The sequence below is a fragment of the Zeus faber genome (genome assembly GCF_960531495.2).
Source record: "Zeus faber genome assembly, chromosome: 6".
Lineage (NCBI taxonomy): Eukaryota > Metazoa > Chordata > Actinopteri > Zeiformes > Zeidae > Zeus > Zeus faber.
Window position 1 is genome coordinate 5,044,765 of NC_137201.1, and position 72,089 is coordinate 5,116,853.

General features: G+C 44.2%; 3 protein-coding genes across 4 annotated transcripts in view; all 3 read right to left on the bottom strand.

The window, feature by feature from the left end:
• vps4a (vacuolar protein sorting 4 homolog A) overlaps positions 1-1,588 on the bottom strand; it is an 11,925-nt gene extending 10,337 nt beyond the window's left edge. The window contains exons 1-3 of the mRNA XM_080002475.1: positions 1,498-1,588; positions 562-673; positions 153-306 (exon numbers count right to left, since the gene is read on the bottom strand). Coding sequence (XP_079858601.1) covers positions 153-306; positions 562-673; positions 1,498-1,518 — 287 coding nt within the window. The 5' untranslated portion in view covers positions 1,519-1,588. The remainder of the gene's footprint in view (positions 1-152; positions 307-561; positions 674-1,497) is intronic.
• A 6,539-nt stretch (positions 1,589-8,127) lies between these two features.
• Positions 8,128-39,560, bottom strand: sntb2 (syntrophin, beta 2). Of its 2 annotated transcripts, XM_080001883.1 has the most exons (7): positions 38,773-39,560; positions 22,787-23,006; positions 20,963-21,176; positions 19,295-19,437; positions 17,049-17,248; positions 10,997-11,190; positions 8,128-9,949 (listed from the first exon to the last, which is right to left on the bottom strand). In XM_080001883.1, exons 1-7 carry the CDS (start codon positions 39,467-39,469, stop codon positions 9,857-9,859), a joined length of 1,761 nt encoding a protein of 586 aa, XP_079858009.1. In that variant the 5' UTR covers positions 39,470-39,560; the 3' UTR covers positions 8,128-9,856. The 2 variants fall into 2 exon arrangements, with proteins under 2 accessions (XP_079858009.1, XP_079858008.1); XM_080001882.1 differs by lacking the exon at positions 8,128-9,949 and having other exon boundaries at positions 10,648-11,190.
• Positions 39,561-41,627: 2,067 nt separating this feature from the next.
• Positions 41,628-71,976, bottom strand: spire2 (spire-type actin nucleation factor 2; the record flags this gene model as incomplete). Its single annotated transcript, XM_080002353.1, has 15 exons — positions 41,628-41,889; positions 43,413-43,510; positions 44,296-44,323; positions 44,467-44,534; positions 45,744-45,881; positions 46,180-46,262; positions 54,083-54,335; positions 58,447-58,646; positions 60,697-60,814; positions 62,271-62,357; positions 63,538-63,702; positions 63,982-64,062; positions 64,852-65,232; positions 67,206-67,246; positions 71,676-71,976. 15 exons carry the CDS (start codon positions 71,974-71,976, stop codon positions 41,628-41,630), a joined length of 2,304 nt encoding a protein of 767 aa, XP_079858479.1.
• Positions 71,977-72,089: the final 113 nt, after the last annotated feature.

Here is a 72,089-nt window from a genome sequence, read left to right on the forward strand (position 1 = left end):
GCTACATGAGGGGATAATCGGGATAAAGTCTTTCAGTTTGTGTGATGATTTTTTTTTAGTTCAGCCCTCACAGTTATAAATCAATCAGCTTTTGGTGCATCGGACGTCTTGATCGCCGACATACCCTCACCTCACTCAGCTAGAGAGTCCACACTACGTACTTGTCATTGTTCTGGGCCTCCTTGACGGGCTTCTTGCCCTGCTTGTCTTTGTTCTTCAAGTAGTCCTTAAGCTTCTCGGCTCGGTCCAGGTACTGCATGCACTTGGCTCTTATGCTCTCCTTCGCCTTGTCGCTGTGGGCCTCATCTGAAAACAAACCAAAAAAAAGGGCGGGAGAAACACATACTGGCTTTTTAGTCTATTAGGGAGATGGAGCGCAATAGCATGGATAAATAGATTGAACAGCGTCATCTAACCTTAATCACCCTTACTGTGTGCTCTTAATCGTAAGTAAAGCTTGAATTGAAATGACTCAATGAGGAGATTGAGTAAAATAACTGCATTATTATGGGGGGTGGCAGTAATATAACTCAGCAATAGTAATCCTTTGGTGGTACTCACATTTGATAGCATGCAGGAAGTACTCCACCGCATGCTGGTACAGGCGCAGAGCCTCTTCATAATTTTTTGCCTTGTCTTCTTCTGTCGCTTTAGTAACCAGATCAATAGCTTTCTGCAAGGACACGGACACACAGAGGAAGACCAGTCAACAACATTCCCACTACGTTATTATTCAGTACTTAATTGTTCTCATCTTGTCATTGGCGGGTCCTCATCCAAGATCATAAAAGTGAAAAGTGAAAGCCCCAAAAATTCACCAAAGCTCTTGTACGCCCATCACCACTATGATTTAGTTGAGTTTAGGCCAAACTTCCATAGCTGCCTATAATATAGTTAGGGAGATAACAGTTAACCTATGCTCAAAACAGCCATACAGGTGTACACTCTCTACTGGTGCCAGTGCCTTGTGAATGGAATAATGAGGAAGTTTTTCTATTTATCATTCGGCTGAGGACCTCCCTGGGACCTCTCTGGGTCACCAGACCACACGTTGATAACCACTGATAATTTAAGTATCCTCTAGGTGGGTCTAAATTTTCAACTTAAACCAACCTTGATATATTTAGATGTAATTTCGGACGAAAAAAATATTTATTTCAACGAATGTACGTTTGTTTTAAATGTATTGAAATGATGTTCCTTCAGTGAAAACATCAATTGCACAGTCAGAGGTGGAAATGTCAACAGCATCAACAGCAGTCCAACATTATTCATTCGTAAATTGCTCTCAACTCCTTATTGTTAGGACCTGATCCCAGCTCTTAAAAGCACATCAATGCGGAAAAACAAACGTTTTGTTGCAGAAATAATCACGGGCCTCTAACTTGGCACTGTTGACGATGAAATGGAAGACGTCAGCCCAAATACAAAAGGGGGCGCAGCCCGGCTGGCTAACAGCTGGCTAGCACGCTAGCAAGCGCTAGCTAGCTAACCTACCTGTAATGTTGACGTTGTCATTTCATCTCAGTGTTCTCCGAGCCACCCAGACCTTCTAAGTGTTTGACTCCGCCCGAAAAAAACCGCTGCAAAGTCTGTTAACGGGTGCGGGTTGTTCGTGACATGACTCATCGAGCTAAAGCCCAGCAGCGGCAACAACAACACGGCGCCTGTCTGCTGGCAGAGTGGAGGCGGCGGCGGCGGTGCTGCCACCTAGAGGCCGCGCGGTGTCACCGCAGCGCAGATAACGCGTCGGAAGTGGCGCGTTAACACGTCAAAAAACGGGTTTTCGCGCGGGGCGTCATCGATGACGTTGACACGTTTCGAGGAAGACGACACGTTAACGAGTTAAACGCCGACGTCACAGCCGGGTTGTTCCATTCTTGTCCGACAGATTAGAAAGGAAGTCTGAGGAACAGTGGTTATTTCCTCCATCCCGTTCTTCCTGCCAATTGTTTTTCATTTCTGTTTATTGGGATTTTCCTTTCAACCTCAGCCTTGCTCTATTTTACTACATTATTTATTTCTGTTCCTTAATTTGGAATCATGTTTGGACTAAGATGTCTCGTCTCATACCTGACTGTATGTATTTCATACTTGTCAGTGCAACTGGTTTATCTTCCTCTATCCAGCTTAGAACTGGTAGAAGAGCTCGTTGGCTGTTGCTGTTCCCGGCCACTGTATCCATGAGCCAAAATAGGAAGTTACGGTTCACGTGACGTGCTTTTAGTTGAACTTTGTCATGATGATGCCGTTCATCCCGTTCAATATCAAAAACAATCATTTCCAAATCTGCGTCCGCTTGTCATGTTACCAGCAGTACGTTGCACATTCACATGGATCTTCCACGGACTGATGATCCTGTCACGTGTCGTTAGAACGGGGATACATATGCATTATAATATTTCTTCAGAGGAAAGGGAAAATGTGATTTATTTTTTTTTAAATAGATGATATTGTTCCCTATTTCCTGGGACTCATTGAGTTGTTACAGATGAAGCTCTACTCAACAATGTTGTGGAGAGATTTTGTCTGAAATACCCTCAGCTCAATGTAAACAAAACAAATGCGTCAGGAGGAGGCGATGGACATGATCCTGAATCCTGAGAAGTGGACATGGAGGTCATGGAGGTCATGGAGGTCATGGAGGTCATGGGGGTCATGGAGGTCATGGGGGTGATAGAGGTGATGGGGGTGATGGAGGTTATGGGGGTGATGGAGGTGACCTCCTTCACTCACTTTCTCAGGGATACGCACAAGCTTCAGTCCAGCGACTGATATGAAGGTGATATTTGTCAGTGGCTAGTAGAGGGGAGGCTCATGTATTGAAACATTTATGGTCCATTGCTATATGTGGAAGGAGGAGGGCACACAGATGGATCAGATTAGATTAGATTAGATTAGATTAGATTAGATTAGATTAGATTAGATTAGATTTGATTTGATTTGATTTGAGTGGATTGGATTGGATTGGATTCGATTCGATTAGATTAGATTAGATTAGATTAGATTAGATTGGATTGGATTGGATTGGATTAGATTAGATTAAATTAGATTCAACTAATTGTCATTGCACAGAGTACAAGTACTGAGGCAACGAAATGCATTTCTCTGCATTTTCCCCATCCTAGTAACTGACGTATCTAGGAGCAGTGGGCTGCCATATAGCGGCGCCCAGATACTAAAACTAAACCCATTTTTGGAAAGGTCTCATCTCGTAGGTTTGCATACGTAAGTTTGAGAGATTTCAGTGGATCCAAAACTGAGATATTGGCCTTTCAACCCTGACCAAAGGTCACCTTTGAAGCCCTGTCTCAGAAATTAAAAGAGCTAAGGTCAGCTGTTTTGGACAGCTCTGGACATGCTCTTTAGAGGGGTGGTAGTGTCAATAGGGGGCCACCACTTAAAAAATGGCCAAACATATAATTCAGGGCTTTGCAAATGACATATGTAAATTCTGACAACGCAGGTATATTCCCCAACCAAATTTACCCCTAGTAACACATGCATGTCACTTTTTACCCATAAATTTATTTCATTATTAGTTTTATAATAATAGGACTACTTTACTCATGATTCCATTGCATCAAGATGCATTACAAAATGGTGCAGAATTACAGTCTTCGTAGTTGGCTAGGGTTAGGGTTAGAAATGTTTATAATAATTGTGCTTTGCTGATTACATATGTAAATGTACACATGTAAATATAACGCTATGTATATTAAAAAAAATTCTCCCATAGAAGCCAAAAATCTGTACGATATCAACCTTGTTTTAAGAAAAACTTGTTTTATTAATATTAAATATTATTATTATTTATGAATATTATTTAAAATGTCATGGGGACTTCATTGACCATAATCCTAAGTGTAACAGCAACTTTTCTGATTGGTGGAGCTTCTTGTCACCATGGAAATGTTTAGGGCTGATGGGTACACAGCTATTTACATCCAGTTACATTTTTAGGAATGAGATTCATAAGGAGGGTATAGCCCTTTCTCCCTATTCTCACCCAACCGTAATTTAATAGACCATTCAAAGAAAAAAGGCAAACCAGTATCCCACTTTAATTTCGTTATAGTCAGAAATCTTCACCAAAGAATACATATAGTGATATTCCCTATGATAGATAAAGTAATATTTGGTTAGATGTGTAATAGTTGAGTCCTGAATGAGATTAAATTAATTAGGTTAGGGTCTGGATAAAGTCTTACAATGTGTTAATGTGTTCAGATGGAACTGCATTAAAAGAACAAAAAACCCTGTTCCCTGCGTAATGGAGCATAGTGTATATAACTTATATTTATTTGGAATGTGTAGAAATTACATTTCTGTTATCAAATGGCACACCTGTCTTTCAAAAAGGATCTCCTATTATTATTTTAGGACTGAAGAACTGAAGAAAACAGTTCACATTAGTGATAATTAATCTATACGTGAATCTATGTTAAAATAAACTATAGAAAGGTTCACTATGTTCCAGTATGATGAGGTTCAATGCACTCCGAAACCAATATCATTTGCAATTTATTTTGAAAAGACTCAAAGCGTATGATTTGAATGTTTTTTTAATCAATGTCAAGTTTATTTATATAGCCCTTAATCACAATACAGTCTCAAAGGGCTTCACAAACCCACAATTTACATGGAAATCAACGGCCCGCTCCAGTCTGAACCCCCGCAAGGAAAAACTCCCAGGAAACCCTTTTGGGGGGTAAGGGCCCTTGAGAAGGGGCCACACAAGGAGGAATCGCCCTTCCAGGATGACCAGGCTGCAGTGGATGCAGAGTGGGCAACATTGATAAAATAATATGTATTACTAAAAAAGCATTGTATTTCTCTATGCAATGTTAACGCGAGACGGTATCAGAGTGTAATTTCTGGGGCCGAGCGCCGCAGGTCCACGCCCCCAGGGAAGCGGTCCACATCAGGCCGGATACAGGTTGGTCATAACAGTATCCTCCACATCCGGAAAGGATCACGACCGGTCTCCCCCCGGCTGGAGAGATAAGCTCAATACAGTGGGTTAATATCAATGACGCAATAAATCCCTGGATGATTAGTCATTCACAAAACGTAGCTGTCAGGTCATGGAAACTTACTGGAAATGCTGTCCATGTCCTGCTCCATCCATACAGCCAAAATGATTTGAGCAGGTTGGTGAATCAAATTGTCATCGTCTGGGGTGCCATTCTTCAAGATATGACCAAAATAGAGATTAAAAATACTGTTTTTGTTTAATGCATCAATCAAACAATTAAATTCTACTCAGTTTCAGAGAGGTTTCTTCTACAAGGACACCAGATATTGATTTTTAACCCTCTCCGGTCAATAGTCCTGCATTAAGAGAGTCCTCCATTAAGAGAGACACAATGTCGGAATTGATTGATATTAACATACAGAAGACCACCTACCCAAAACAAACGTAGATAAATATAAAATGATCACATACATTTTTTGGGGTTATTTTGTCATCATAGGCATGCTCGCTACCTGGCCTTCAGATGTTTTAACTGGTTTTAACTGGTTCTGGGGACACCAGGGAAAGCACAACGGGTTGTTATGCCTTCTTGTACTGTGCTCCGTCATCATCAGGAGTGCCCTGATGGAGACGGCGAGTAAACAGGCTTTACATAACGTAAAAAAATTTCAATAAAAACAAAAGATTTATAATGTAATGTTATAGACATTTGTTATGGACACAATTATACCTTCATTCAATACAGTTCTACGAAATCTTATAGAAGTCTTTGACAGCTGTCAATCTTTTTTGTTTTTAGTAATGACATGGCTCTAGTGCAGGGATGGGCTGAGGCAGGCAGACATGATGAAGGAAGACACAAACAACTGCATGTGGAGAAAACACTAGTGTCAAATGGGGACCTTGGAAAAAGATACTAAGACAGGAACAAGGAATAGAAAGATTAAGCTGTCGTCAGGACCACCGTTGCACGCCTCCAGACATTTTTTCTCAACAGAAGTTGATGCATCTGTGTGGTGTTCGTTTTTGTGACAATCAACTGCACGGCTCACTTTATGAAATACACAAGGGAACAGCATTGGAGTTATGCATATTATTACAAAAATAACAACATTTTGAGTAAGAACCGAAATAGTACGGTGGAGATGGTGACTTACATATTGGCAGAAAGCTGCTGATAAGGAAAGGGATTGTGGCGTGAGACGGGGCAAATGTGGTTGGAATCATGCATACTGTATATCAGTACAGAGATGAAAACTTGCATCAGACAACTGAGAATGAACTAACCAGCAGCATATTTGGCCTTCACCAACATGTCCCCCTCTCTTGGCTTTTTGAAACTTTTTTTGGAAAAGCAGTTCTCCTGCTGCAGTCCTCGCATGGGCATGCACAGAATTTTTATTTGAAATGCAATGTGGCCGGGCAAAGCCTGAAATGGGAGGGATTGGCATGGGATTCCTTTTTTTTTTTCTTTAAATATTTTGCACGTAAATGTAAATCGTAAAATAAAAATCTATATATAAAAGGTATAAATCCAGAGTGGGTGTTTACAAGGTGTATGTAGAGTCAGTCATTACATGCTTACGGATTAGTGCCTTCATACTGTTTGCTTCAATCAAAATAGACAATTGGACAAACCATTTATATAAGCATATCGACATATTATAAAATATGCGTTAATTGAAGACTGTTTTTTGTGCACAAATTTGTGCACTCCAGGTGAGGTGGCTGGGTTACTGTAACCCCTGCAGAGTGGACCACCAGGTGTCGCTGTGTTCTCCCTTTTCAATGCCCACGAAAGAGAAAATGTTTGATGACCTCATGATGCCTTGTAATTTTGCTGAAATCCCTTGATGCATTTGTGCATTAAAAAATAAAAAATAAAATAAAAAAGTATGTATATATATATTTATAAAATATGTATAAGTATTTATAAGTATATAAGTATTTGGATTTTTCTATGGCCTATTTTCAGCCTATGTTCTGAGATGGAAAAAAAAGGCAAAAGAACAACGATGGCCATGTTGGTTTTGTAACAGTTTTATTAGTAGATATTTACATTTGAGAGTGTTACTGCTATCATACATTGAATACTGGTCCTTGGAGGGATAAGGTATCAAATGCTTTGCATTAGAGGGGGTTTGCAGCAGCACTTATGCCTCTTGTGACCTTTTCCACTAGATGATTGTGTTGGAACGCAAGCTGCCACAAATGTTTACTTTGGTTTAAAACACCATTATGTGAAGCGCTGCTTTGCACAAACCGGACGGCTGCCGTGTAAAACGTAGGGAAAAAAAGGGGAAAGAGATTGAGAAACAGCAGTATTTTTCTGAACAGTTTTGTCGGACAGTCTGAATTATTAGATATATACATTCACAGGTTTCAAGGGATATGATGACGTCACGTCAGATAAACAAACAAGAAAACCTTTAGCCCAGAGGTTTTACCCACTTTGTACGGTTTGAGTTAGTCAAAACAGTGTTTTGGAACAGTTTACAAAACACGTGTAAATGCATAGGTTGTAATGGATGGATAATATTGACGGCTGGGGAAGGCGGCGTAATATGCAAGTCATAGTCGGTGGAACGAAAATGCAAATTCAAAGCCCAAACTCCTGGAGGGGTCAACGGAAGGCCGTGATTAGACTCAGGAATACACCCGAAACTTAGCTTATCTATTCTTGTAATGTATTGAGTAAAGGTCTCCCCTACCCACAACCCACAACTAAAACTGGGTAATTAAGTTCAATACCACTAAAAAGGCACTACGATGAGTTTTCCACTTGTCACCTGGAGGTATTCATGATTTGTCGACACATCCGGCGATAAGATTGTCAATTTCCAAAACAATGATTCCAAATGGCCTAAAAGATTCCACCAGGCATAGATTGTATATATATATATATATATATATATATGCACACACACACACACACACACACACACACACACACACACGTATATATACACACACACACACATATATATATATATACACACACACATATATATATATATACACACACACATATATATATATATATATATATATATATATATATATATATATATATATATATATATATATATATATATATATATATATATATATATATATATATATATATATATATACACACACACACACACACATATATATATATATATATATAATTTTACCTCATGGGTGTACGTCTTACATAGGTGTACATAAAAAAAAAGGGGTAATGGAGCTTAAAATGCTCCGCTAATGTCACCGAAACTCAAAAACTACTCGTAGTGCCTTAATATATATATATATATATATTTATATATATAGGGAGGGGGGGAGGGTGTTATGCCTCAAGCTTGCCATTGGCTTTGTGGAATGATTTTAGCTCATATTAACTACATTTGATCATACAATTTTGCTGATTACAGGATTACGATGCACAGTAAAAAATATAAAATAAAAAGGGAAAAGGCCATAATAAGCATCAACTACAACCGCCTCAACTAGGACTTATAAAAAATGACCTCCGTTGATGTCCTAAGCAGCCTCGCCCCTTGGAATGTCATTGATTCAAATAGAAAAATGTGATAGAAAAAAAAAACACAACCGCTCTTGAGAAGCTAAACCTGAAGAGAAGGAGAGGAAAGAAAGTCAGCCATTTTGAAAGCAAAGGGAGGATCTTTGAAGTAAAATCTCGGGGAAGTCATGCTTGCACGTGGCCTATGCTTATAAAAAAAGAAAAAGTTACACAGCTACATGTTTATTTACACTAAGGAGAGTAATACTATTGCTGTGCAGGTTGAAAGCTTACATGGTGTAGTACAACAAGAAAAAGGGACATTTACAAAACAAAAGAGCGTCTTTGACTACATGTAAAAAGGCACTTTTGGCAAATCCTGATTACGACAGTAGTTTGGGATAATGTGCTAACGCGGCGAGTCTTCTGACTAGATAGGCACACTTTCGCGAGCCAAACGCATTTGAACATTAAAAAAGCCAGAGTGCATGGAACAATAAATTGGAAATAAACATAAAACGCAAAGCTCTTTTTTCGCCGAACGGACATGCGCAGATAATTGCAAGGTCAGAAAAAAGTGAGAAGTCCTGCCATGGTTTTGCTCCAGCCCCGCGCCGATCCAGCTGGTTTCACTCCTCCGGGAACTAGTTGGTCGCCACCCAGGCCGATCCACACGCTTGACTCCAAATCTCGGAGTGGGATTTGACATTCTGGAGCAGGATTTTCCACCGGACTCCTTTTCAATGAGATGCTAAAACGCGAAAATAAAAAGAAACACACAGACGTGGCCTTGCGCTTGTATTGTAGGGACTCGGAAGGCTGCACTGGAATGAGAGGCATAGAAGGAATGTTAGACACAACTGTCCTCCAGTGTCTAGAATTCATCCACAAAAGTGTCCGTGGTTTCCTTTCCCCCTTTCCAGCCAGCGTCACATAGCGTATGGTTGTCTCGCCCTATGTTAAACTGTGATGACTCTCTTGGGGAACTGCAAAATGAACCCCAGAGGAATCTCCGTCCAATTACGACGGCTAACTGATTTTTCTACTGTGTTTGTAATACCTAAAGCTGCAACTCCGGAAATTGCCGGCTGAAGTCTCTCAGGGGGCTGAAGTCGGAAGAAAAGGCACGATTTGTTTTCGTGTGTGTAGAAAATCAACTGACATTGACGTCTGGAGGGTCAAATTCAACCCTGTTTCTTTTTTTTTTTTTTTTTTTTGGTCAGCGCTTCCTTAAGCTCAGCCCTCACTTCCCCCCCGCTGCCTCTCCTGATTCCCCACGGTCCAGGATGTGCAGCCATTTTTGCATTAAATTCCTTATTGGGATCGGGCGGGGTGGGACGGATGGACGACCTCCCACTGCGCCCGCCAGCTCACGTCTGCAGGCCCATGCGCGTCAGCTTGGCCGACAGGAAGGAGTGGAGGACGAAAACCACCGGCTTCGGCCCCGAGTGGAGGTCAAACACCTGGGGTGGGAGGGTGGAGGGGTGGCCGGAGGGGCGGGAGATTGAGACAGAGAGAGAAGGAGGGAAAGAAGGCAGGAGATTCATTCATTAGAAAACATTATAACGATCAAATCGCATTTAGCATATTCTGTATATTCTTATATATCTGACTATTTTTTTTTGTATTTGGATATATTTTACTATTTAAACTTTTTATTATTATAATTAATATCTTAGTTGTTGTTTTTTCATTTCTAATTATGTTATTTTTACTTCACTTTTTATCATTATTATTATTATTCTCCATTTTTTAATACTAATGTTCTGCCGTGAAACGCACCAAACCTCATTCTGACAAATTCCTCGTATATGTAAATCCACCTGGTGGAATATTCTAATTCTGATTCTGAAACAAATGTTATCCATTAACTTTCTAATGCACAATTCTGTCCTATTACAAAAATCACATTTTGGCAGCTCCCACATCTTTGGATGCTACAGGACAACTTACATCACACTACATTACATTTAGTAATGTGTACATTTTGTTGGTAGTATCAAACCACTGTATATCACCGTCCCGGAGTTAGTTGGGGTTAGAATGCTTAACTTTTCATTTGTTTAATTTTTCAATAAGAGTTAAATAAATTCAGAAATAATGTAGGAAGCACCTCTCTTACTTTCTTGCCAGTTCACAGCCATGCTTATTCCATTAGCTATTGTATATGACCATTTTTTCCCACTTGTGTTTTTGGGTCATATTATTTTTTATTAGATTTCTTTTTATTGTTTTTCTGTCATATATTTTTTGTTTATCATTAGGTTTAGGGTATATTGCTGCTTTCTTTTTTGTGTTATTAAATTAACTGTCGAGTTTTTTTGTATTTTTTATTTTCACATTTTTCCATTGATTCCGATTTTCTTTGTTATATTTTTTATTCTGTTGCTTTATTATTATTGCCCATGTGATGTGAGCTGCTCTGACGGTGTAAATTCTCTTCGGGGTTGAATAAAGTATCTATCTATCTGATTACATTCACAAAATGGCGGCCGATATGGTTCACCCACCATCTCTCCCTCGGGACCCCCGAAGTCGAGGTACAGGTTGCGGATCCCATCATCGGCGGACATCTTGAGCTTCTCGAAGGGGTACCGGTACAGCACGGCACCGCCACTGCCGGGCTCGGCTGGCTCCCGCGTCACAGTGAAGCCCTTCTCGTAGTGCAGCGTTAGACGCACGTCCTGTCGGTTCAGCGTGCACCCTGGCAAAGGGGGGGGGGGGGGGGGGTTAGGCTTTTAAGAGTTTTTAGGCTGTTGTGAGTCTACCTATGTGTCAAAATCAGGATTAGAATCAGTTTATTCATTTTGGTAAGTTTTAATATTTCCTAGATATTTGTCATTTGAGAATCAGTGCTTGGCTGTACAGACAATCCCAACTGTAACGCATTTCCCCTGGTCCGCCCGCTATTAAACCGTGAACAAACACTTGACTTTGGTTCCGACTGTATATAACTCTTGTTCCCAAAATTGAGGAAAAATTTATTGTTGCTGCGGTAGCCGATTTCCCCATACTTTCCACCTATTCATTTACAGAGACATAATTTAAAAATGATGTGTGGATGTAGATTTGGGAGGTAGTTGAGATCCCTGGTGAGGTTTATTACATGATGATGCACTGAAGTAAATATGTGAAAGTCCAAGTTCAGAATCAGAAGCAGTTTATTCCGCCAGGTATATTAACATATAGCTACTCGGAATGTGTTCGATCTCTGTTGAAGTTAAGTTCACGTGGCGTCAGTATTACCTGGTGTCATACAGCACAAATCACATGGTCTTAACACATGTGAATATTTTTTGAGAAGTTTATCTGCCAAGTATAAAGAAAACCTTATATAATTTAGACTGTACTGTAATAATTATATAAGAAAACAACATCTAAATAAATTAATAGAGCAATGTGCACATTCACCTGATTACACTGCTATGGAAACTACTTAGACATGAGTTGAATAGGACGCTGTCGCCCACAAGCTACAGCGATGGAGATGGAGAGGAAAGGCAGCGACAGCTCTGTGGTGATAGAGTGACACGTCGTATCACTCTATCACCGTAGACAAGTAATAAAACGTAGACAAGTCATAAAATCTCTTCTGGTGTGATTGTACGTAACCCTAACCCTTGCAACAAAGCTTAATAGTCAAAACGATAGCCAAATACATGAAAACAAAAAGTGCGATTCGATGCACAATATAAATTATAGGTGTATAAAGATTAGTATGTTTTATAACTGTTATTATGAAGTTATTACTGCATCTACAGTGTTATTACAATATTTTGCATGTCATTCCACTGGTTTGTCTGTGTGTGTGTGTGTGTGTGTGTGTGTGTGTGTGTGTGTGTGTGTGTGTGTGTGTGTGTGTGTGTGTAAATGTATGTGTGTGTATGTTAGTGCATCTGCAGGTGCCCCTGATGGTCTTGTAAAAAAAAAAAAAGGCAGTGCATTAAAATCAAATTAAATTCCCTGCCAGGAGAACAAAAAGCCCCTTCTGTGCACGTTCCTGTAACTTGAACCGCACATGCACAGAACAGCGTGGTTGAGGAAGTGATACGAAAAAAGAATCTCGGAAACCCTTGACTTTTTCAGCAACCGCAGCCAACGATTGTTCTCGTCTGAGTGGAAACATTTCCCTCTGCTGGCCTCGGAATTTATTTAATATTTCAACGTTGCATTTTTTCACGGCCTGTCGGGGACTTTTCCTGTCTTTGAAATAGTGCCACTAGTGAGATTACTTGGAGTTAATAAGTAAGGAGGCCCAATAGGGACATAATTAGTGTGAAATAAAAAAATGCATTCTGTGGCTCATATATTGTTAAATGACTTAAATGATATTCAATTACATAATACAGAGAACGTAAACGTAGACTATACTTATCTAAGCTAAGTGTACGTAAGCTAGAAACACTTAACAGCTAGGTTGAGGTGTCGATTTAACCGCTATACAACAAGGATCTTATGGTTTAAATTTAATCCAAACGGTCCACATACGGAGCAGATATTATTGAAAAAAACGAACAAATTTGACCCGAATTATTCAGTTGTTCTGGTAAACATGTGTTGTTCGAAATTGAACCAGATCAGATTTCCAGAAAGACACTTTATTACGTAATCATATTATTTACTATATATGTACAGATTCCGATTGAGAATGTCCAGTTGGACCGTGTCCATAGGGCAGCGTGGAATGGGTCTTTAGAAATAACCAAACCATTGATTTACGTGTGTATTTATATAGCTTCTTTCCTGGTAGATGTTGGTAGATCTGTTAGATCGAATATTTTAAATCCGTGGTCCATTAATGAAAGAAATGAATAGAAAGTAATATGAGTGGTGCTTTGTTATTGGACTTCTGTGCTAGTCATGGATTGGCCATAACGAACACCATGTTCGAGCATAGGGTGGCTCATAAGTGAACGTGGTACCAGACCACCTTAGGTCAAAGGTCGATGATCGACTTTGTGGTTTTGTCATCAGATCTGCGGATTTATGTCTTGGACACTCGGGTGAAGAGGAGCAGAGCTGTCAACTGATCACCACCTGGTGGTGAGTTGGATCAGATGGCGAGGGAGGCTGCCAGACAGACCTGGTGAATCCAAACGTGAGGGTGAACTGGGAAATCCTGGTGGATGCCCCTGTGCGCAAGGTCTTCAACTCCCATCTCCGGAATAATTTTTTGAGCATCCCGGGGGAGGTTGGGGACATGGAATCCGAGTGGGTCATGTTCAAAACCCCCATTGCAGAGGCGGCTGCTAGGAGCTGTGGTCGAAAGGTGGTCGTGCCGGTCGTGGCGGTAACCCTAAGAAGCCGTTGGTGGACACCAGCGATGAAGGAAGCCGTCAAGCTGAAGAAGGAGGCCTTTCGGGCTTGGCTGGCCCAGGGGTCTCCCGAGGCAGCAGACAGGTACTGGCAGGCTAGAAGGGCTGTGGCTTCGGCAGTCACCGAAGCAAAAACCCGTGTGTGGGAGGAGTTTGGGGAGGCTATGGAGAAGGACCTTCCGTTGGCCTCAAGGAAGTTCTGGAAAAAACTGTTTGGCAACTCAGAAAGGGAAAGCAGGGATTGGCTCAGGCTGTGTTCAGCTGGGGAGGAAAACTGCTGACCCGGACTGGGGATATTGTCGGGCGGTGGAAAGACTGAGGAAATCCTGAACCCGATCAATACGTCCTCGGGGGAAGTCTCGTCCATATGCCTGGCAGAGGTTGCTGAGGCAGTCAAAAAGCTCCTGGGTGGCAAGGCGCCGGGGGTGGATGAGATTTGCCTTGAGATGCTGAAGGCTCTGGACATTGTTGGGCTGTCTTGGCTGACACATGCCTCTTCAGTGTCGCGTGGATGTCAGGTACAGTACCTGTGGAGTGGCAGACCGGGGTGACGATTCCCATTTTTCAAAAGGGGGACCGGAGGGTGTGCTCCAATTATAGGGGTATCACACTGCTCAGCTTCCACGGGAAAGTTTACTCCAGGGTGCTGGAAAGGAGGCACCGGTCAATTGGCGAACCTCAGATTCAGGAGCAGCAATGCGGATTACGTCCTGGACATGGAACCCCTCCAGCAACGTTGCTGGAGGGGTCGTGGGAGTTTGCCCATCCAGTCTACATGTGTTTTGTGGACCTGGAGAAGGCTTTCGACCGTGTCCCTCGGGGGATCCTGTGAGGGGTACTGGGGGAGTATGGGGTACCGGGGCCGTTGGTACGAGCCATCTGGGCCTTGTACAACCAAAGTGAGAGCTGTGTTCCCATCCTCAACACAAAGTCAAACACGTTCACAGTGGGTGTTGGACTCCGCCAAGGTTGCCCCTTGTCCCCGATTGTGTTTGTGATATTCATGGACAGGCACAGCCGAGGTGAGGAGAGTGTTCGGTTTGGGAACCTCAGAATTGCATCTCTGCTTTTTGCAGATGATGTGGTTTTGTTGGCTTCATCAGACCGTGACCTTTAGCACGCATTGGGGTGGTTTACAGTGTTCGAGTGTGGATCTGGTGAGTGAGTCTGGATGAGAGTCAGCACCTCCAAGTCTGAGGCGATGGTTCTCTGCCGGAAAACGGTGGATTGCTCCCTCCTGGTCGGGAGCGAGTTGCTGCCCCAAGTGAAGGAGTTCAAGTATCTCAGGATCCTGTTCACAAGTGAGGGGAAAGATGGACAGGCGAATCGGTGCGGCATCCGCAGTGATGCGGGCGTTGTACCGGACCGTTGTGGTGAAGAGAGGGCTGAGCCGGAAGACAAAGCTCTTAATTTACCAGTCCATCTACGTCCCAACCCTCACCTATGGTCATGAACTTTGGGTAGTGACCGAAAGAACAAGATCGCGAATACAAGTGGTCGAAATGAGTTTCCCCCGTAGGGTGGCAGGTCTCAGCCTTAGAGATAGGATGAGGAGATTGAACATCCAGAGGGAGCTCGGAATAGAGCCGCTGCTCCTTCACGTCGAAAGGAGCCAGTTGAGGTGGTTCAGGCATCTGATCAGGATGCCTCCTGGGCGCCTTCCCTTGGAGGTTTTCCGGGCACATCCAACTGGTTGGAGACCACGGGGTAGACCCAGAACGTGCTGGAGGGATTACATATCTCAGCTGCCCTTGGAACGCCTCGGGGTCTCCCAGGGGGAACTGGAAAACGTTGCCGGGGAGAAGGGGGCCTGGAGCTCCTTGCTCAGCCTGCTGGCACTGCAACCCGGATAAGCGGAGGAAAATGGATGGATGGATGGAAGTAATCCATAAAATATCGTCAACCCGTCCCTCGAAAACACTGAAAGTGCGACCCAATGATGAGTTCAAAATACAAGGTGGCTTCGGAAAAATAGAAGCTGTGCAATGGTAATTATCAAACTAAAAAACTGAGCTCAACTTTACTAAAGAAATACGTAAATTACACTGCTATCGTAAATCGACGTAAATATGTCATAATTGACGTATACGACCGTCACAGAAACTCCGGATGTACTTCAATGCAGCAAGCTAGGTTATAACAATATAGTAACATATAGTTTCAAATTAAAAAAGAAACCTTTTCGGTCATAAACGTCATATATAAACATTGTCCTATAACTGCACTTAACAACAACTACAATGAAAAGCCAGAAAGTGTTTGTGATATTGGTAATTATTCCATACTATCTCTAATTGCAAATTAATGTAAAAGTTACATAAATGTTATCTGCATTACAATATAGATAAATAATCTATTAAACTGGATTTTACAATTTTAGATTACTTACATAAAAACTGCAATAAAGTAGTAATTACAAATAACATGTATTTATATATTTTTAAAACCAAATGTATGTATCGTTATGAAAAGTAATTACAAAAGTTATTTTTGTTATTCTTACCGATGTAGAGAAATGAAAATTTAAGACATTAAAAAAAAGTAGTAAAGAAATGAAACGAGCAACCAGAAGACGACAGACAGGGGGTAGACCCATGCTGAGTTCAAGTAAACTCGGAAAACCGTGCTGCGCTTCAGAGAACCTGGGAAACTGTGAAACGCACCCAATGCAACTAAACTGGACCCTGTGTATTGCTGCCTGTAGCTATATTTATTATTAGTAGTTGTATTTCCAACCATGATGCAATTCCAAAATAAGTAAATATTCTTTTGTTAAGTGAGAATGTTAATTTGAAGTAGAAGTCCCCATGTACACTTTCAGCTACTTCAATTAAAAGGCTAAATATGTGCTGAATTAACTTTTACAAATATATCTGTTCCACTTCTGTTCCATAAATTATAATGAGAGTTTGTAATTATTTTGTAAAACAAACACTGGTTAAAAAAAATGTAACTTGAGCTTACTGGTTGGGCTAGTTTTGGCAAGGACCAACTGATTTGACATCACAATGATGTCTACCACTTAAATTTGGTTTGCGATTATTTCAACCCTCTGATTTTGTGTTGCAATATTAAAATTTCTTAAAATAGTGGCAGATTTTTTTAACACTTAAAAAGAGGCACACACCTGGTTCTACGACCCCTCGTGAAGGGCCAAAACCAAGGTTCTGCTGGCTGCACTTTACACTGAAACATTGTGATTTTATAAATCTTCCGTCCCTAATACACACACAGACACAACTCTCACCGATAGACACTTCCTTGATGAGCTCGGCGGCGGCGTGCCCGCCCTGCACCAGGGCACGCGTCCATGAGGACAGGTCCCAGTGCGTCTCCACCCGGAAGGCGTGCGACTCGATGCCCCGCCCCGTGCCTGTCCGTGTGGCGAACACCAGGTCGGCCCCGCCCTGCGACGGGGAGCTCCGGGCGCTGCCGGAGTGGACCAGCCTGCGAGAGAGAGAGAGAGAGAGAGAGAGAGAGAGAGAGAGAGAGAGAGAGAGAGAGAGAGATTAATACACTTTACATTTTAATTTGATTTTCATTATTATCTCAATGCGATACCATCAGGTGGAGTTGTACAGCCTTTAAGTACTACGTTTCGACTTAGAAAATTACATTAATTCAACTATAAAACTATTCTTCCAAAGATAATTCACACACCCAGAACACCAACTATTACAAAATTACAATCAGGGCAACGTGCACAATGTAAATGTCCATTCGCCTTGTGGTGTGGCAGAAAGACGTAAGGACACCAGGCAGAAAGGGAAATAATGTATAATATGACATGGAAGTTGAAATGTTAGGTCTGTTTGCAAGAACTGTTGCAAACAGACACAAACAGACATACACAAACACACAAACTGTGCTCTGAAACAGGGATGCCCCCTGGGTGGTGGGGGCGGGCGACGGTGCTTGTAGGAATCGCAGGAGGCCTGCCTCAAAATTATTACTGGATATATTGATTTGATTGTATTGTTTTATGTGATTTTTTTAACAAAATATATTTAACTCCACTAATGAGAGTGGATTTGTTGTGAGATTTGCCATTTTGGCTGCATATAAAACGGCCGCATCACAACAGCTGCTGGGCTGGGACAAAGTGATCCCACAAGCTACAAAATGCTCCACATGCACCCTTGTTAGGTAAACAACTGGGATGTATGTTGTACAGTTGATAGGCCTAACCATAACAACCTTACGTAACTGTCCACTTTGCTTGAAAATAAAACCTGTATAATTGAATGTTTTTTTTTTTTATTAATACATTTTTAATACATTATGAGTTTGCGTACCTATCCAGCCTTTGTGTGCCAGTATTTCAGTAAATCAAACAGCGGTTTAAAAGATAAACACTCTCGATATCCGATTACAATAAATCACAGCCAAAGCACAACCCGGAACTGGGCGATGGCACCTTGATGACAGAACCAAAACCACAAAGCAACCAGCACTGGTTGAATATATCAAACAAAACTCACGAGCGCAGGACAAACAGGAAAAAGAGCGCGGCATTATAAAAGATGCAGCGGCATTTCTTTACATTTCTATAACTTCGTCCATAATGACTCTCAGTCACCTGCAGAACAGAGAGGGCGTGTTCCCGCCCTCATTAATATTAACAGGCTGACCTTTAAGTGACCGGTACAAACTTGGAAAGGTTCATGTAAAGCAGACATCCAACCTTGTTTCTGCCACGGCGCACTTTTTTTACAATCAAACAGTCCCGCAACACAATACCACTAATCCCGTTAACCACTAAAAACGCCAGAAAAGCGTTTAACTGTGGTCATTAGCGATGCAAGACTCGCAAACAATTTGTTCGCAGTGAACAAATCTTTTCAATGACTCCGGATTCGAGAGTCGCTCCGGCAAAAGAGTGAGTGAGTGAATGTTCAATTCACAAACTGAAAATAATTTAAAAAGGGCCAACGTGTTTGGCACAATTCATATTGGATGTGACTCACTGAATGTGCGTACTCTTTTTACATTCCACCAAAAGAAATAGTTTTGACAGAATTAAATTATTCTTGCGAGAATAACATTTACAACTCGGATCTCTCCGGACTCTTGTATATATCGATCACTCCGAAGTCCTCCCGCGCTCATCGTGCGCAACGATAACTGAAAAAAACGGAAAGACTCTTTTTACCGGGCGCCTCGTCAGGGACCAAATCTCAATAAGAGTCGAACCTTTCATCGCTACGTGGAAGCGTCACTTTCAGAGTGAAACTTGTTGAACATTTGGACACTTTTCATGACACACCTGGCGAGCTCTCATAGCGGTGGTGAAAACACTGGCGTAAAAGCAAGCTCGGCTCCCTGGGTGGGCGGGGCTTATTGATATAGGCGTGGCCTCTTAATGCGTTTGATCTTGACATTGAAGTGAGTCAATATTTTTGGAAGTCAGTCCCGTCCCCCCCCACCACCACACACACACACACAGGTAACCCTCCCTTCGCTTAAGGGTTGTCCAAGCCTGCCATCCTTTACCTCGTTGCTAGCAGAGGGTGAGTGAGAAGAGGCACGGACCAGCCCTCTCTGGTCCAGGGCACCGACTCGAACAGCAAGATGTCCTTCTCCGTCAGTGCCATGACGATCGGCCGGAACTGGTGCCGCCCGCCCTCCAGCTGCACCTACAGGAGAGAGGGAGAGGGGTGGGATGTGTCGGAACTCGGGTGTTTACATTGAGTCATGAAAGATGGCGTGTCTGGGATCAGGCTGTGTGTTTAGACAAGCCAAAGCCAAAGATAAGAGGCGTGTGTCGGGAGTGTGTGCGTGTGTGTGTGTGTGTGTGTGTGTGTGTAGGTTAGTAATAAGGGAAAGAGAGAGGGCGAGCGAGTGAAGCGAGCTGGCCTGGGTGCAGGTGTGTGCATGTAACTATATTGACATTAAACGTAGGAGTGTGTTTGAGCAGTCTGACAGCTTGAGTGGGTGGGCTGCCGACAGGAAGTAGTTAATGCGCCGGAAACCTCCGCCGGTGTTTCTGTCTTGCTGGTTTCCTGTTTCAACCCCAGCCAGTCACCTAAACATAAAATAGGAGCCTCGGCATCCCGCGCTTTTTGACCGGGTCCTTGGGTGATGCCACACAGCTAAAGGGCTGGATATGAAATGACACAGTTTATTGTAAATGCTGTAATTACTGAACATTCCTCACATTTGTTGTTTTTTCTTGCCCATGGCAGGTTAGGAAGACATTTCTTTCCACAGTTATGCAACCAACACAGTGCTTTCACTGCCAAACCCTGTTTGTTGGGATAGCGGCCAGTGTAAACCAACGTGATTGAAAGGGTGTGAGAAATCATGTAGTTACAGTTTGAAGAAGAAGTAGCTTGCTGCTTCTTCAGCAGAAAAGACTATATTATAAAATATATATTTATTTAAGTCATATATTGTGGTGTGGGGGTGGTGTGGTTTAAGCAGCAACACCTGTCTTGGGTCAAAGTAATTGGGGCTGGGATCAGGGTGGCTGTACGCCTACTGCTTGTTAGAGCAATCAAGGAGCAACAGGTAAAAGCCCCCATCCCCATACACACACAGGAGAGAAGCCCTTGTCATGACATGACGTTGTACATCTGCTACAGGCTTGTTCAACCTTGCCCACTCTCAACAATAAACTGGTTTGTTTTCAACCCAATCGCCTGAGTCGGAGGGCCCTGGAAACGCCACTCGGGTGGCGTGTGGCAGGCGGATCTGCCCCATATATATATATATATATTAAATTAACTAGATTATATTGTAGAATATTCATGATTGATACATCTATTAGGGCTGTGTACTGGCAAGAATATGGCACTATGTATCACCACACAGAGGTCATGAATGAATAAATGAATGAATGAATGAATGAATGAATGAATATATCACAATATGCTATTAATACGGCAATACATTGCAATTTAACTATCATCAGTAAAAAATGTATCACCCAGAAATAAGACATCTACATTGATAATTTGTGAATTGACACACTATTGGGAAACAAGCAATGATTGTTCTGAAGTAAGATAAGATAAAATAACACCTTATTAATCCCGGGGTGGAAAAGTGTAGTGTATTAGTATTTTCTCACACCCCAAACATCTATTATCCTGGCTGCTCTGCAAAAAAAATAAAAAATGAATGTGAAACATGACACAATAAACTAAGAGGCCAACCTACCTGCTCAGCCAGCCAGCCGATGTGCTTGAGGTGGGGGTGTGAGGAGGCGGACGGCGAGGAGGCGCCCAGGTAGGCGTTGACGTGCGCCAGCGTCTGTGGCAGCAGCGCAGCCACGTTGGTGTGGATGGCCGTGAACCAGGAGTTGGCCGAGGGGCCATCCTTGCAGCGCAGCACTACCGTGTGCTGGCCATCGGGGGAGTGGAGCTCCAGCAGCCTGAGGTTGGCGATCAGGAGGTTAATGCCACATAAGTAAGGAATAATGGCCGCAAACAAAGGAATACATTGAGACGGACCACAAAAAAATTGTCCACAACAACACTGCAACCAGGTAGCAAACTATTCCACCTACAAAAAAACCTAACCTATTTACTGTCATTAATGAGAAATTGGACATATCAGTATTCATCCCTTCATTGGACAATCGGCGAGAAATAGCCAATAAAATATTACTGGGTGCACCGTTAAATTCTTTAATGACCTATATTATTTACTAATCCATTTCTCGTTCCCCAGCTCCTCCTCAGTCGAAGCGTTGACTTCCTTTAGGACCGTTTTTTAATCTGCATCGAACTATAAACATAACAATGTGATGGCTCCAATGTCCAATTGTCGCAGCAGGTCGCGCTCGGTTACAACTTCTGTTTTTAGAGAGATGCCACCACAGCTTCCGTAAGCCAGTCAGAAAGCCGAACTGTCTCCACAGAGCTTTAACTCAGTTCACCTGAACAACAGCATAGCGAATGCATGGACGCCCTTTGACTCAGAACAGTGAGACAAAAATGCACTGATTCTGACAGACTTTCTTAGCCATTATTTTGGATTAAAATCCTTGAGCTGCTATCAGAATCTGGCAAATGTGTGTAAGGCGTAGGAAATGCCATGATATGCAATACCATGACGTCAATACTGGTTCATAAACAATACTGTTTTTCTGATACCAAGTTTCTCTTTTGTACTGAAAGACAGTAAACTCAGTACTAAGTTAACTGAGTTAACTGAGTAAACTCAGTACTTTAGGTACTGAGTTAACTCAGTATCTAAAGTTAGCAAGTACTTAGTTACCAAGTACTTAGTTAGTAGTTAGCTTTAGGTACTGTAGGTGCTATACTGCCCTTTCAATGTTAATATCTCCGTTAAGCTTAAAAAAATTCCTTTTAACAAAAAAAAAAATTACATGACATAGTTTACTAACCGTGCAAAACTCTCATTTTATGTTAGTCTCACTGAGGCCTCTTTAGAATGTCTCCATGCTTTATACTATCAGACCACTTTGACTGATACCATAAAAGTATCACATTTCGATGCCCAGCTCTAATGGGATGGCTCATCTCCCAGCCTAACCCTTACCCTAACCCTAAGAAACGCTAATTACTCTCACATAGCGAAACCAAAATCTTCTGAAAATGACCTTGCCTCAACCAATAATAAATAATTAAATAAAAAAATGGCAAAGTTATGAACAAATAGAACACGCATCGCAACATCCACATTTTCAGCTATTTTTTAAAGTGGTAATCCGTAAGATCATTTTGTTAAAAAAAAAATCCCAAATTTGATACTTTATTAATATTTACCTAGCACTTCATAAGAAACAGCCGTTCAATGTAGTAGTGAACAGCACATGCTCCTCTATGTGCTGTTCGTGTCCACTGTTGGTGGCGGGGTCCAGAAAATAAATTCACTGCCAAATCATTGCGTGTAATCATCACTTTTTTAAATTGAATTCCGGGACTTGTAAATCACCCAGGATTGCCACTTTAACCACACACTCACAAACACACGCCAACACCCAAACAGCGAGTTGCCCCATTTGTGCCTCAGTACCTGTTCTCCAGGTCCGGCATGGTCAGGTTTCTGCTGATGAAGCACATCTTCAGGCCGATCACCTTCCGGTCTTTGGCTCCGGAGGAGCCGCTGTGCTTAGGTGAACCCGAGTCCTCGCTGCCGCTGTAGCTTGGCGACTGGGGCCGCATGCCGTCCCACGGCAAGTCGGCCACCAGGGACGGCTTCTTGAACAATGGTGACACCTCGCGGATGTACTTCACTGCATGGAGGGGAGCACAAAAAGGTATTTATTAAAGGTATTTATTAATAAATACAGAAATGTCCCTTTGCATACATTGGCATTAATATTGCACTGTAACTTTATTATGGGAGGTAATATTTCTGCATAATTTAGATTAAGTGTAAACCGCAATAACCATAACTGAAATTGAAAATCCAATCAAAAAGAGAATTTCTCGCTAACCTCTAGCTACAAATGAAACTTGTAGTTACAAACCTACACCAAGAACACTCTCTAAAGCACAACCGTGTGAAATTAAAAGTATTTCTGACAGACAACTCTTAAATTTACTTGGTCTTTATTTATTTCTTAATTATATATTTATTTTGTATTGTTTGAGCTTGGCTTCCGGCTCTTCTGTTCATCACTCCCGGAGAGGTGTGCAGCAAACATAGGCATATTTTTCGAGCTCACACGTGAGCTAGAAGTAAAGCAGTGATGAGCTTGAATCCTGCCATTGGATATCAGAGTGTGGCAGTGGGGAATGTTTTCAGTTTTCAGCACTGGCAACCGGAAGGGGACCCAGCTGCAGAAGGTTAAGGTAATCCGCAGAGTGTTTAAACGCTACCGTGTTTTCACCTCTCCCGCTCTTTTTCTCCTGACAGCGATGCTGGTCTCCCACTCCAGACCGCACACTACGGTTATTACTTATATGTATGTCTGAAAAGACAAACTTCTTGACTTTTGTTTAAATAAATGCCCAGCCGAGGCTGCCTTTTGTTCCACTTTCTCCTGCTCCATCTCTCCAACCGACAGAGACTTGTCACAGTGGCGCCCAATGTGACAAGTTTTCAGATGAAAGTATGAGTAATAACTGTAGTGTGCAGTCTAGAGTGGAAGCCCAGCGTCACTATCAGAAGAGAGAGGTGAAAACACAGCAGCTTTGAAATACCCTGCAAACTACCTCAATCTCCTGCAGCTGCTGCCCCTTCCGGTTGCCGGTGATGGTTCTTCGCACCTGCAGATGGTGCCAAAACCACTTCCCACTGCCACAAAGAGTAGAGCCCAACACGTGGAGGGAGCGCAGCAAGCAGCAGGCACCAAAGCAGGTAGGGCAGGAGGGATTGGCTACTTAAGGGCCGGTTCACATGAAGCATTCTTAAACGTTTGAAAAACGTGAGGCGAGCTTCTGAATAATTTTATCAAGACGCTTGCAAGGTCACGCCTTGAGGGCCAAAACTAACCTGGACTTTGCACAAACTATTTTTTTTAACAAACCTCTTCAAATGTACAACAATAAAGGCGCACTCACCATATTAGAGTACATAATCAACCAATCACAAGTACCAATAGCTGAAATAAGTTACGGTTTATTGTTTATCTGGGTCGTTAGCAACCTAGCTCTAGCCCTATTGTGACCACTACAACATGTGTGCGCACACTTACATACAGAAACAGGACAGAACAATATATTTCTATTAATAGTGGAATGACCTCCCTTGTTAGTAAAAGTCACCACTACATTGCTTAAAACGCTGTTTTGGACATTTAGCCTAGAGCTAACGGTAACCTAACCTGGAGATAACGTTATTAGATAGCCACAAGATAGACATCCCAAGTTCACAAGTTATTCCTCCAGGTATTGTTCCGTCTATTGGAATCTAAATAATATCCGCTGAACAGGTCGTACAGCTCAGGTATCCAAGCCTCTCCTCCATATTGACAAAGGGGACCGCTGCATGGACAGGATGTGGTGACAGAAGCTGCGGCTGATCGGTTATTTCATGTCACATGACATGCGGTGCATGCTTGTGGCTTTCCAAGAAGTTGAAATATTTGTATCTCAGTGCACACCCAGAAAAAAAAGGTGCCTTCGGCGCGCCTACATCGAGGACACTGGATTTGCGCGCTCAAAAGACGCTTCATGGGAACCGTGCCAAATAGGCCGGCCCATGAGGGCGTGGAACAGCGTGTGGCGCCGTCGAGTTGTCTGACACACCTAGCCCCGCAAGCTACGCATCATTTCAAGACAAGGCGGTCTTGGTTTAGTTTTGATGTGGTGATTTGTGATTTGTCTTCCTATGTGCCCTACATGGAGTTTGCGTGCCTAATTTGGTTTGAAACCCTTCCTTTTTACCATATTACATAACACAAACAAAATAGAAAAATGTCAGAGAGAAAAACCAATGCTACCACGCAACAACCCAGGGCCTGACGTTTGCATGTGCCGTGGTTGATTAAACTCAAAGAGTTTTCCGAGACTCTGTCCCTCTGTGGCTTCCTTCACACACAAAAACAGACGTGGTGAATGTGTAATTTAAAGAAAAGCTTCTGCCTCATACGTTGAAATCACCAGGATGTAAATTCATGTGGCATTGGATCTTCAAAAAGAAAAGAGACTCTACAGCAAACAGATGACAGGAGTGTTGCGAAATATCATCGCTCCCGCATTCGTCGCATTTTAGAGAAAGACAGAACACAGTCTTCAGATAGGGGCTTGCCATTATGTCTTGAAATGATCTGCCGCTCCTCTGTGGGGAATTTACTTTTAATAACAAGCGCTAACTTGGCTCAGCAGCTGTAAACTTGGCGCTTGCCATAAAGGAGAAGAATGTCTCCGGCTCCGATATAATAAGAGTTTAGTTTCCAAATTTGGTGCCGCGGCCCGGGCTGCATCCAGCCTCCTGACAAACCATAGCCACGGAGTTCTTCTCCCTCTCTCTCTCTCTCTCTCTCTCTCTCTCTCTCTCCCCCTCTCTCTCCCTCTCTCTCTCTCTCCCCCTCTCTCTCCCTCTCTCTCTCCCCCTCCCTCCCACCCCCCCACCTCTGGTTACACTCTCCTTTTCTCTTTTACGATCAATCTCTTATCCCGTCTATTGAGTTTCCCTTCTGTCATCCTTCTATCATTTTCAGATGAGTAGTGTGTGGGAGTGTGTGTGTATATGTGTGGGTTTGTGTGTGTGGGCAATACATAGAAGAAACCCAATGGACCAAAGTCGACATGTGCTAGTAAAGGTTCTCTCGGTGTGTGTGTGTGTGTGTGTGTGTGTGTGTGTGTGTGTGTGTGTGCTGGCCCTAATAGATTGGTCTACTCTCTGAAATCTGAGACGGGGCTCTAAGGAGGTGAGGTCATTCTTGAATGTAGCCCGAGATATTAGGTTTGTGAGCATAACTGGTCCCTACGTCTGCAGGCAACTGTATAAGTGTGTTTGTGCGCAGCGTGTGTGCGTGTGTGCGTGTATGTGCGTGCATGTGTGTGTGCGTGTGCACACACGTGTGCGCAGCAGAGGCCACAGAATGTGAATAAGGTAAGAGTGAGTGCCTGGGTAGGTGTGTCTCGGTGCATTGAAGACCGCGTGTGTGTATGTGTATGTGTGTGTGTGTTCCACACATACACACACACACACACACATACACACACATTTGTGTCTACATGAGAAACACATGTGACATTGATCATTAAGCCTGAGTCAGAATTTGAATGTAGAGGAAGAATAGAGTGTTTGAGGTTAAAATAGAGATACTGTGTGTGTGTGTGTGTGTGTGTGTACACATTAAGTAATTTATGACTCAGAGTTTCAGGCGGAGCTAGTAGTGATGGGGATGGGGGCTGGGGGGGCGGAGGGGTCGAGGAAATGCAACCTCATTTACCGGCCATGAAAACCACACTGCCCATACATACCGACGTTGTCTGGGAATATTTCTGCATACGCAAGTGGTTTGGTAAGTGGGCGGGCGGACTCGCGTGCTCACGGACGCTTTCCTGGCCGCCCTTGTTTATGTCAGCCTGAACGTGCATTTGTGTGTGTGTGTGTGTGTGTGTGTGTGTGTGTGCGCGTGCACCGCGCTCGTCCGTGCGAAGTACAGTAATACAGCCCCACCATCGCATCGCAGTCTCCACACTTTTGGGCCAAATGACGAGATTTGCTGCAAAGATGTTTGGACTAATGTATTTTCCAGCCGCGACCTCAATGCTCTTTGCGGCTATAAAATGTCAGGGATTCTTTGCCTCCGGGCCTTCCTTCAATATACAATATGGCTCGCCGTCATATGTGCCGGTCGCTGTTACAACTCAGTTTTTGCCATTTAGGATGGCCGTTGAAGTCATTTTTTGGTCTGTTTGTACTCTTACCTGCACAACTTTGACGACTACTATGACCATTTTAATGTATCATGTATCATTTTAATGTGTGGTAGTACCATTTGTGCTGGTACTTCCACAACTACCAAACCAACTACAAAACCAATCGGAAGCACGGCTCGGACGGATTTGACTGGCTGATTCGCAGCAAAAGCTATACTTAGGTTACTATGATGAAAAACGGGCAAATGCCGAGCAACAGTGGGCCATGAAAATAGAGGAAACTCGCAGAAGAAAAACACACTCAAAAAAACTCAAAACACATTTTAGTTGTCTGCATAATTCCTCTCTGCTTTTCAAGTGGCTGTTCTTGGGGAACAGCAGAGAAACAGAAGGTAAGCTGTTGGAACGTCTCTCTCTCTCTCTCTCTCTCTCTCTCTCTCACACTCACTCTCAACTGCTGTGAAGACCACCAACCCCCTCCCAAAAAAGTGAAGACAGACAGTATTACTATCATCCCACTCGTCAGGTGTGACACTGTAATATGACCGCCAAAGCTGAAGCATTAATCTGCCGTGAGAAACGGGTTATGAGTTACCAGAAGTTCTGTCTAAAATCACATTGTTGGCCGTCTACTCTGTACTTACAACGCGGGTAATTTTTTTTTTTGAGTTTGTCTATTTTCCAAACCCTTCCGACATCTGGGAATGATCAAAATCATTTTCTTCAAGTTTTGTTTTTTTTCTCTCTTCCCACTCTTCTTCTCCCCCTGCAGACTTTTGGAGTATTTCTTAAGAGTCTCTGTCGCAGTCTGCCCGTCTGTCTGTCGGCACGTCTCGCTATTTTACTGTCATTTTTGGTCGCAAGAGTGTCCCGCTTGTCCATCCCTGCGTCTCAGTTCGTCGTCGGCTCTCGCACTTCGCTGTCACTTCCTGTCAGTCTGTCTCTCTCCCGGGGGCAAATCTCGCTTCCAATACGCCTGACTCACACCCTCTTTCAGTCCGTCCATTCTTCACACCCGGTCATTGTCTGCAGGTCTGTGTGTATGTCTGTGCTCTGGTCTGTCAGTCAGTCTCTGCATACCTGTTATCGTATCTGTGTGTGTGTGTGTGTGTGTGTGTGTGTGTGTGTGTGTGTGTGTGTGTGTGTGTGTGTGTGTGCGCGCTCTGGTGCTGTTTAAAGAACTCATTAGGTCCTCATGGACCCTCACTTCAATTCCACTTCGCCACCTAATTAGGCCTGTACACAAAGGACTATCAACACTCTGTGTGTGTGTGCGCATGCATGTGTAAGTGTGTGTGTGTGTGTGTGTGTGTGTGTGTGTGTGTCAGAGAGAGTGAGAGTCCCCAGAGAGAGATGCATTCCGCCATCCCGCGGGAGCTAGCCTTCCTTCATACCCCGCTGCCCACAGCATAGGAAGGAGGCAGGAACCCAGTGACACAGACCGAAAAGAGGAGGCTTTAAAAGGGAGAGAGAGTGTGAGGAAGAGGAGGATGGATGGATGGAAGAAGCAAAAGAAGGCCAAAAAGCTGGGGGAATGCGATCCCATAACGACTTTGGTTGGTTGCGGCATTATTTGGTTGCCGAGTTAAAGGCAGAGTTCAGGCTGTACTGCTATCTCTGCTTTACCCCCATCACCGCAAGCTTGCACGCACGCACACATGCACACACGCACACACGCACACACACTCGCACTATAATATCACAAAACGCTGGGATCTTTGAGTATGGTTTTAAATAATAGCTTACAGCGATCCTTGTCGGGTCCACACTCTCCACCCACTCTCCTCTCTTTACTTTACATTCAGGGGGTTTTGTCCAACCGAGGCCACGTAAGAAAGTCGCAAAGGCCGTATTTTTCACAAATAGCCCGTAATATTGCAATACACCGCCATCTTTTTCAGAGAGCTTCAATACAAGTCAAACAGGGCAAACGCCTGTAGACCTGAAGAAGCACGATACATAAGGCGTAGCTTGCGGAGCTGGTTCTGCCGGACACTTCGACTGCGCTACGTGCTTCCACGCCCCCTTTGGGCCAGCCTATTTAAGCAACCAATCCCTCCTGCTCCACCTACTTGCTTGCTGCTTTGCTGTGCTCTCTCCACCTCCCCTGCATCCACCTGTTGGGCTCTACCCTTCTATCCAATCCAATTCAAGTTCATCAGTCCTTTATTTCTAGCGCCCTCAGGTATGCCGTTGTTTGCTGTACATCCCGTGCGCCAGTGATACGCAGTAGGGCCAAACTCCAATGATGCAAAATAGACCGTTTTAAAGTAAACCTAAGAGTCTGTCAGAAATGTCAGAAAGGTTCAGAAGTAACGTTGTACCAAAAATATTGCTGCATTTTATTGACTGTTTTAAGTAAGGGATATTCTAACATTTCCTGCTAATACCATTACCCCTTCATCCATCAAGATTAAAAAACAATAAACCACTTTATTCTCAGATTTCATTTCATCCTCAATTTCCCTTTAAATCCCTGCGAGTATGACTAATGCCGGGAAGAGAACGAGTAAAAACACCAGGGTTAACATGAAAGTGAGATGCAATGGAAACTGGAATGGTTACTTCACTATGGCAGCAAATTGGAGCAATCTTCATAATGACCAAGCAACGGAGGATTTGTCTTGGTGCTTGGCTTCCAGCTGATGCAGCCATTTCTTCCAAACCTGAGCCCCGTAGGTTAAACACTGCGGTAAAACACTTACCCAACTTACCATCCCGTTTATACAATGATCACTTGCCCCAAGACTGAAATTTCAGGAACGTCAACTCGTACTTTATGTTGGGCCATCGGCCTTTAGAATTCAAACCGTGTTCCGAAGCAATCTCCGCACCTTTCATTCCAGCACAATGAATCGGAATGATGATAAAACTGCGAACACTGCTGCCACGTCATAGGAAAAAGGGTTATTTAAACTGAGATAGTCCCAGCCGTGCTGATATACCATATAGCACCACGACCTTGAGTGTGACGCTGCTTTTATGAAACAGCTCCGTCAACAAGGTTGTGGTCATTTGGGACAACAGATTATGACTACATCTATCGTTCTTTGCAGCCACTTCAACAAACCCAGTTCCCAAAGGGTCAAATTCCAACAGTTTCATGAATGCAGAGCTGGTAGCTACCTACAGTGACCTGTGAAGTATCCCAGTACCCAAGTACCCAGTTATGCAAGTAAGGGATGTTCAGAGTGATACAAGTCATCAATTAACCACCATGTACAGTAGGGAGTTACTTTGCAAAAATGACTGGCTGGCTGCACATTGTCATGCTTATTACACAGCTACTGACCAAATAACAGAATACATTGAGACGTGAGACAATGAAACAATGAATGATTTGAAAAGATTGTACGCCTAGTATAATTTTTATACCTAGTATGAGTACTAGTATGCCTAGTTTAAGAGCTTCTGCTATGAAAAATGGCCCACAGCAACGTAGCTAACTCAGCACCGACGTCGCAAACTATTTGCCCAACAAAAAAAACTTTTCTGTAGCAATTTTCTTACCTACTTATTGTTGGTGAGAGGTGAAACTATACAAATCCCCATTCATGTCTTCAAGTCGTCTGTTGTAGTTTCTAGGCAGTATCACCACTAGCTAGTGTTAGCATTAGCATGTAGCGTTGTGACACAAGGCAGGGAGAAGTGGTTGCCGTGACAACGGTCATTATTAACAGACAACCAGCCATTACTCGGAATCAACTGACCGCTGATTGCCACAATTGACCAATCAGAATGGAGTATGCTAACAAGGTGATTACTTTGGATTGGTTGCTGGGCAATAAAACAGCTCTCCATTTGAAAACAGCAACAACAAACAAAATAAATTCAAGAAAACAGCTATAAACTTTGGAAAGGTTTTCATTATGATTTCCAGCTGTTCTTTGAGAGTTTGTTTCAGTGCTTGTGTGACAGCTTTTCAACGCGGTCGGAAACGAGTTAGCTCGCTCCAACTCACGTTCTATGCTTCGTCCTTATTGGCTTCCCCGCACGCGTGCGCGCCCTACTGAAAGTTTGAACGTCGCCATCAGCCCAGCGCCGTGGCCTGCCCCTATGAAAGGTCCCAGCGCCCGCTGTTCTACTCCCCAAGGACCTTCAGCGACCCCAGGGAGACAGCAGGGCAGGAAAACACTCGAGGGCTTCGACTATGATTATAGAACTTGAGATAGAGCAAACTAACTATTGTTCAATTTCACGTCGGCTTCCGCCCTCTAGCTTCAAAGAAATAGGCTTTATGATCTTAAATACAATTCATGGGAGCAACAGGTGCAACTACACGGGCCCGTAAGAGGACACCTGGTCCTTTCCCCAACCCGGAAGTGGCGGCCATGGTCAGCTAAGCTGTTTATAAATGAAACAAAATAACAAAATGAAAATGCTACATTTATAACAAACTGTTTCAAATGGATTAACGTGTGTGACTGGATTATATATAATTGAAAGTAATGCCATAGATTTTCCTCAACCTAATTGTGTGCACCCTCCAGTAAAAATGGAGCACTCACGCCCATCCCTAACGTCGTCAACAAGCCATTTTCACAAATCTTTTAATCATATGAAAAAAAATACCGGTATTACCATGAACGATATGATGTGGCACACCCCTAGTCACAGACATTCTTCCATTCTGAATAGTACATTTGAACATTTTAATCTTGTCTCATAACAGTTAATGATCGGCTTACGAGGGTCGGCTATCGGTCAGTCGGCTTTCCCCTTGTCCTACCACCTCAGCCTCCTTTAATTTCACCCCCTTCTTTCCTTTCTTGCTTTCTTCTTTTTCGTTTTTTTTTGGTTTCCCTTCTACTTCCACGCATTCACCTCACTCCTCTCCGTGTTCCTTTTCTTTCTGCAACCCTCTCCCTCCTTTCTTCCCTCCATCCCAGTCGGCATCTGCCAGAACACTAATGAGAACAATGTGGCAAAAATGCATCAATGGAGGGAACAGGGCTGTGTGTGTGTGTGTGTGTGTGTGTGCGTGCGCGTGCGTGTGTGTGTACCGTATGTGTGTTTGTGCGGTGTGTGGGGGGGGGGGGGGGCTGTACTGGATTCCACACTGCTTCCGTGGGGAATCGACTCCACAAACACGAGTGGAAAACCGTGAACGCGGACAGACACAGCTGTACACATGTGAAATTCTTTCTCCTCTGTTTGTGTGTGTGTGTCATAGATGTACAAAAATGACGGTGTACATTAATGCAGATTACACACTAGGTCTCACACGCACACACACACACACACACACACACACACACACACACACACACACACACACACACACACACACACACACACACACACACACACACACACACACACACACACACACACACACACACACACACACACACACGACTCAAAAGCAAGAGGAAAACAAATATATAAGTATTCCCCTTTTCAGGGAGCGGAATCAGGGAGGTCACACCTGCCATAAAATGAGGAGAAATAATAGTCAAAAAATAGCAAAAGATTAATTTAAAAAATAGAAGTTATCGTTGCATCTCGTGCAGTGAATAAGCGATCGGAGGCAATGATCTATCAAGGTGTGAGAGGTGAGGGTTTTAGGGGGTTATGACCCGGGGCAAAAACAAGGCGATGTCTGGGGCTCCGTTTCCATTTCCGCTCTGAACCAGCGGGGCCCCCATCTTTTAGGACGGGACCCAAATGACAAAGCTTTCGTGGCCTATTTCTGAAATTTTTGGAACGGGTGGTAAGATGGCAGAGGGAGAGAGAGAGAGAGAGAGAGAGAGAGAGAGAGAGAGAGAGAGAGAGAGCAAGAGAGAGAGAGAGCAAGGGCGCTTTTGCCTTTTCTGGACAAAAGGAGAAATAGATGCTCATCATGCAGGACTGTCCCCGTTTCGGTCAATGGCCTCTTTGTCTACGTTTGAGTCCCCCCCCGATAACTCCAATTACTCTCTCAATGGGCTTGTTCCGGCGTCTCCTTTCCACTGACCGGCAGCAGGCTGCGGCAGGACATTGGTCGAGGCGGCAGAGGGCCGGTATTCGGGGGGCATCGCATTCGACTTCATCGGGGGCAACAAAAGGTGAGCACGGACCGACTCGGTGCAATCACCACAACGCTCGATGGGGTTGCACGGCAACTACGGAGGACCCAAATGAACATTCTCCTGGTTGGGAGTTCTCCTTCAAGAGCGGCTCCACATTCGACACGCCGGCGAGGAAACCGCCGCAGCCGTCTTTCTTGGCTCCGGGTTCGAGTAAACTCTGAGGGAATGACGTCACACGCATTCTTGAAAATCGATAATGGGTTTGAATTGAGAACTAATTGAAACCATGCGACGCAGGCACGTTCTACCTCGTGGAACCGTTTCAGTGGTTTCCAGTCACTGTGCAATACTGTCGCAACCAACGTTAAACTATCTCCAAACTCCCTCTAGATAGTACTCCATTTGATCCATCCACATTCCACTTCACTCCCCAGCCCCCCCGAAAAGTGCAGATAATAAAAAAACAAAACAGATAAAATGTGTGTGTGTGTGTGTGTGTGTGTGTGTGTGTGCGTGTGTGCGTGCGTGCGTGTGCGTGCGTGTGTGTGTGTTATAACTAGGATCCGGCAACAGCATATCCAGGTTGGAGACATGGGCTGTTGACCTTTGCCCTGCCGTGTGCAGACGTAACCCCAGGTCAGGAATGTGGGACTAACTTTCAAAATATCTGGGAGGGGGATTTGAGTGGTGTGTACACGCCAAAGCGGTCTGGAAATTAAAATCCCCTGTCTTACTCTTAACACCGTGGAAGACACAGGGGTGGCAGGGGGGGCTAACGGGAGAGAGAGTGGGCGAGTCGGTTGTCAAACAGTGACAGGCAGCTGGCACATTCCTCCAAACAGAGCTGCAGCGTGAAATGAAGCCGTCATTATTTCAACAACAGCGACCACTTGTGATGGTGACACTTTGTTTAATTCCATTTATTATTATTTTTTTTTAATAAATAACCACCTCCCCCCCCCTTAACCTGGCCATGTGCTACTGGTTTAAATGAAAAGAAAAGGAAAAGAGGTGTGTCACACATCCATACAATTAAGGAATTCACACAAACTAGCTCTAAATATGAGCTGGGACAAACAAGAGAGGATTGATGCAGCCATAGCCGCACCAATACAGCACAATTGCTTAACTGTTCTCTCAATAAGTAGGTCTATTTATAATCATATTTATTTGTATTTTTTTCCCAAGGCACCACTGCATTGACAACTGAAAATAATAAATAAATAAATAGATAAACAAACAAACAAACAAATGGATAGATAAATAAATAAAATATATAAATACAGTATATATAAATTCATATAAATATTTTAAGCAAATGGTCCATTTTTTATGCTTTCATGCATCTGGTTTTTCAGTACACCTAATGACTCATCTTATGACTAATCTTATTTGTATCTTAACTTCTAACCCCTCTGGCTCTGCGGTTTCCCTATCACCTTTTATTATCAATTCTGTAGCATCTCCCCCACTTATTTGAAGTAAAAAGCAATCACTGTGGCAGAATTAAACAGCTTGACAGTGGTTACATTCCTTTTTTCTGTTGATGCAGTGTTTAGTGGATCTCGGCAAAGAGGACAAACTGTCATGTTAGACACTTTATCTTTGAGTTCTTCATCTTTTTAAGAGTGGTATCACATCCCATATCAAGTGAGTCACCATATGTAAAGCAATGCAGAGTAGATTCAAGATTCACAATCAAGATTCAAGAGGTTATTTGTCACATACATAAACATACGGTCATACATATATGCAGTGAAATGTCATGACATCCAGTGATTACACACAATAAGCTCTAAAAATACTAAAAATACTAAAATTTGTGTATCCGAGCGACATGTTTTTAAGAAGTGTCACACTTCTATTAATATCCACTCTAACCCTTTGACTATTATTAATCAGTGTCTTTCAGTGGAAACTTATGGAATTGCTCTGGTTATGTATCGATCCAAGATTTTGTAGTCACAATGAATGCAGACGGTGTGACCGTAATATTGCCACTATGTGTGGTCTAAAATATGAGATGCAGTTTAATTTAAAAAGAAAAGCATTTTCATAAATAGCCTTAAAATAGCCTATCCATAATATAATAATTTAGGTCTTAATTACAATTGTATTCCCTTTTATTTAATTATTTAATTTGTCATGAAACAGATGTTATAAAAATAGTTTTTACTTATATTGGCTGCCCACTTTTGTCATTGACAGCAGCAGGCAGCAGAGTTGTGTGTTGAAGACGGGCGCAAGATTCAAATTTATTTTTAAAGTTTTACTATTTTTTGAGGTTCTAACCTTTTTAAATATATTTTATTTTAATATATATTTTTATTATATATTGTATTATTATTATTCATAATTTTTATTATTATTTTTATAATTAATAATATTATTATTTATTATTTTCTTGGCATTTTTCGGGCTAAAAGTATCTTAAACACTGCGACTGCAATACACACAGAAGAAATGCGCCAAGAGGAAGAGGCTGAGACCTTTGCCTTTCAGGCAGAGATTGCTCAGCTGATGTCCCCAATCATTAACACCTTTATTCCAACAAGGAGATCTTCCTTAGGGAGTTGATCTCAAATGCCTCTGATGCTTTGGACAAAATCCGCTACGAAAGTCAGAGGTCAGAGGTCTCTTGGAACTGGGAAGTTTCAGACATCTGATCATAGAGATGAACGTTTGAAGCAGGAATTAGTGAAAAAACCCTTGCAAATTTACCGGAAGTTGAAGAACACTGGCGCACCTTGATTCGTTTGAGGAGCAGGGCGCTTTGTGACATCATCTGATGTTATATAAGTCTGCTCTCTGGGTTCGCATTTGGAGAGTCGCTCTGTGTAGACCTGGTGGCTTCATATAGTATTTAATCGCGACTTGTTCGCGACGGCAGACCACAGGAGACAATGCCGCGTTCAATGTAAACTCTGAAAATTGTAACTCGTTCTGCATTTCAAAGAACCTCACAGAACCCCGAAAATTGTCGATTTGAAATGATGTGTTTTATGCCGGGATCAGACTGCACAATATTTTTGTCTTTCACAATGGTCACCATGTCAGATTAGGCAGATCATAGTGCCATATATTCCTCACCTTGTCTTGGTTGGCAGACTGGCAACACTACAAGTATGACCCCGACCAATCATTGCTGCGCGAGTTCATAGGCCGTTGGGGGGGGGAGTTCATAGGTCAAGAAACTGTCAACAAACGTGGCTACAGAAGCGCTATGTGTGATGCTGGCGGTCTTGTGTTCCGAAAATAAAAATAAAAGAAAGAAAAAGTGATTGTGGTTCCAGCGTAGATCAGATCGTTTGGACAATCTGTGTCGGCAACAGACGTACAATTTGAATCGGCTTCGGTTTCCGTTTCCCCTTCATCGTCTTCCCGCAACTCCCAGATGGACTCGATTCCCTCCGCTTCTCTTCACCATGTTCACAGACAGCTATGTGCACCAGAGAGCACTCTGTCATCCTATTGGCCATCGTCAAGGAACGCTCCGTAGGAGTTGTCAGTCAACTATCAGTCAAAAATCAGCTATGCTAGACCTTCGTCGGGGTGGTCACCAATTATGTCACACTACACAGGGTAAAGATACCCGTTTATCGTTCCCGTCATTCATATTTGAGCCTGACAATGTAAATTGTGTTGGCCACGATAAAATCTGGTCAAAATCGGGCAGAATTTGTGTAGTCTGATCCCGCCACTATGGATACTCTGAAAACTCTAATACGTACCTAACACGACTAAACTGGCCCTGTGTATTGCTGCCTGCAGCTATATTTATGGGTCCAGCCCACAGGGCTGGAACCCTGTTGTTTTTGCTCAGATTCTTAGTATTTTTAATCTTCTAGGCATTTTTCGGGCTGAAAGTATCATGGCAGCCGCAGTACGCACAGACATGGTTGAGGTCTCGTTAGAACTGGGACGTTTCAGACATCTTGTTGTTGGGGTTTCACAAATATCTAAGTACATTTTGAGCAGAAATGAGTGGAAAACTGTTGTAAATTTACCGGAAGTAGCAGAACGCTCTCACGATTTGATTATTGTTTGATAGCGGGGTGCTTTGTGACATTATCATTCAAAGTTATATAAGTCACCCTGTGGACGGCATAGTGTTCACAGACAACCTGCGTAGACAGACAACCCGAGCCGATGCTGGGTTTAAAGGAAACTCAGAAAACTGTAACTCGCGCTGCATTTTACAACCTTGACAACTACAGTTGGTCACAGAAGAAGTTTTTGGACCACAGGAAGATCTAAGAACCTTTGGAGGAACAGACTCTTTCTTTTGTGTGTGCATTGCATGATCCAAGAACGATCAAAATGATAAAAACACCGTTCTTGGGGGAAATTTAAACTAAACGACACAAGAGGAACCTTTAGTGACATAAGTGCACGGTGATTGCTCCAGCCCAAAGTCCACAGTGATTGGTCGAACACATGAGCATGAGAAAAACACATGAAAAATAAGATACTTCATTTAAAATAAACATGTCATTATTTATACACAATTTATTTCCAAATAATACTAATACTCAACTCAACTAATACTAAATAATAATCATTAAATCAGCATAAATGAAAACAGCGTCCTTTCGCCCCGACCTCGCATTGGACACGGCGGACTCAGAGCGACTCTTGATCACAACAGGTTTTCCTCAGTGCCACCCGAAGTCCCATCGCCCTGGGCGGCGTCTGGCCCACAGCAAGGGTCGAACACAGTGGAACACCGTTACAGCAACGTGCAGACCTCGCATAACAGTCTTGATAACCGACACTGAGATATATATATATATAGATATACCGACGCTGTCATATATGAGCCTCTGAGAGTTATAGCAATGGAAAAACCCTGGTTTACAGCCACATGCAGACGGCTGCCTTTTGTAACTTGTGCTGCGTTTCACAGAACCCTGAAAACTGTAATATGTAACTAAAACGACTAAACTGGACCCTGTGTATGAGCTTTATTTAGCTCATACACATTTATGTATAGGTATATACATAAATATATAGCTATATCTATTATTATTATTATTTATAATAAATAATAATAATAATAATTTTCTCTTAATGTCTTAATTGTGTTTAGTGATGTGGGACTGAGGGTGGGAAGTGGGCGTCAAAGATGTAAACATATTTATATCATATATTTATTGTATTTGATCGTTCCTTATTACAGAATAAATAAATCTATTTAAAAAAAAGAGTCCACCATTTCATTCAAAGTAATGAAATGCAACGTAATTCCCGAACACAGATTGTATTGTTTGCAATAAGCAGATATGATGACGTGCATCTCTCCTAAATGTGGGACGACAATTCCTCCATACGGTCCCGTGGGAAGGTGGCCCCGCCCCCTTTTCAACGGTCCCATCCAAACCACCAGGGACCGTTGTTTGTTTACGTGGAGCTGACAGCGGTTAAACCGAGGTATCGCGATAGCCCGATACACCGCCACGCCGGTAGAAACGCGGGACGTCTCGAAAGTTCCCCGCGACCTCGTGATGGCCGAGTGCGAAAAGTGGACAAAAAAAAAACAAAAAAACGCCGGGAGGCTTGAACGCTTCTCCGCGTACTGGCTGGAGGCACGCACCTCACGCAGCATAATCTAACCCCATGAATAGCAACACAGCGAGCGGAGCTCGTTCGATCGTGATCTCGGCCTTCCGGAGAAAAATAAAATCCCCGCTCTCGCGTGGGGACGACTCACCCTCGAGCGTCACTTCTTTCCCGGCCTTCTTCAGCGCCTGCACCGCCAGGTCGTGCGTGGCTTCGCGGAGGTCGCTGCCGTTCACCGACAGGATCGCGTCGCCCACCCGCAGCGCCCGACTCTGGTCGGCCGCGAGCCCCGGGAAGATCTTGGAGATGAGGATGGGCATCCTGTTCTCCCGGCCCCCCTTGATGCTGATGCCCAGTCCGCCGGACTCCTGCTTCACCACACGGACTTTACGCACCGCCTCGGACCCGGACCCGTCCGACGCCGAGGGGTGTTCGCCCTGCCTGGAGCTGAAACTGGACCCGGGGCTGCCGAAGTCGGAGTTGGTGCCGTTGTTGGGATACTTGTTGTTGGGGTCGTATGGTCCGCGGGTGTTGGCGCCGCGCACCGGACTGCTGCCGCGCCGCCGCGCGCCCAGGGTCGGGTTCTGGTCCACGGGGTTCGGACCGCGGGGTCCCGGGTGTCCGGGCGAGAGGCCCGGGTCGTTTCCGTTCGACACGCCGTTCCGCAGGCCCGCCGCCGCGGAGGAAGAGCCGCCCCACTCCGAGTGGTTGGAGCCCGGTCCGCCGAGCTCCGCTTCGGCCGTTAGGGTCAGCGTCTCCCGGGTCAGCTCGGCGGACACCCGGATCCAGCGGTCCCGGAGTAGGAGGTCCAGCTGACCGTTCTTGTCCGCTCTGGTCCAAACAGCCATTCCTGTAGACGGCTCTTTTTGTTGCCTGCTCCGAGGCGGATTTCAGACTAAACTCATGATGAACTTTTTTTTTTTTTTTTTCTTTCCTCTTTTTCAGAGTGCGCACAAGCACGGACTAGGCTGCAGCAGCCATCGACACACCCACTCAGCACAGAGTGCAGGAAACAGTAGAAGGGGAAAATCAGCCCCGGTTCCAAAAAAAAAACAAAAACGCGCAAAAGAAAAAGTGATCTCGGCTGTGAGCGGACCGCCTGTGGACAGACGGAAACAGCCAATCGACATTACGGCGTTTGGATTACTTATTCATGATGACAGGGGCGGGGTTATGGAGGCATTAAAGGCCCGCTGTGGATTTCATCTCATCCATTTATGCTTTTCTGACTGTACAGTCTATCACTGTCTGCAACACGTTTCCTTCCTTCTCTTATAGGTGGGGTTCGCTTCCATTCATCCAAAATAACTCGTGGGCATTGTATACGGATAGATAAGCAGTTCAAAATCAGGGTTTCAAAGATGTGGCCCCGGTTTGCCTGATTTGCCCCCCCCCCCGAGGGGTCCGATCCGGCCGTCTCAAAAAATAATTTTCACAGTCACATTCAATTGTCTAAGTGTGCGATTATAGCCGGGAATAGAATGCAATAGAGTTTAGTCAAGGTCTCTTGAGTTAACAGTCAGTTTTGTTGATAAAATGAAACATGATTTGTACAATTAAACACTTTATATATAGCATACACGAGAGCAGGTTGAAAAAAAGAATAGAATTTCCTATGCTTCATTCCAACTTTATTAACCAGAAAGAGCGTCTAAACCAAGGTGCTATAGACACAAGAATAAATGCAGCCCTGTGCTTAGAGATGGCTTGTGCGTTTGCCCTGGTATATAACTCCGGTGCTAAGCTTGTTAAAGCTAAGACATTTGACAATACCTGCTCATTCAGCTCCGTGCTGGCCAAACCTAGAATTCCCATAAGAAATTTCAGGTTCAGAAATTGAAAGTCCGACCATGTTTTTGCTCCAGCCTTGCACCGATCCGACCGGATTCCCACTCACTAGTCGGACATCTGGGTTGACACTAATCTGGCAAATCCACAAAGTTGGCTCAAAATCCTGGAGGAGAATTTTATTTTCTGAACAGGGATTTCATCAGGGTCAAACAGACACAGGAGCACCGTTGTTTAAGTTAAGATTTATTTTTTATTTTTATTGCAGTTGAGGTCGACTCAGTGTTTACAAAAACCAAGAGCAGATTGCAAACGTACGCGGGGGAGAGTGAGAGAGGAGTCAGAGTCTACGTCGGCCGTCCAACGAAAAGAGAGAGAGAGATATTGTACATTCACAACATTGCTATGTCTCCCGCTCTCAAGTCCTTCACCCGCCCCAACTGACATGCAAAACAAACAGACCTGAGGCCTTCTCCTTAGTGCATTTCCCAATCAGTTTTTAAAATGTGAGACATGTTCTTTTGGCCTCGCTAAGGGTAAAAGTACATTCATAACATACAGTATGACAAAGGCAACCCCGCTGGACGAGGTGGGTGGACGGGTGGGGTTTGAGACGCTTCTGGTCCAACTCCTCCCCTTTTATTAGGCTATTGTTCTAATTATGCCCCCCCCCACACACACACACACAGACACACACATCTCAGCTACCTTACTCCAACTCCATCACTATTCCAGCAGTGAGTTAAGAGGGAGTGGGGTAATAGTGTGATAAGGCAAGACACTCAGAATTCCCCCCATTGCCTCCCCACACACACACACACACACACACACACACACACACACACACACACACGCCAAAACAGTCACAGTGAAGCCTTTCCCCCTTAAACATTGACGAGGAACCAGGGTTGGGAGGGTGGTGACGGTGCTAGTGGGGTGGATGACCTTGGTGAGGTGCTCCCGTTAGATGAGATGAGGGGGTAACGAAGGTTTACACAATCTGGGAATGGGTTGGATGTATGTTTGTGTGTGTGTGTGTGTGTGTGTGTGTGTGTGTGATTGCAGCATTGTGGAGAGGCACACTTAAGAGGGTGGAGGATTAGTCTGTTCAATCCAAAGTGCAATGAAATGTACCATAGAGTTCATGCCCCCCCGCCCCCCGCTGCCAAGCTGGACTAAGATGAGCTAGCTGCTGACGCGGCAGCGATGCGGCGGTTGCTAGGCGTTGGAGGGGAGGGGGTCAGGGGAACGAGAGGGCGAATGTAGCGGACCCCTGGTGACGACGGTGGGGACGGGGCCTGCGGCCTTGCTCTCCCGCTTGGGCGTGTTGTTGAGGATGTCCAGGCTGCGGCGGCTGGAGGAGACGACGTCGGCCACGAACTTGGTGCACTCGGCACAGACGTCGCGCAGTGTGCAGCCGTGCGCGTACAGGTGGGGGAACTCTTCCTCCACGGAGCGACGGGTCAGACTGCGCAGGGACCTTTCCCGGCGGCGAGGGATTGGAGAGACAGAGAGAGGGAGATGCTATTGGTCAGAAAAATGTAGAGTTTTTACATTCGCCTGGGGAGCCAATTCGCTTCCGTAAGATTTCTAGGGTGAGGCATCAAAACCCACTTGGCAGCGCACATTTCAAAAGTATATTACAGCCCCCTTAGATGAAGCATCTCCACTTCTGCAGGGGCGGGGGTTGTGAGACGTGTGCAGAGAGAAGACTGGATCAACGGGCAGAAAAATACACATACTCTCCTACGACATCAGAATCAGTTTATTCAGCCAGGTACATCAAAGAATTTGTCATGGTGAGGTTTGGTGCACTCATGACCATTAAAATAAAAAAAAAAGCTTAAGAATAAAAATAATACTATAAAACAGAATAAAAAGTGAAGTTTAAAATAAATGGTTAAATATATACAAATAGCTGAAAATAAAATACAAAACAGAAATAGTCCAATATATAAAAATATACAAAATGCGATAAATATTTTTATTTTATTTTCACTTCACTTTTTATGTTATTTCATTATTATATTTATTCTCCATATTTTTGGACTGTTAATACTTTATTCATACTAATGAATAAATAATAATAATAATAATATAATAATTCTATAATTCATGGTTGGTCAAAGGTCATATTCGCGATCATTCAAGCTCCTTTTGCGAAAACACCACATGCCACGGACCTGGTTTAATTTCCATTTTTTAAGAATCCCAAAAGCGAGTACACGCTGTGTGGTGAGGTTAGAGTAACACCGCAGTGACTAACGCAAAGATTAAGGTCGGCTTTACAGATTAAATAAATAAATAAATAAATAAATAAAATGACACCAACGTTTTGCCGATGTTATAAAACACTGTAGCTTTGGCATGGTGGCGTAGCGTTGACAGGTGTTATACACACATGCAAGCACGCACGCACACACACACACACACACACACACACACACACATGCCACAAGGAGGGAAGATATTGAAGCTGCCGGACGATAATTATTGCATAATGGCTGCTTAGAGGCCTGGGAAGAGGCCCTGCTGTCGTTACGTAACGAGGAGCGGAGGGGTCTAAGTGGACGGGAGGGGGTGGGCAGTGGTGGTGGGGGTGGGGGTAAGGGGCAATGGTGATTGGATTGAGTGTCCGTGATCCGCCATTGGTCGAAGTAAGCCGAGACTGACTGAGACCGGGCTAAGGGGTACGAGCAGTTCGGCCGACCCGTGGCAGGAGGGAGGGATGAAGGGAGGAAGAGAGAGAGAGAGAGGGAGACTTAACCAGATTTAAACTGTGGCGTGGACCTGCGGGCGTCCTCGGATGAAAACAAAGTGCCGGCCGCCAGGGATTGCTTTTCACTTTTTTGCTTTTGAGGGGACCGTTGAGGTCCAGAGCCAACGCATCACCATTTCCCTCGGACTCTCTTTGACTCTCTTTTTGCATCTAAACAAACGCAGACTCGCTTGCCTGCTCCATCGGGCACTAAAAAAGAAAAGAAAAGAAAAGAACAGACTCACTTGTACACTTGGCTCTTGTGGCTGTGGCCCTTGGGACTGCTGTGGAAGCCCACGGTGTATACGGGGATGTGCGCCAACTTCTTCGAAGGTATCTTCATCTGGGTCACAAAGGAGGGGAGGAGGAAAGGGAAGACAGAGTGAGTAACAGGAGACAGAAATGTCACAGAGGGATGGAGTAAAGAAGGGAGGAAGGAAGGAAGGAAAGTCGTAGGACTAAATTGCAGATAAGTGGGACAGTGCGAGCCTCACGTCACACAGCAAATAGATCCATGAACAGGCAAAGGAAAAAAAAATGCAGGCGCTGCTGACACATCACGAAACAGACGCACTTGGACACACACACACACATACACACACACATCAGAAATCGACAACAACAAACGACAACATTCATTAAAAATTGAAAAGCATGCACACACACACACACACACACACACACAAGTACAAGACACCACCCCCCTCGACCCAATTCCAAAAACACAGAGCCCCTCCCTACCCCCGCCCCGAAAATCTCAAACCTACAGAGCAACAGAACCAACCACACATCCACATGGCCCTGGGAGGGGAGGGGAGGAGAGAGGGTTGGGGGGGGATTGGCAGCGCAAAATCAAAAACAAAAACAAAATCAAAACAACAAAACACACAAAAAAATTGAAAGTATTAACCACCAAACAATAAATATGTTATTAAATATTCACGCGCACACGTACACACACACACACACACACACACACACACACACACACACACACACACACACACACACACACCTTAAGGTACAGTAGTTGCTTTTTGGCTTTTTTTTTAAGACAGGGAGCAAAATAACTGAGAAGCGTTGAAAAACATCATTGGCTACTTTTTAGGATCAAGGGACGCAAGTTACCTTGGCGCTGCAGGAGCTGCAAACAGACCTGTAAAGGGGTGGGGTGGGGAGGAGGGATTAATGAATGAATCAATCAATCAATACCAATGAACCCATCAATACCTGGGCATTTCAAAATTGAGCATGTCACAAAAAGAAAATACATTTCCAGAATTCTGAATTTTGTGACACCTTTTACACAGTAGGCAGGTGGAAGGCCAGGAGAACAGGGGGAACTTCACTCTGCAGCCACAGCACACCTGGGAGGCATGGAGGCATGCACACACACACACACACACACACACACACACACACACACACACACACACACACACACACACACACACACACACACACACACACACACACACACACACACACACACACACACACACACACACACACACACACACACAAAATTGCAAATTGATCTTTTAATGCAATTGTGCTGTGGGGGTGGTGTGATTTCAGCAGCCACACCTGTCTTGGGTCTAGTTAATTGGGCCAGGAATCAGGGGTGGCTGTGCACCTGTTGCTCATAGGAGCAATCAATGAACACAGGTTAAATCACCCATCCCCACACACACAGGGGACAGGAGCCCTTGTCATAAAATGTTTCCATCTGCTCCGGGCTTGTTCCATCTTGCCCACTCTCTTCAATAAACTGTACGTTGAACTGGGCCTCGCCTGTGTCTCTGTGTCAGAGGGTCCTGAAAAAGCCACTCAGCCGGCATGTGGCAGGCGGAAATGTCACAGCAATTTTTTTCTATTCTTTTGTTTTTTTAACTTGATTTTTAGTCCTTTGAAATGCCTTTATGATCCAATTTTGTTGTTATCTTATACTCTTAAAAAGGTCGGGCATCCGATCCCCAACAGGAGATTTGAAAAGCCCTTGAAAGGCAAGGCAAGGCAAGTTCATTTGTATAGCACATTTCACCAACAAGGCAATTCAAAGTGCTTTACATTAAACATAAAAAGCATTAAGACAAAGTGCCAATAACATTATTAAAGGACATAAAATGCATAAAGTAAAAAAACACAAGAATACATAAAATGCGTAGTGCAAAAGAAACACATTGTAGAGTTAAGAAATAGAATGCATAAAATCAAATAAAAGTGCAGTGCAAGAAATGTATATATTATAGTTTGGTAAAAGGCAGCGGCAAACATCAAAGTTTTCAGCCTTGATTTAAAAGAGGTGAGAGTTGCAGCAGACCTGCAGGTTTCTGGGAGTTTGTTCCAGACATGTGGTACATAAAAACGGAATGCCAAAAGGTCTGAACTGATGACGCAAATCTGAAAACTGGTATAATATTGACTTATTATGACATTTATTTGTTTACTTTTGTTATTGTTTTTTTACTATTTGATGTCCTTGTATTACCGTAAAACACTTTTGAGTTGCTTGTTGAGTAGAAAAAGGTCCTATGCTAATAAAGGTTATAAGCGTAAAAAACAGGTCCCATTACCTTGCCCCTCTTCAGGTTATTGTAGAGCTCTTTACTCTGGAGGAACTTCTCCATCTCCGCTTTCACCAACACACGCCGCACGTTGATCACCTCCTCCACGGTTAAGGCCAGACTCTCCACTGGGTGGCTGAACTCCTCCTAAAAAAGGAGTAGACAAGGAGCTAAACTCTCCAAATTTCCCCTTCATATAAACAAAGAGTCGGTTTGTGTTATTATGCTGCGACCCTGTGTCACTTTCATCATGGTAAATCTCCATTAAGACCCAAGGGAAAATAACCCTGGAGGATCATCAGCCGGCATATGGCTTACAGGGGTAAAATAAGGACACAGAGACAAGGGGCAGGAGGAGGATTAATTCATTAATTGAATCAAGTGTTTTGATAGTGTGTACAGTAGCGTTGGACTACGATACACGGTAAAGTACTGTCACTCTCACCATCCACTGACTCCTGCTGACGGGTCTGGGCGGTGGCTCTGAGCCCTCGCCAATCTCGTTGGCTGAGCTGAGGGACAAGCGGGCTGGCGAAGCGGAGGGGAGCGCCCGGCCCCGCACCGGGAAGGAGGACGGAGGGGGGTGGAGATGAAGAGATGGACAGAGAAGAAAGGGAAAAGAGGAGGAGGAAGAATTTGAGTCCCCACAGAGTGTAAAGCCAGCTTTACACTGCATCCGACAAACGACAACAATTCATCGGAAGCCCTGTTAAGAGAGATGGAGATTGAGAGATGGACCGAGGGGGGGGGGCGAAAAGAGGCCACTGCTGCCGAGTGCGACAAGCTAGAATTATTGGAACTGGGGCTTAAAACGAACAGTAAATGAGCTACATATAAAATGGTTATTAATGGTTATTAACGTTGGGTGTCACCATATTCTGTATCAATAAATCTCTTTTTATATTATTATTATTTAATTATGTGAATTTTCTTTTATTTGTGCGCACTTTGCAAACACTTATATAAGGTCGATTTCAACTCTCATTTATTGTACTGTTGTGGAGGAGAGGGCCGAGCTCTCCCATTTTCTCTGACAGGATCGGATCCATTTTCAGATTCAGTGTAAAGCCGGCTTAATAGGGCTGACAACGCGAGCGGGATTAGACGACAGTACGATGACAGAGCCGAGTCCGAGAGTTGGCACCAGCATGAGTATTGTGTGGCCACCTCTCATTCTCTCATACCCTTCTAGGAACTCACACTGGCGGACCCCCGGGGACGGGCTTCTCTAAAGCCGCTACAAAGTCTGTTATCAAATGGCTGTTATCGGCTCCTCCACCGGCTCCCGCTTCTAAAGGGCCGCGCAGTCGGGGGGTCATAAGAAATTAACCAGGCCACCCGCTAGTATGGGCGTGCGAGTGTTGTAAATTATGCAACTGTGAAAGGAAAAGAGAAGTCCACAGGCAGCGAGCTGAGATTTCCTCAGTCAGGTATCGACTCCGCGCTAATGGAAAGCAAACAAGCTGAAATGTGTACTTGTTCTTTACAGGGGCCGGTAGACACCAGTCGGTACATATCATTCGGAACAGCTGTCGTCTTTTAGCATTCCCGGAAAGAAGTGCGTTTGCGGTTTAGGCCTGGCTCATTAGGGTGCCATGCAAATAAATGATAGTGTACCCGCTTAAAAATATACACAAATAGCCAAACAAATAACAAACAGAAATAGTCAAGTATATAAAAATACACAGAATATACAAAATGCGGATCTAGGCACAGGATAGGTTATTGGCATGGGTATAAATCATCATTATAAGTTATGTCGTATACATGTCGTATATATTTACTAAATGTACTGCATTTGATGGGATTTGTTTTGAATTGGATGTACTGTGAATACCCCCCCAAAAATCACCTGATGATTTACACTTAACATATACACTTTTTAGATGACAACATTCACAATTTAAGATTCATTGTATATTGACAAATCGCTCGTTATTGTTTTGTTTTCTAAGTAACTATGTTCTATTTATTGTTTATCATTAGGCTTATATCATAAGACCCATTTTTCCATTGTTAATTTTTAGGTTTTTCTTTCGGGTTTAGGTCTATTTTATTGTTTAGGCTATTGTATATTGGGATGTTTCCTGTCTTGTAGTTAATTCCTAGGTTTGTTGAATTTTTCCATTTTTTAATTGTTTCTTGTCGATTTTTTCGGTTTAGTTTATTGTTTTTTGTTAACTCCTAGGTTAACACTTATTATTCATTGTTTATCAGTAGGTCATTGTAATAGCCAAGTTTATATATTTTTTTATTGTTCAGCGTTCCCAAACTCCGCCTCCCACTCCTTTAACGTGTGCGCGTGTGCATGCTTCCATTTTCAGAACTGTTTAAATGTTGTATTGAAGTAAAGCCCATTGAGTTGCTCTGTCCATGAAACGTGCCATACAAATAAAAATTGATTGATTGATCTCACATATGAAACCGTACTTGCGCACCAGCTCGCATAGAGTTTAATTGTGAATTGTGAAGTTTCTGTCTTAAATCGTTTTCCATTCAGTTCAGATTCACTTTATTCAAGCGAGAAAAAAAATCACCAAAACGTATCGGCTAGTTAGACAATTGAAATGGACGGGAATAGACTGGCTCAGAATAGCTCCAGATGGATCATTTTCAAACACCGTCCAGAAAAACAACTTCAACCATCCCAAAGTTAACATGGATTGTCCCAAATTGAAAATGTTGTTTCTTCACATTGTGAAAGTATGCCTTCTTTTAGCAATATAGATTAAGGCTAGACCAATCAGATGACAATAAAAATCACTGACATTCAAATTCATTCATTTTGCTTGCAATTATAATTACACTACTTTATGATTAAGTTTGTTTGGAGATCATATCAAGATTCAGGATTTCTATATTGTATGCCATGTAAGGCAGTTGTCTCAATGTTAACAGGCTGTGTTGAGACAGGCATGCCACCTGCAGCCACACGGAACTTAGTGATGCGAGTCTGGCGAACGACTCTTTTGACTCAAACGAGAGTCAAACCTTTCATCACCAGCGGATCTTGCGCACTCTCTCCACAAACAGCCACTGCAAACAGCCACTGCAGTCACAGTGATAGATGCGCACTTGTCATTTGCCAGTTGATGGTACAATTATTTTAATAAAAAAAATTTAAAAAAAAAAACATTCAAAAAACAACAAAATTTATATTTTTATTTTTATTTTTATTTTTTAACCAAAATGCGTCCCGGGTCATGAGTTAGGCTCGAGCCCTGGACGGTTTAAAATGTAAATCACGCTGTTGTTGTAGTTTTTTTTGGGTACCCCGACGTCACTACTTGTCGCCCTGGGGGGACCCGCGGCCTGAGCTCTAACGTTAGCTTCATTTTTTACATTGTTTAGGGCCCCCGTCGCCACCAGAGGGCCCCCAAGAGCGCTTAAAATGTTTTCCTGTTTTGGTAGTTTTTTATTTATTCGTCTATTTTGGTTGGAAATGTTGCCAAACAATAGTTACCAAAATAAATGTGAAATTATTATATTTAGGTACATTATACATTTAGAATTAAATGGCTAGTGAGAAAAGCCTGCACTGTCCTTTTAAGAGGAAAAGTCGCCACTTGATGACGTATCCTCTCTGCCGCATGACTTTATGGAACACAAGTTTATTTTCATTACACAAACTAGTACATGCCCGTTCAAAATGCAAGACTTTCTCAAACATTTTAATGGCACAGTTTAGAAAAATGTATAGACCACTTTGCAATAAATAATAAGCAGCAAATGTGAAAATATAAGCATATTAGAACTTCAGGACGACCAGTTGAGTCCAGGTTTCTTCAGTAAATGCTCTAGTCGCGTTTACGCGGACTGCCAGGCGCTCCGCTCGCCGAGCAGGCGACGAGCACCAGGCGCTCGGCTCACATCTCCAGCGCTTCCTTTGCCCTCATGTTGGCAATGTACGCAATGTGGCCTTTCCAGCCGCGCATCCCGTGCTTCACATATTGGATGGTGTCACAAATAGCCCCCTTCGTGGAATTGGATGATGTCACAAAGCGTCCCAGCTGCATAGAGTGGCTCGCTGTTTGCTTGTTCATTCAAACTTTATTCATATAACACGTGTGCGTGTCCAAATTGCACCAAATTCGGCACTGCACGCCCTTGGGTCCCCAGTGATCAACCCACCAAGTGTGAAGTAGATTGGATGAACGGTAGTCGAGATAATCATAGGACATGCACATCTATACACACACACACGCATTGTGGTCCATATTGACATGATAGCATCAGGCAGTTGCTGCAGATTTGTGGGCTGCACATCCATGATGCGAATTTCCCGTTCGACCACATCCCAAAGGTGCTCTATTGGATTGAGATGTGGAGACTGTGGAGGCCATTGGAGTAGAGTGAACTCATTGTCATGTTCAAGAAACAAGTTTGAGATGATTTGAGCTTTGTGACATGGTGCATTATCCTGCTGGAAGTAGCCATCAGAAGATGGGTACACTGTGCTCATAAAGGGATGGACATGGTCAGCAACAATACTCAGGTATGCTGTGGCGTTTCAACCATGCTCCAAGGCAGGATGGATCCCTGCTTCATGTTGTAAACGTCAAATTCTGACCTACCATCTGAATGTCCCAGCTGAAATCGAGACTCATCAGACCAGGCAACGTTTTTTCCAAACTTCTACTGTCCATTTTTGATGAGCCTGCGCCAATTGTAGCCTCAGTTTCCTGTTCTTAGCTGACAGGAGTGGCACCTGGTGTGGTCTTCTGCTGCTGAAGCCCATCTGCTTCAGGGTTGGACGTGTTGTGCGTTCAGAGATGGTATTCTGCATTCCTTGGTTGTAACGAGTGGTTATTTGAGTTACTGTTGCCTTTCTATCGTCTCAAACCAGTCGGCCCATCCTCCTCTGACCTCTGACATCAACAAGGCATTTTCATCCACACAACTGCCGCTCACTTTATACTTTCTCTTTTTCGGACCATTCTCTGTAAACCTTAGAGATGGTTGTGCGTGAAAATGCCATTAGGTCAGCAGTTTCTGAAATACTCAGACCAGCCCGTCTGGCACTAACAACCATGTCACACTCAGAGTCACTTAAATCCCCTTTCTTCCCCATTCTGATGCTCGGTTTGAACTTCAGCAAGTCATCCTCCCCCTGTCTACATGCCTTAATGCAATGAGCTGCTGCCATGTGATTGGCTGATTAGCTATTTGTGTTTACAAGCAATTGAACAGGTGTACCTAATAAAGTGGCCGGTGAGTGCATATATATATATATATATATATATATATATATATATATATATTTATATATAATTATTATTTTTTTTTTTCGGTTTTCGGGTGAGATTTCAGGATGAACCTAAAATGAACTATAACCTTTACATGTGAACTTAATTTGACCTTCTCTAAATTTTTGAATGCACATGTCCAACTGTTCAATGTTTCAGTACTTTTTGCACAACTTGCTGTTCTCTAACAAGGAGCTGAACGGCAAAATTCACAACAGGTGTTTGATTCATGAATCGACCAATACATTTCCTGGTTCAATTAGAATTGGTATTTAAACAGTCCTCTTCATCATGCTGTTCACATTTTGACATCATGAGACCAAGGTGACACCTAACAATTGATCAACAGTACTTCGCCATTGTGAGGCTTCAAACAGGATGTTCTCCGAGGGAAGTGGCCACTGAGCTTAGAGTGTCACAGAGTGTGATCAGCAGGTTCCAACAGAGATACAGAGACTGGAAGAGTCACAGAAAGGCATAGAAGTGGATGTCCTTTGGCCACATCCCACACTGATGACTGCTTCATTGTGAACAGTACCCTGCGGAATGGGATGATGATGCCACTCAACTCCAGGCACATTTAAGGGAGGTGAGAGGCACCCAAGTGTCACGTCAGACCATTCGAAACCGGTGTGTCTAGTCAATACAGAACTGCCCTACACTTTGTGAATGGTACAGTGACAAGCCCATACTACCTGAATAACATCATTAATCCAGTCATTGTGCCCCTGCATGAACAACACAGGCCTAATTTCATCTTCATGGACGACAATGTTCCAGCTCATCCGGGTCGCATCATTAGGGAGCGGCTGTTGGAGACTGGGGCACCTCAAATGGAGTGGCCTGCACTTTCTCCAGACCTGAATCCCATAGAAAACCTATGGGATCAGCTGAGTGGCCGTGTAGAGGCTCGTAACTCTGTACCCCAGAACCTCAATGACCTGAGGGCCGCCCTTCAAGAGGAGCGGGGTGCCAGGCCTCAGCAGACAATAAGTCGACTTGTGAACAGCATGAGACATCGTTGTCAATCTGTAATTGATGCTCAAGGGCACATGACAAGTTATTGAGACATTGACATTTTTTGTTGTGGTAAACCCACCACTGTTTTTGGCTTTTGTTTCAATACATTGTTTGAGATGAGGAAATCACCATTGCATGCTTCTACTTAAATGCCCTACTTTCATGATATAATATCACTGTAGTGTGAACGTTTTACATCTTCCATAAATTTCACCCAAAAGCCAAATATCCCTAACTTTTTGTGAGTAGTGTGTGTACACACACACACACACACACACACACACACACACACACCCAGCAACAAGTTATTTGACCACAAAGAAAGTTTATTGTACCACAAAAAGGCACTTTGCCTATGAGGCAGCTGGTGAGTCACAAGCTGATGCAATGAAGATACTAGCAGTATTATTTTTGAACTGTAGACTGTAGGGTCAGGTCTTTGGAAGACGGCTTAAGGCTTGTATGCAAGTTTGTATGTATGCATCTATGTATGTATGCAAGTATGTACAGTATGCATGCATGTATGTACGTATGCAAGTATGTATGTATGCATGCATGTATGTACGTATGCAAGTATGTATGCATGCATGTATGTACGTATGCAAGTACGTATATATGTATGTGTGTATGTATCTATCTATCCATCCATCTACTGTATCTATGTACTTAAAGGATGGGAAAAGGAGATTTAGGATTTAAGGCTTAAAAGATTTCCCCCATTGGACTGCATTTAAGCAAAGTGGTAAGTTTCTCAACAGTAAAGAGTTCAGGTTGTGCTATGAACAGTTATAAAAAATTGGAAGCCTGTGTTGAAAAATAACAAACCTCAAAAGTGAAAATATGATTCCATATTTTTGGTCAATATACATACACTGTATGTCTTTTCTAGGGCTGACCCCAACTCAGAATTTTTTCAGTTGAATCGGATTTTGTTGTTCAAAGCGAATAATCTACAACTTGGTGGGGGGGCTTGAAGAATATCAGTCGACTGACTGATGATTTGACTTGTTGAGTTTGAGCCGGCAGCCCTACTCTTTCCTAATAAAATTATGACATAAGAAGAAAACCCACGTTGAAATGCTTTTTATAGTCTCTGTATGAATGGGGGCCATTACGCAAACCCATTAGCTTGCCTTCCCTCTTTACTGAGTCATCTTTTATCGCCACAGATTTATAAGTTGATCAGAACCCATCACAACACTCCCGATTGAATTACGTGGCAGACACACACACACACACACACACACCCACACCCCCTCTTGCAAACATGTGCTGTAAGCAGTTTACCCGTGACGGATTGACATCCATATTGTTGATGAGCGGTGCTCTCTGTCCTATGACACGGTTTTCGCCGCTCTACATTCAACAAGATAACAGCAATCCAACACCGGGGAGGTAATCCTCAAGAGACACAGGGAGCATATTGGGAGAATGCTTTTGCAATATGTAATGTTGTGTAAGGTAGTTACGCAAATGCATGTAGTGCCCTGTGCATTTACCGGCACAGGCTGTGAGTGCAATACAGCTATTTAAAGGATTTTGAAAAAAAAAAAAATCTATATATAGACCTTATCAAACCCTTTTTTTAACACCATGGCATGGTAAGCCTGTAGGCTGCAGTATTGCTTGCCGATTGTCGCCCTCTAGGGGCAGGAGCCGTGGTGGTTATGGCCATAAATCCTTTTTTTGGGGGGTATATTAGATGTTATGTCAGACTCTCTTCACCAGACTATATAAAAGGATTTTTAAACTCTCATTCATTGAAAAGTAAAAGTCCAGCTGACCAAACTACTTGCCGTTGTACTGGAAAAAGCAAGCTCTCCCATTTTCCCTGAAATATTGTGTGATATGAAACTCAGACACAGTTCATTCGACGGCCACCGGGGGTTAGGATCTGCATGCCGGATGTGATTACAGATTTGGTGTGAAGCAAGCTTCAGGGTTCGGGTCCGGATAGTTTTAACTCAGAATAAAAATAACAAAAGAAAAACAGTGTGACGCAGAATGACAAACACATACCGGGGTATCCACAATGACTAGACTCATCGGACTAGACTGTCAAGGGAGAAAAAGCAGACTTACCTCGGTGTATAGGTGGAATGCCTGTCCCGGACAGAGTGTGGGAGCGGGGCCTCTCGCCCCTCAGCCGGATGCCGGCCCCCACCCTGACCCCCGGGCGTCCCGACTCGGACAGCGAGGGCAGCGTGTCGTCGTCGTCACAGCCGGCGCAGAGCTCGGCGAGGTCGTGCTCCGAGAATGAGCGGTCCCGCTTCAGGGGCATCATCGGGGAGCTCTCGGCCCGTCGCAGCTCCCCACTGTCGGGGGACTCCTCCTCCTGCAGGCAAGGGGGTGTGAGGAAGAGGAGAACGAGGATAGGCGGTGAACCGCGGTTTTATCCCCGTCTCAACTTGAATTTTCACCCTGTCTGTCTGATTGTCACTCTGTCGGCCGCTGACCGTTCAAAGTGCCACTAATGATTTTCACAACCATGACGTACTAGAAGGTTAGAAATCTGATTTTAAAAAATGTGATGCATCTTTGAGCTCATAACGTAACCTAAGCACACCAAAACTTCAATAAAAATAGTGATGCATTGTGTCTATTCTCTTTCCAGTTTGATATTTATTGTTATACAGTATATGATGCTTGTATTGTGTATATGCCGCCACTGCATTATCATTAGGGTCCTGCCTGACGGGCGGTAACCCAATTGTTTTTGTTTATCTTCCCAGTCATTTTCACATGTCAAAATGTTTGGCGCTCAGAAACCATCGAACCCACAGACATGAATCAATGATAGTTGTATTAGGGCAGTCCACACATGCTGTGGTCCAAGTTTGATCCATATCGGTCCATATTTGAGAAGTTAGGAAAAGTTAAAAAATAAAAGTAGTTTTCTAATTTCCTTCCACGATACCAAAAGGTCAAGTGAAACCACTGCAGACTGCTGATAGGTCACAGAGAATCGTCACTGTCATTGCGCCACTGCGTCATCATTGTGCGACATGGGGCATCTCAGATGGCAGCACGCGCAAATGCAGCAGGGCTCAACTAACCAGCAGCGTTTTTGTTATTAAGTTTACTAGTTCAAGCACTCTGTGCACGTAGACACTACGAACGAGCCAAACATTTAAATGTCGGATATTGGATTCAAGATTATACCTCCGAAAGCCTGAATTCTATTCCACTGGAGATCCTGCGTCCTGAGGAGCCCAGCGGAAATATCATCGTAGCAGTCCTGAGATATTAAGCCACATTCCAAATTCACGGTAGTATACAATAAACGTCATATTTCTTAGTCAAAGCCAGATTTGTTGCCATTATAACATAAGGCTGTATTCCATTACAGATTACTAATTTGGTTGTATGTCATCTCGAATTGTAGTAAGTTATAACCTTAACCATAATAAATTCTTCAGTATTGTGAATACCGCTTGTACATCGTTTCGTCACACACACACACACACATATATATATATACAGTATATATATAACCACCCCAGTGCGTGCTGGAAGTCATGGTCTGATGAAGCCAACAAATCCACATAATCTGAAAAAAACAGAGATGCAATTCTGAGGTTCCGAAACTGGACACTCTCCTCACCTCGGCTGCGCCTTGAGATCCTGTCCATGAATATCACAAACAGAATCGGGGACAAGAGTCCAACACCCACTGAGAACGTGTTTGACTTTGTGCCGAGAATGCGAACACAGCTCTCACTTTGGTTGTACAAGGCACGATGGCTTGTACCAACGGCCCCGGTACCCCATACTCCCTCACTAACTCGCACAGGATCCTCCGAGGGACACGGTCGAAAGCCTCTCCAGGTCCACAAAACACATGTAGACTGGATGGGCAAACTCCCACGACTCCCCCAGCAACCCTGCAAGTTTAAAGAGCTGGTCCACTGTTCCACGTCCAGGACGGAATCCGCATTGCTCCTCCTAAATCTGGGGTTCGACAATCGGCCGGAGCCTCCTTTACAGCAGCCTGGAGTAAACTTTCCGGGGGAAAATTTACTCCAGGAAATTAGTGTGATACCCCTATAATTGAAGCACACCCTCCGGTCCCCCATTTTAAAAATGGAAACCACCACCCCAGTTTGCCACTCCACAGGTACTGTATCCGATATCCACGCGACACTGAAGAGGCGTGTCAACCAAGACAGCCCAACAATGAGCCTTCAGCATCTCAGGGCAAATCTCATCCACCCCTGGCACCTTGCCCCCGAGGAGCTTTTTAACTGCCTCAGAGACCTCTGCCAGGCATATGGACGAGACTTCCCTCGAGTCTTCAGACTCTGCCAATTCCCCTGACGTATTGGTCGGGTTAAGGAGTTCCTCAAAGTGCTCTTTCCACACCCGACAATATCCCCAGTCCGGGTCAGCAGTTCTCCTTCCCGGCTGAACACATCCTGAGCCAAGCCCTGCTTTCCCTTTCTGAGTCACCGAACAGTTAGCCAAAACTTCCTTGAGGCCAACCGAAAGTCCTTCTCCATTGCCTCCCCGACCCGACTCCTCCCACACCCGGGTTTTTGCTTCAGTGACCGCAAAGCCGCAGCCCTTCTAGCCTGCCGGTACCTGTCGCTGCCTTGGGAGAACCCTGGGCCAGCAAAGCCCAAAAGGCCTCCTTCTTCAGCTTGACGGCTTCCTTCACCGCTGGTGTCCACCAACAGGTTCTTGGGTTACCGCCACGACAGGCACCGACTGCCTTCCAACCACAGCTCCTAGCAGCCGCCTCTGCAATGGAGGTTTTGAACATGACCCATTCGGACTCCATGTCCCTAACCTCCCCCGGGATGCGCAAAAATTCTTCCGGAGGTGGGAGTTGAAGACCTCGTGGACAGGGGCATCCACCAGGAGTTCCCAGTTCACCCTCACTACACGTTTGGGTTTACCAGGTCTGTCTGGCAGCCTCCCCCGCCATCTGATCTAACTCACCACCAGGTGGTGATCAGTTGACAGCTCTGCTCCACTCTTCACCTGAGTGCCCAAGACATACGGCTGCAGATTTGATGACACGACCACAAAGTCGATCATCGATCTTTGACCTAAGGTGGTCTGGTACCACGTACACTTATGAGCCACTCTATGCTCGAACATGGTGTTTGTTATGGCCAATCCATGACTAGCACAGAAGTCCAATAACAAAGCACCACTCGGATTCAGATCAGGCCGTTCCTCCCAATCACCCGCTTCCAGGTTTCTCCATCATTGCCCATGTGAGCATTGAAGTCTCCCAGTAGAACTATAGAGTCCCTAGGCGGAGCCCCTTCCAGGACGCCATCCAGAGACTCCAAGAAGGCTGAATACTCTGAACTGGTGTTCGGTGCATAAGCACACACAACAGTCAGAGCCTAACCCTAACCCTAAGCAACTTGTAATCGCATAGAGGCGACCCTCTCGTTCACTGGGGAGAACTCCAAAAAAGTGGCACTCAGCCGGGGGCTTGTGAGTATCCCCACAGCCGCCCAGTGCCTCTCACCCTGGGCAACTCCGGAAAAGGAGAGAGCCCAGCCCCTCTCCAGGAGTTTGGTTCCAGAGCCAGTGCTGTGCGTAGAGGTGAGCCCAACTATATCTAGTTGGTACCGCTCAACCTCCCGCACCAGCTCCGGCTCCTTCCCTGCCAGAGAGATGACATTCCATGTCCCTAGAACTAGTCTACGATGCCGAGGATCAGCAGCCCCACCTTTGCCCGCCGCCCGACTGACATTGCACCCGACCCCAACGTCTATCCCTGCAGGTGGTGGGCCCACAGGGTGCCGGCTCCATGATGTTTCTTTGGGCTATGCCCGGCCGAGCCCCATGGGTCAAGGCCCAGCCACCAGACCCTCACCGGCAAGCTCCCCTCCCAGGTCTGGCTCTAGGAGGGGGTCCTGGTTTCCCTCTACCGAGCGAGGAACCATATTGCCTTTGGTGTTTTTTCATTGGGGTCCTTTGAATTGCTCTTTGTCTGGTCCCTCCCCTGGGACCGCTCTGCCTTGGGAAACACTACCAGGGGCTAATTCCCCCAACAACACAGCTCCCAGAGTCACAGGGACACACAAACCCCTCCACCGCGGTAAGGTGGCGATTCTTCGGGGGGTGGCAATTCTTCCACATATTGCCATTTTCTTTTTTATATTTTTAGCGCTTTGCTTTATTATTATTTTGCCTATTGTTGATGATGTGATGATATCTATCCATCTATCTATCTATCTATCTATCTATCTAGCCTTGTAGGCTCAACAGCCACGGGGAGAGGCTTTTAAAGACACTTTTAATTGAAATGGAACAACATTGGATCAACAAGTTAAAATATAACAGATGCAAAAACTCTTAAAACACACGGAAAAAAACCAAATTGCTGTTTTGGGAGCAGAGGGAATTCTTTTCTGTCCTCTCTAACTATGTGATTTGTGACAATAGACGATTTTAATCTGTTATTTCTGTGTTTCCCGCCTCACCTCGGATATATTCATCTCCTCCATCTCAGCGAGGGTGGGGGCTTTGAGCAGGACCCGGGGCCGGGAGGAGGAGGAGGAGGAGGAGGAGGAGGAGGAGGAGGGCGGGTGGTGGCCGGGCTCGGAGACGGACAGGTCGACGCAGGAGGTGGACATGACGTTGCAGGGGCAGGTGCGGGCGAGGCAGGGCAGCGAGCCGAACGCTGGGGGGAGGAGACGGGAGTCACAATAATTATAGTATAATAATAATAATAATAATAATTATTATTATAATGACACACGTCACTGTTTACATAAGGAAAAAAGTAGCAGATGGACATTTGCACAAATTGAACATCTTCCATAATGTGATTGGGTTGATACAGGGGTGTATGCGTACTGTTTATTTTTGAGGTTTAGGTTTATTTTTGCCATTGAGTCACTGTGTAATTTAAATTTATTATTATTTCCACAAAATTTCTGGCTTATATTTAATGTTTTGTGACATTGTACATTACCATTTTTATTTAATTGGTTCTCTCATCTTAGGTTCATCTTTCTGGTTCACCGGCAGCTTTATTTCACTGGTTATGGTATATGACAAATTCTTACGGTTTATTATTTACCTTTTTTTTTCCTGTAATTTCTCTTCAGGGGCGAATAATGTATCTATCTATCTATCTATCTATTTATCTTTCTTACTTTGTTTTGGCACAAAACACAAAATATACAGTATGATATAAATAATACAGCAGAGGAACATGTCATCAGCATAGGTTTATATCTATCATAACAACACTATGAAATAAATAGAAATGCAAATGTTGATCTTTAACTGACACATGCTGATAAGCAAACACAAATATTATCATCCGGGGTTGTTTATTTAATTACTTTTATGACGTGCTCCGGTGTGTTGCTGTTGTGGTTTTGCACTCCCTGTATCAGGAGTCCGAAACTCACACTACCTGGGGGCCACTGATCTGAGAAAAAAAAACTGTCCCACATTGGTGAATTACCTAATAATATCAATAATCAATCATAAAGAAAATTATTTCTTATGAACTATTTTTTTAAATATTTCAATTAAGAAAAGTAAGCCAAATTGTGTGGTTAAAAATCAAGTATTGTGATTTAAAAATATATTTTATTCAATATATTCAGCAATATATGAGAAATATGTAGCGGGTCGCATTCAATTGTCTCACCGGCCTTATGTGGCCCCCGGGCCTGTAGTTTGAGCCTGCTCTATGTGTTTCGCAAGGGAACGGTATCACTCTGACCTTCCTCTAGAAATAGAGAATTGATTGTATGAAACAGAAAACCGCCTGCCAATGCAGAAGAACGTCACTACAGGCAAAGCATTCCTCATGGACGACAACAAGTCATATCATACAATCGGATATTTTTGTACTATATGCGGCAAAGACCGCAACGTCTACAGTGTCCAGCCTTTTGAGGCTATTCACTGGTGGGGTGGTCCACCCACCTTGAACATAGACTGAAGTATGAGGGAGTTTTGGGTTGAGTCGCTCAATTTTGCATTCTGTCAGAGAGCCTCATATTAGTACAGATTCAGATATTCATACGCATTTCCACAGGGTCCAGAATTTCACGCTACACCGTTATATCACCCATGGTGATATAAAATAAAAACAACAACAACAACATCAGAGAAGACACCCCTGTCATCTGATCAGTTTACTATTTTTAGAAAGACACACCCCGTGGCCAAATTAGATAAACATCTTCTCTGCATCTTCAGCAACACATTCATACATGACGCTACTTCTCACAGAGCAGGGTTAACACATTTACGGTAAAGACAACGCTTGTCAAGTAACAAACTGTTGTGTAGATTGTGAGGAATATAAAATGAGGCTACCCATATAATAAGGGTGAGAAGATAGATGGATGTATAACGATTAAATAAACAAACAAGAGAAGATTTTTTTTTGGCTGCGGATCCCCTGCAATTCCTTTACGGCCCTCTAGTGGCATGGCAACACCAGACATTTTTCATAGGGGCCCAGATGGGACGACAGAAAATCTTGGGGCGCCACATGAAAACCTAATATTCCCGCCTTCTTGTGTTGATGAACTTCCCCAACTACCTATCAGATCTGGCATGGCCACAGGGGTGGCCAATGAGATTTAAGGGGTGGCCCCCTATAATTTGGATTATGTGGGGCTATATCGTTGCTTCCCAGTTCCTATTGGAATTTGTCATCATTTTGGGGAATATTTCAGTGCATTTGCGTTGGTTTTCCTTACATCTGGAGCTAGGGGGCGCCACAGGCCTCAGCTTCCTCTCCTGCTTGATCTCCGCCAGCACGCGGTCGTGCAGGGACGGCTGCTGCTGTGGCGGAGGAGGGAGGCTGCGCTCCGACACCTGACGGCACAGAGGGGATAGCGGAGTAATTATAAAGAGGGTGGTAATATGTATTAAGAACAAAAAACATTTAGACGGATCATCATCCTTGACCGAGCTCTGCATGGACCGAAGGCAGGCAGCGGAAAATGGTTCAGAAAGAAAAATGACACCACGGGATTTGGAGTCAACCTTGTGGACTGGCTAGTTACACGGCTGGAGCAAAAACATGGAAGCATTTTTACTTCCAGAACCTGGATTTTTCCACCTCCAACAAGTGGTACTTCTATTATTTGTCGCTGTGGTTGTTACTGTTGTGAAATTACGCTTAGAGGATCATAAGAAGGGTGTGTTTTCGGAGAGAGAGTCAAAAGGATCTCCCTCCCGAGGTCTGTTTGTAAATTTGACCCGTAACTTAGGGACGCTAATTAAAGGACCGTGACTGGAGTAAGATGAGATGGTGCGCACAGTTGAAATTTCCGTTTCTGGTGAGGGCTACCACTTCCGGTTCCGGTGACGTCTTTGCTTTACTTCGTTTACTTCGTACTGCTGTGCTTTACTTCGTTGAGATGAGATGGTACACACTGTTGACTCAATAAAGATGAGGAGATTTCTGGTACCGGTGAGAGCTACCACTTCCAGTCTTCGCTTGTGCGCTGTTGCTGATACTGTTGCTGCTGTTTTTGTTGCTGCTGTTTTTGTTGCTGCTGTTGTCTGCTGCTGGTATTGTCGCTGCTAGTGTTGTCGTTGCTGCTGGTGCTGTTGTTGGTGTCGCTAACCTTATACCTTAACTGGTGTTGTCGTTGCTGCTGCTAACCTTATACCTAAACTTGACTCTTGCTTACCTCATACCTCAACTTAACGTAACCTTATACCTCGACTTAACCATTTCTAACCTGAGTGACCTTTCCAGTTCCGGTGAGAGCTACCACTTCCGGTTCCGGTGACGTCTTTGCGTGTGCCTTGCCGCTGTTGTTTTTAATGTTGTTTTGCTGTTGTTGCTGCCGGTGTCGATGTTGCTGCTGTTGTTTTCTGTTGCTGTTGCTGCCACTGTGGTTGGAGTCGCTTTTATTGTTGTTTTTGTTGCCTTTGTTGTTGCTGTTGTTTCAGCGACATTCTTTTGTAATGACCGGCTGACAACTATGTTCTCTCTTTCTTTTTTGTATTTCTTTGTAAAGCGCATTGTGTTGCCCTGGTATGAAATGGGTTCCTATTAATAAAGTGTGACTTGACTTGACTTATATTCTGAAGGTAGATTAGCAAGCGAAGCCTTGTTTTGTTCCAATTCATGCACTGGCACTGCTGTTCCAGCACCAGATAGGAACAGCACTGAACAAGACACAACAATTTGGAACAACCGGCTTCAAGTTAATCAAAACTGAATGAAGCTGATTCAGCCGCTGTTGCTTCGTGACAAAAACAAGACAAAATTCCGCTGTATATAGTCGTCATGGTGTTTGCACCCTTGGAAACTCACCGGTTTGAGTGGAGGTCTGGATCTTATGAAGTCCAGTATCAATTCGTGGGCATTCCTCTTCACTCTGGTAGGGATGTCCCCATCCACCTAGGAGAGAGAACACCCGGATGACGCTCTAATGACTATTAATACTGCGTCGACACTCGCATGCTGTAATAACAGGTTCCGTCTTCCAAAGCTGCGTGTCATTGTGCTAAGGGCCTCAAACTGACTCTGTGATTATGAGATACTATATCCCTGCATACTGTACTGTGTCTATTCCAGCGTTTTTCCACCAAGAGCTCGCCGGGTGTTAGGCAGAAACTTCACATTCCACTTAAAAGAAATAAATAATGAAAACTAGTTTGTGTTGCAGGATCAAAATTCCCAAGGCTGCACTGATTTGTCTCATTCATCGGTTCCAGTCAGGATAAAAGCTCTGTGCTCATCCGAACAAGCTTGAGTTCCACACAGAAAGTGAAAACATGAATAAGTAGTGATGAATGGTTTCGACTTGGTTTTTGACGTGTCACTCAGTGAAGAGTCGCTCAATTTCCAGACTCGTCATTCATTTGATTCAGCCGGTGTATTGCACAGTGAACGAGGGAAGACTTCCAGTGAACCATGAACGAGGGTCAGAAGAGTCGGTTTGGCTGTGAGTTGGTGGGATACTCACAAGAATGGGGGATGGGAGGGATTATTTCACAGTAAAAACTGTGCTGTGGCATAAAAAGGTCTGGTCTTTCCCTGGTCTATTCCTTTCAAAAGATTTGTACTAAAGCGTCTGTGATATTGTATGCGTATTTGTACTTGTATAAACACGCGTGGTCATGAAATGCTTATCGTGCACTAGCGCCACGCCTGACGAAGCATTTTAACTGTCACCAAAACAACAGAGGGAAGAGGGCAAGTGCATTTACAAGCTAGATGGCAGGTGGTGGAAAAACGAGAGGGTGAAAAAATTTGACGTTATATCTTAAAATGTGATTGTGTTACCAGAACAAAAACGACGCACCCTTGGAATTTGCATGTAACATGCAGGGTTGCCTTAAGGATGCATCTATTCTCTGTTTGTTTAACTACCACTCACATATAAATGACCCGATATGATAGTTGAATTTCCAATACATACACTGCATCACTTCCTGAGAGGCAGTATTACTTCCCACCAGTGTACTATCCAGTACACTCACAATACCATTTTGAATGTAATATTTCTCCCTTCTCAAAAAAGTAATAACCCACAGCTTTAAGATTCTGTTTTTATTCACTATTTTTAACTTCTCACCATGACTTTGCGCAGCTGGAACCTTCGCGCCCGTATGTCCTGCATGAGCATCTCGAAGGGCGTAAGGCTGAATTCGGTGGGCAGCGTGTTGAACGGCTGCTCCTGGACCTTCTTCAGCTTCACCCCCTGTCGCAGCTCCTTCATCAGCTGCACCCACAGGCGGGCCTGGGTAGAGGGAGAGAATACGCACGTGCACACACACACACACACACACACACACACACACACACACACACACACACACACACACACACACACACACACACACACACACACACACACACACACACACACACACACACACACACCATAAACCTGCCTTTATGTCAACTCTCTCTGACACACACACACACACACACACACACACACACACACACACACACACACACACACACACACACACACACACACACACACACACACACACACACACACACCTCTCACCCAGTCTTTGTGTTTCAAGGCTCCAAGCTCGGCTGTGGACATGTCCTCCTGAGTTTCCTCCGTTCTGATCTTCTTCAGCATCTGTAAGAGATAGAGGAAGTTTTGATGTGACTCCGCCACAATTAGGGTAATAGACCCAGCTGAATGGGAAACTCCATTTTGATATTAAAATCTCTCTTTAACTAAATACACCCATTTTGAGAAAATACAACTTTACAATTGTATTCAACTGGAATATTTGATCTTTTCACCCAGTGCACAAACTGGCTAGAGTTCATGGTGCGTAATATTTTGAAAATCATTTTTCATTTATTCTTGACTTGGCCATTGAGACACACAATCTCTTCTTCCAAGGGGTCCTGGTCAAGATGGCAGCAAATCGTATACGCATTACATTAGCATCTAAAAAAAACAGCTTTGCATGGCTGTATAGAAATAAATAGACGCATTGAACTCATAAAAGACAATCAATACAAGCACAGAGTTAGAATTCATTCATTCATTCATTCATTCTAACTAGACCGAGTCATACCAGTCCAGACGTTCACTTGGAAGTATGATCCTATGAGGCTAAGGACTTTGGCAAACAAAACTGAAATAAATAAATAAATAATGTAATGACGTAAACCTATTCTATACGTTTTTTATGGCCGGGCAAAGTGGGTTCACTTTGAGAAACCATGGATGGCGTGTTACAGTACATCACCAGCGCACTAACCCTTTAAGGCTCTCTTTAATCTGCCATTGACAGGTAAAAGCTTCCTTTCTCTGTACAATCCTCCATAATGAAAAAAATAAAAAATAAAAAATAAATAAATAAAAAGATTGCTGCAGGGAAACTCATTTTAACATCCACGGGGCACGGGGCACCTCTTTGGCGTCTCTGATCTTGGTGAGGAAGGTCTGCAGCTCCAGCGTCTCCACAAGTAGAGCCCTGCAGACGGCCTGGTAATGCTCGGCGGCCAGGGACGGCTCGGCCAGCCGGGCCGCGCACAGTGCCATCACCTGCCGGAACGTGTACACCGGCCTCTTCCTCACGCCCTCGTCTTCATCCTGCTCCTCCTCCTCGTCTTCTTCCTGCCCACTGTAGCCCTCGTCTGTGGCGGAGTTGCCGCCGCCGCCGCCGCCGCCGCTCCCGCCGGCCATGCGCTCGATGAGGCTCTCCAGCTGGGGACTTAGCTCCCGCTCCTCATTGTCGTCCAGACCCCAGTCCAGAGCCCGGTAGATAGCCACGCCCAGCGACTGCACCAGCTGGGTGGAGGAATTTTGTCAGGTACATTTGGATTCAAGAACTGTAAAGACGGTGAAGATGAGGAAATGACAGAGATAGAGACAGAGATAGGTAATAGCAGATGTTGTTGAGGCCCATGCACTTTCACTCAATTTTCCCGCTGGATTCGGCTCATTAGTAAATCCAGATGGTTGACTTATAAAACTGGGGAGGGCTTTTACTTTCCCCTTACTATCCCACCAACAACATTGGTTGGTTGCTAGGCAATGGCGGCGGAAAAGGGACGGAAGAATATGTCTTTTGACCCTTGTACCATGCACATTGGACACTTCATCGCTGCAAACAAAGTGAAATTTCCCTTCAAACTAACAATCATCCAGATGCATTTATATGTATTTGTTTGTTAGTTTATTTAATTTGGTACAATGATGGGGGGGGCAAGTTTTACTGTTTCCAATATTATATTTTGACAGGACTCCAACCGATGCAGACTATTGCATGTATTTCACGTTTATGTTTGCGTTATCATGCTGTGAGTTAGTAATGTAGAATATTCACAAGTGTCAGTTAAACCACTCGGATTGGGAACGCTTCTCATGTATATTCATTCCTCTTTCTGTCAGTTGCATAAAACAGAGTTGCCGTATTAATTCACATCACACTCAATGTATAATCAATCAAATAATTGGCAGAGTTTAAAAAAATTGTTAGACAACAGTGTCGTATAACACATGTTGTATAACAGTTTCTGAAATATGTTTATAATCATGGCATTTACAACTTCTGAATCTCTTCCCTATGCCCAGGCACTAGTTGGTGCAGTGGGTATATGGTTATAAGTTGGCATGAATGATTGAGGAGGAGGTGGGTATAATGTCCTATATACAGTATTTCAACGGATAATGGACTGGTAGGGTTAGTATCCTGTAAACTGGCAGAGAAAGAGGTTGGCATAATGTAATGGGACTTGTATTTTCAGTCTGGCTTGGCTGGCAGTTGTTCAGCAGCCTCTTGGTGACTTAGGCTAGCACTGTTCTCTCAAAAGGCATTGAGCTGTATCAAGGCCACTACCACCAAGGAGCACCTCATTCTGGATTTTCTGCACTTTTTATTTGTCCAGAATTTTATATTGCTTAGTGCAATATGAAATTCTAAAAGTGGGCTCAGATCTCCACACAGTATTTTAGTAGGGAATTCTCTCCCACCACTCCCCTTCCCCCACCATTGCCATTGCAACAAAGTTGTCTTTACATTTGTTGTTCTTTGAAAATGCGGCTAATTTCGAAAAATGTAGTTTTCATGTAACATTACGCTGGCCAGAGAAAAACACATTGGCTGCCTGCGTCTACATTTTCCTGAACAGAGCCAACGGAACATATTTAGCTCGGAGACGGGACCTACTGGTTCGGAATTGCCACAGCATCTGACCCACTGAGAAGCCCCATGCAGCCAGAAGAGCAAAAAGGTCTCAACATGGTAATTCAAATAAAAATGAGAGTGAATTTTTTTTTTTGGTCATTTTTGTAAGTTTGCTAGACTTGGTAGGAACTGTTATGGGGTGTGAGAAAACTGCTGCAATTACAAAGATTAGGGAAGCCTCAAAGCACGCAAGCCATGAAGGAATGTCGGATGGCAACAGTGACAAGACAGTTATCCTGGAGCCTGTTGGCCAGGATCAGAGGATTGAGGAGAAAACAGAGAAAACAGAGTTGCACAACAACAAAGCAATGACAGCCTCTTAAGTAGCACACTTTGAAGTGCCAAATAATCACAAGAAAAATCCCCCCACAAAGTCTGACGGGAGCTACCTCAACAGGCGCCAGGTGACTAGTTTGGCAAACAAAAGCAGACGGTCCTTGCATGATTTAGTCCAACAAAACAACAGAAGCTTTGGCTTCCTTTTGGCCTTTAACCACAAATCAAATGTATCACAAACAACTAATTCCGTCTATGGAGCTTGTTTTGCTCCAAGCGTCAGTGTCAGATCTCTTACCTGGCGCTCAGCGAGGGCTGGAAGGACTCCATCCGTGTGAACTACAGAAGGGAAGCGAGAAGAAAACCAACAGTGTTTATCTTCTCACTTAAAAGATTAACTCTCAATCACAACAATCCCAATGACATCAATAAATCCGGCTAAAGCCACCGGGTTTATGACCAAAACGCTGACACCAATATTAAATCACATATACCAGTACTCTCGCTCTCCATATGTTGCATAGTTACAACTCAACACGTCCATTAACGTGCCACAGTACGTTGTGTACGTGGTTGTGTGTGTGTGTGTGTGTGTGTGTGTGTGTGTGTGTGTGTGTGTGTGTGTGCGCGTGTGTGTGTGTGTGTCAAATCAAAAAGGCTCCGGCTCCAAGCTCAGATGTCAGTAATCACACCCGCGGGGCCCGAAAACCCTCCATTCAGCAGCTCTGACTGCAGAGGAAAACGGACAGAGACAAGAAAAACGGAGGGGAAAGACACGCTGAACTGGAACAAAAGAGGGGCAGAAAAGGAATGTTTTAACGGGGAAAAAATAAGAGAGCAAGAGATTCGGTGGACAAACAAGAGGGACGGGAGGAGAGATGGGGGTGGGGACAGAGAGAGAGAGAGAGAGAGAGAGAGAGACCGATGGAGGAGGTGAAAGGTAGACATTCAAAGGGAACAGACTGAGAGCGGCCTTGTTCGCAGAGGGTGGTCAGTCACAGCTTCCTGTCCTGTCAGTAAGAAAGTGCTGAGAGCAGGGCTACACACACACACACACACACACACACACACACACACACACACACACACACACACTTCCCCCTGTATGGATTGTGAAACCGGAATAGATATTATCCAACTTTTTCCCCACTATCCTGTTAACCACTAAAACGAAAATAAATAAATAAATAAATAAAATATTAAAAATAAAAAAATCACACGCCACAAACATGTGGCACTGTGTTATTATTATGGCCTACGATTTTTTTGGGACGAACAAATCTTTTAAATGACTCAGGAGTCAAGAGACACCATGCGGGCCAGTTCAACTTTGACCTACAAACGGAAAATATTAACTGGGTACTAAATTAGAGTCCGAGGCAAAAAAAGCCATTTTGCACATGAGATGACTCTTGTGAGAATTCCACTCACAACTCAGAGCCCAACCGACTCTTCTGACTCTCGTTCATCGTTCACCGGAAGTCTATGAAACCAACTGAATCAAATGAATGAAGAGTCGGAAAATCGAAACGACTCTTTTTACTGACTCGTCAAGAACTGAATCGTCAAAGAAAAATGGAACCTCTCATCACTACCAATCGTTGTCACTTTCAGAGTGAAACTTGTTCTGATGAGCACAGAGCTGGTGTTCTGTCCGGAACTGATGAATTCGACGAATAAGTACCGTCTTACAGTTTTGATCATGCAACACAAGAGTTCATTTCCATTCCGCTAATGTGCCGTGGAAATGCTGCATTAGCCGACTTACCTTGCATTATGTTTAATCTTTAACATGAAAATACACTGTCAGTTGGCGTATCATTTCGTGAAAAAAGTCACCGGAATGGGGACGTCAAAGTCTTGGAAATGCACATGTTCCTCTGGGAGAACGGACCCCGAGAACCCCCTGCACCAAGGTTTGGAAAAACTCTTGGATTATGTTTGAGGTCTGAAGGTATAAAGTAAGAAAGTATGAATGGAGACTGCACTAGCAACTGACACCACAGAAGACAGTTAACAGACCTCACCCCCTCCTTCCCTCCCGCCTTCCATCTGGACAGAGGTGAGGAAGTTTCCTGATTCATATGTCCTAAAAGGGCCGTGACAACAATACAAGCTCCTTCCTGAAACCTGCCCGGCAGGTTGGAAGAATGGAGGAGTCGCGTATCCGCACGGAACGCCGCTTCCCACGGATACTGGCTTGTAAAGAAGTCAAAAAGCAAGGGGGGGTGGGGGGCTTCCAATGAGATGCTTTGTGCGACATTTAAGAGGGGAGTTTTAAACAGCCTGGTAAAAAGTGACTGTTCCAAACTTATTTCATGGAGGATTTGGGGATAACCTGGTAACGCAGAGACGGCGTCAGCTGGGTCTAATTCACTACGGTTTTTGCTCTGAGCTCTGAAGACCCCCAAACAGTCACTGCAAAGCCGGGGCAGACCGAGCCGGTGAAGACGTAGAGGGAAAAACAGAAAGAATGAAAAACAAGGGAGAGAAGCTGGAAAGTCCATCCATCCCTCCCCGTGCGCCAGGACCATCCACACTTTCGAGAGGGTGCTGTAATTCTAGAATGTTGCACCTCGACCCTCCTCATATCATCCTTGGTCACGTGTGGGGAATAACCATGACCTCACTCTTTTACCCTTGCCCCACATCTGCTTATCTCATAGCAGATTACGATGAAAACCTGACACTCGCTGGCTTTTTCGGGGGCTTGTACAGAAGCAACTTCGGGGGGAGGTGAGAGCGAATGAATAGTGACTAGAGCGGCTCGAGCGAATGAAGTCAGTTTTTTTACGACACATTCAGGGACAAAACAATATCCATTAGCACTACTTGGTCATGCAGACGTTAACGCAAAGCCCGAAAGCACTTTGGTTGTTTCAAAGGCCGTCTTAACTGGGATTTTAGGCAGCGTCCCAAATAGTGTCTGACCAGCGTCTCCTCAATTTCACTTGAGGACAAAAGGTCGACGGAGGGCGGCAGAAACTCAAAAGCCGTGCGATTTGAGCCCAATTCGCTGCCCCTCATACCCGGATGGAAAAATCTAGATGAACACGCCATGGAGGCAAAGACGTTGAAGGTCGGTTGTTTATCCATTTTATTATACTCTCTTATCTGTGCTTCTCAATCTTTTTTTCTGCTACTGCACACTTTATTACAATGAAATAATCCCACGGCACACCACTATCCTTTTATCCTCTAAAAACACCAGAAGCATGTAGAGCTGTGCTTATAATTATGGCCTACTAGTAGTGATGTAAGACTTGGGAACAATTTGTTCGTAGTGAACAACTCCTTAAAATGACCCCGGAGTCAGTGTTGAGCGAGTCAACACACAAACTGAAATAAATCACTGAGGATAAAATTTAAGTTAATACATTTGGCGTGACTCAAATTGAATGTGATTGATTTACTCTTTGCATTCCTTCAATGTAAATGATTTTGACCAAATTAAATGATTCCTGTGAGAATTCCATTCACAATTCAGAGCCAGACTGACTCTTCTGATTCTTGTTCAACATTCAGAAAGTCCTCCCCCACTCACCGTGCATGAAACCAACTGAATCAAACACACAAATGTCGGAATATCAAAAAAAAGAGTCAAACCTTCCATCACCACGAAGAGTCATCACTTTCGGAGCAAAACTGGTTGTGCTGGAGCTGCTATTCTGTTTGGAACTGATGAATTAGATGAATTGGTGCAGCCTTGCAATTTTGATCTTGCAACACAAGAGGTCATTTCTCTCGCAACACAGCGTTGTAGATAGAGAAGTGACATTGGCATTGTGTTTTGGGAGTCGGAGGCTAAAGTTCCATACTCGTCACATTAATAATGTTAGTAGGAATCTCTATAGGAGACAGAAGTAAAAAAAAAGACAAACAAGTATTGCCTGCGTCTGAATTAAGATTATGACCAGAGGCCATGGAACAAACCAAACACCATTAGGACTAATTATACCTTTGACGGGAGCTTTAATCCAAGTCCTGTCAGCCATGAAACATTTGAATTTGTTATGTTCTAAATCACTCACTCGGGGAAAGGTTACGGTGACACTTGTTCCCCACTGGCCCGTGGGGAAGTCACTCGACACTCCGCAGGCATTCTTTTTGTAAAGGCAGCAAATGAAAAGTACTCATGATCTGGCGTGACTAACTTTTCCTCGACTCGAGGATGGGGAACTTGGGAGAGAGTGTGCTCACTGAATAATTAATCATTCACCGGCATAATCCAAGTCACCCCTGTTGGCAGGAAGGAGTGCGACAAAACCGTCAATGGGAATTCACAATCACAATCAAAACACTGTGGCCTTCGAGTGGGTGGAACTCAAGCCCTCGTCCGAGGCTGTGAAAAGTATCAACTGGACCGGTGATTTGCAACCTTTTTCCATATAAAGGACCCTTAATTTGACATTGCATTAGGGCCACGGACCCCGTTTGATAAGACTTAGTCACTGGTCCCCGATCGGACAAGATTTTTTATTGTTTGATATGATTTGGTCCAACATTCCATACCTCTCTAGAGTATGGTTTGGGAGATTACAGTGAAACCAGGACCAAAACAAGTCATTATTCTTTAATGGTGCTGATGTCCTGAAATCAATTAAATAACGGTGAAGTTAAACTATTAATCATCTTGCAGGGGACCCCCTGGAAGCTCTGGATGGACCGCTGGGGACCCCACGTTGAGCACCACAAGCAAACGGTTTAAACGGGACAGTTACAAAGTAAGTTGGCGGAGGTGGGGGTTGCAGCATAACAGAGACAGCACTCCTACCGGTGCGCCGTAGGGCCACAGTGCCGTCCCTGCGGAGGAGGATGGAGGACGGGTCCTGCACGCAGTGCCTGGCGCCGTCCGGCGGGCGGGGCGCCCTCAGCCCTCCGCAGCACTGGTAGCACACCGCCCAAGCCTGCTCCTCGTTGATGGGCTGCTCGTAGGACTTCAGCACCTCCTCCAGGGACAGCTCCCGCCGGGGGTCGACTAGGGGGTCCTGCGCGTCTCCGCGGTCCGCGGGCGGAGCGGCGGGAGGCACCCCGGAGGCGCCTCGGTTTGTCGCGGTCGATCTGGCCATGGTCGCGGGATTCCGCGGAAGCCATTCTTCACGCCATGACGTGAGAGGCTCCTCCGTTTCGGCCCGCTCCTCTCTTTCCTCGCAAGTCGCTGCACCGCGGCTCCACCGCAGTG

Coding starts and splice junctions, on each gene's coding strand:
- sntb2 (XM_080001882.1), bottom strand. CDS start 39,469: ATGGCTGTTTGGACCAGAGCGGACAAGAACGGTCAGCTGGACCTCCTA. Junction 23,007..38,772: donor GAAAGAAGTGACGCTCGAGG/GTGAGTCGTCCC, acceptor CCCTCCATGCAG/TGAAGTACATCCGCGAGGTG. Junction 19,438..20,962: donor TCGGCTGGCTGGCTGAGCAG/GTAGGTTGGCCT, acceptor TCTCTCCTGTAG/GTGCAGCTGGAGGGCGGGCG.